Raw genomic sequence first — 72,089 nt, 5'->3', positions numbered from 1 at the left:
AATTTATTACACTACATTACCAGATACTAACATATGAGAAAAGTCACAGTCAGTGATTAGGAGACCTTCGGCAGCCCTGCATCAGATGGCTAATTACAGTGTGTTTGTTGTTGAGTCTTTCAATGAGTCAGAAATCGAACTGAGTCAAAAATTGAATTTTCCAGAAAAGTATATGACCGTTCAAGATCCAGCTAGCTGAGCTCAATGTGATATTCAATACTCGGCATATCTACTACACGTATTATTCACTCCTGAAACCCTAACAGTTGTCACAAACTTAAAAATTATCCGTTTCTCGAGTGTGACGTAGCGATTATTATCCATTATCAGCAATAATTATTTGCATTCAAACACACTGATAGTACTCTTCAGATGGTTGACTGCAAATAATTATTACTGGAGCCAGATAAACACATGGAATTACGAGTATGACAATGTGGGGCAGTTATTTTTAACTTGTCAAATACGATTGTGTTAGCCAAAATGGCGATCTACGCGGTGGTACCCGAAATTTTTCGAAATTTGAATTTTGCGTGCAATATCTTACGACTACACTGATATACGACTGTTTGTTTCCCCAAACATTCATCTTGAACCGGTGTGGGAGGTGGCTTCCAACAGAGTGGTTTTGCTTAGTTGACCGTCGTGTTTCCGTGAGTTGGCGATTTTGCTGTGGTTTACGTCAAAAAGCAGTGCGTTTCTATAAAGTTTTATTTGGAACTTGGAAAACCCGCTGCAGAAAGGCACCAAATTTCGAAGCAAGCATGTCAAGACAACGTCCTAGGTCACTTCTAAATACGGGCCAACAGCGACTGATAACGACCGTTCTGGTAAACCGCCAACTGATATCACACTAGAAAAGAGATAGAAAGTGAGGGATCCGACTCTGCAAGATCGTAGAAGACTGTCCAAGACTTCTGCAACAAGGCTGTGATCCTGAGGCAACAATCGTCGTAATGCAAGAGTCTTTCTTCACCTCGGCCAAAGACAGCTCGACAAATCGAGAGTAACTTTAAGTCCATGTTATTTTTTTTCATCTTCAACGTATATACTGATGGGGCTGCTTGCAAAGATTTCGTTCCCTCTCATCAGACAGTCAATAAAGAGTTACAGCGCGACATTCTAAGACATTTGAAGGAGCAGATGAGGATAAAAAGTCCGAGAAGTGGGATGGGGGCAACTGAGTTCTCAGTGATGACAATGCATGATTGCATATAGCCTACATTATACATGAATTTATGATTAAAAACAAGGTAACAATTTTCCCTCCTCGCTTTACTCATTAGAATTCTGCTCCTTTGATCTCTTGCGCTTACCAGTGATGAAAATCAAGTTGAAGTGGGAAGGTCCAGGCGGAATCGCTGAATTCACTACATACCGTAAGAAAGAAAATCTTCCATGATGGCAGAAACGTTGGATAGGTGTATATGTTTCCAAGGGGGACTGCTTTGAACTTGATGGTGAAGAATAAGAGATGAAATAATTTTAATTAACATATATCTGGAACTTCTGGATACTACCTCGTGGTAAGAGACAGTCTTCACTATTTCCGATCTGATTATGTAAGTGTAGAAAAGTTGTGGAATGTTTTTAAAGAGATAGTATCGACAGCAATTGAGAGATATACCACATAAATTAATAAGTGATGGTACTGATCCCCCACGGTACACAAAACGGGTCAGATCGTTGTTGTAGAAGCAACGAAAAAAGCATGCCAAGTTTAACAGAACGCAAAACCCCCAAGATTGGCAAAGTTTTACAGAAGTTAGAAATATGGCGCGTACTTCAATGCGAGATGCTTTTAATAATTTCCACAACGAAATTCTGTCTCGAAATCTGGTAGAAAACCCAAAGAGATTCTGGGCATACATAAAGCACACCAGTGGCAAGACACAATCAATACCTTGACTGCGCGATAACAACGGTGAAGTCACTGATGACAGTCACACTAAAGCAGAGCTATTAAACACGGTTTTCCGAAACTCCTTTACCAAAGAAGACGAAGTAAATATTCCTGAATTCCAATCAAGAACAACTGCCAAGATGAGAAACATAGAAGTAGATATTCTCAGTGTAACAAAGTAGTTTAAATCACTTAATAAAGGCAAGGTCTCGGGTCCAGATTCTATACCAGTCATGTTCCTCTCAGAGTATGCTGATAAAATAGCTCCATATTTACCAATTATATACAACCACTCGCTCACAGAAAGATACGTACCTAAAGACTGGAAAATTGCTCAAGTCACACCAATACCCAAAAAGGGAAGTAGGAGTAATCCGCTGAATTACGGGCCTATATCACTAACGTCGATTTGCAGTAGGGTTTTAGAACATATACTGTATTCGAACATTATGAAGTACCTCGAAGAAAACGATTTATTGACATATAGTCAGCAAGGATTCCGAAAATATCGTTCTTGTGAAACACAACTAGCTCTTTATACTCATGAAGTAATAAATGCTATCGACAGGGGATGTCAAATTGATTCCATATTTTTAGATTTCCAGAAGACTTTCGACACCGTTCCTCATAAGCGTCTTCTAATCAAACTGCGTGCCTACGAAGTATGGCCTCAGTTGTGCCACTGGATTCGTGATTCCCTGTCAGAAAGGTCACAGTTCGTAGTAATAGACTGAAAGTCGTCGAGTAAAACAGAAGTAATATCCGGCGTTCCCCAAGGAAGTGTTATAGGCCCTCTACTGTTCCTGATTTATATTAACGACATAGGAGACAATCTGAGTATCCGTCTTAGATTGTCCGCTGATGATGCTACCATTTACCGTCTTGTAAAGACATCAGATGATCAAAACGACTTGCCAATTGATTTAGATAAGATATATGTATGGTGCGAAAAGTGGCAATTGACCCTGAATAAAGAAAAATGCGAAGTTATTCATATGAGTACTAAAAGAAATCAGCTAAATTTCGATTACGCGATAAGTCACACAAATCTGAGGGCTGTAAATTCAACTAAATACTTAGGGATTACAATTACAAATAACCTAAATTGGAACGATCACATAGATAATATTGTGGGTAGAGCAAACCAAAGACTGCGATTCATTGGCAGAACACTTAGAAGGTGCAACAGGTCTACTAAAGAGACTGCTTACAGCGCGCTTGTCCGCCCTATTCTAGAGTATTGCTGTGCGGTGTGGGATACTCATCAGGTGGGACTGACGGATGACATCGAAAAAGTACAAAGAAGGCCGGCCGGTGCGGCCGTGCGGTTAAAGGCGCTTCGGTCTGGAACCGCATGATCGCTACGGTCGCAGGTTCGAATCCTGCCTCGGGCATGGATGTGTGTGATGTCCTTAGGTTAGTTAGGTTTAATTAGTTCTAAGTTCTAGGGGACTGATGACCACAGATGTTAAGTCCCATGGTGCTCAGAGCCATTTGAAGTACAAAGAAGGGCAGCTCGTTTTGTATTATCGCGAAATAGGAGAGATAGTGTCACAGACACGATACGTAAATTGGAGCAGCAATCATTAAAACAAAGGCGTTTTTCGTTGTGACGGGATCTTCTCATGAAATTTCAATCACCAGTTTTCTCCCCCGATTGCGAAAACGTTCTGTTGGCACCCACCTACATAGTGAAAAATGATCATCACAATAAAATAAGAGAAATCAGGGCTCGCACGGATAAATTTAAGTGCTCGTTTTTCCCGCTTGCCGTTCGAGAGTGGAACGGTAGAGAGACAGCATGAAGGTAGTTAATTGAACCCTCTGCCAGGCACTTTATTGTGAATAGCAGAGTAATCACGTAGATTTAGATGTAGATGGTACTCCAACGGGCACCAATTGTAACTAGAAAGAAACAATAATGGAATTTTATAAAACAGCTGTTGCTGCTATCTACCTATACCGAAATTAACACTATGTAATAAACGAAGAATCCATACTGTAGAAGTAAGATTTTTCGTTTAGTTTTGTGTACACAAGAAGAGGAAGAGTGAAAAAAACGTGAGACGGACGGAGTTGAACATCCTGAGCTCAGGAGAAAATATTGTAAATTATTAAACAACTCCTGGAACGGCGCACGGCGGACGGAAGATTATGCACATGGCCACCAAAGTGAAAAAAGCGTTGACAGAGCAAATGGCACACAAATCCAACTGCTGTAAAACTGTGCTTGCAACGGAACTTTTGTCTCTATTGCAACGGACCTTTCGTGTCTGTACTTGATGGAAGAACAAAAATAGGAAGAAGACGCTGTAGTGGCGTCATTCTGTTGTAGATTTTCTTTGGTTTCTTTTAATCACTCAACCTAATGTAAAAACGGTTATCAGGAGGCACTACCGTGTAAAACTCTATATGTTATTTCGAAATGTTACAGACAGCTCCACCGTGAAAGGACTGCACTCACTGCAGGATACACTACAACTGTTGGGGAGTACATAAACTAGTGTTCTAGTTGAAAGCATGTCCGTTGATCAGACGAGGTAAATTAATCTGAAGAATGGTGATTTCTAACGATAATTTTTAACATTTTTATGCAGCGACAGCAACTGATATTGTTTATATAAGAATATACATAAGAATGAACCTAACTAGGTAGACTATGGGGATGAGTTTACTGCGCTATAGTGAAAAGTGCAGCATGTGTTTGTACTAACCTCATAACCTGGCCGGATTAGTTTGCCAGCCTAAAATCAGGTCAGACATACAGTTACGGCTGGGTCATCCCCATGCACTGAGCTATGGGCCGCGTACATTGCAGTACGCACTGAATGAATGGGAAGGTCATTTCCGTAGCTGTGCTCTGTTCAGTAAATAACTGAACCCTGCCTCCTGAGAATACGTGGTGGCTGACTCACAGATAACAAAATTTTAACTGTGCTTTCGAAATTCTGTTCGGGATCTTTGCCTGCTGATGATACATTTCTGATCTCGACAGCGAAATGCCATTGTCGGCCAAAGAGATGGACAGTAAAACCGACTTCTAAAAGTAGATCTACGGCTACGTCCATGCTCTGCAAACCACGTTTTCTTACCGTTCCACTCTTGTATTGAGAGAAGGTAGAATAGCTGCTTAAACGAATTATGCGTGCTTTAATTAGTCTTACTTTGTCTTCGCGGTCCCTACGAGAGTGGTACGAATGAAATTGTAATGTATTCTTAGTGTCCTCACGTAAAATGAATTGGACTGTCATGTATTCCTAGTGTCCTCACGCACTGCGGGCTGCTAAAACGCAGAGCGTAGGCTGGTACTGGGTAAATACACTCCTGGAAATGGAAAAAAGAACACATTGACACCGGTGTGTCAGACCCACCATACTTGCTCTGGACACTGCGAGAGGGCTGTACAAGCAATGATCACACGCACGGCACAGCGGACACACCAGGAACCGCGGTGTTGGCCGTCGAATGGCGCTAGCTGCGCAGCATTTGTGCACCGCCGCCGTCAGTGTCAGCCAGTTTGCCGTGGCATACGGAGCTCCATCGCAGTCTTTAACACTGGTAGCATGCCGCGACTTTGAGCGAGGGCGTATAGTGGGCATGCGGGAGGCCGGGTGGACGTACCGCCGAATTGCTCAACACGTGGGGCGTGAGGTCTCCACAGTACATCGATGTTGTCGCCAGTGGTCGGCGGAAGGTGCACGTGCCCGTCGACCTGGGACCGGACCGCAGCGACGCACGGATGCACGCCAAGACCGTATGATCCTACGCAGTGCCGTAGGGGACCGCACCGCCACTTCCCAGTAAATTAGGGACACTGTTGCTCCTGGGGTATCGGCGAGGACCATTCGCAACCGTCTCCATGAAGCTGGGCTACGGTCCCGCACACCGTTAGGCCGTCTTCCGCTCACGCCCCAACATCGTGCAGCCCGCCTCCAGTGGTGTCGCGACAGGCGTGAATGGAGGGACGAATGGAGACGTGTCGTCTTCAGCGATGAGAGTCGCTTCTGCCTTGGTGCCAATGATGGTCGTATGCGTGTTTGGCGCCGTGCAGGTCAGCGCCACAATCAGGACTGCATACGACCGAGGCACACAGGGCCAACACCCGGCATCATGGTGTGGGGAGCGATCTCCTACACTGGCCGTACACCACTGGTGATCGTCGAGGGGACACTGAATAGTGCACGGTACATCCAAACCGTCATCGAACCCATCGTTCTACCATTCCTAGACCGGCAAGGGAACTTGCTGTTCCAACAGGACAATGCACGTCCGCATGTATCCCGTGCCACCCAACGTGCTCTAGAAGGTGTAAGTCAACTACCCTGGCCAGCAAGATCTCCGGATCTGTCCCCCATTGAGCATGTTTGGGACTGGATGAAGCGTCGTCTCACGCGGTCTGCACGTCCAGCTCGAACGCTGGTCCAACTGAGGCGCCAGGTGGAAATGACATGGCAAGCCGTTCCACAGGACTACATCCAGCATCTCTACGATCGTCTCCATGGGAGAATAGCAGCCTGCATTGCTGCGAAAGGTGGATATACACTGTACTAGTGCCGACATTGTGCATGCTCTGTTGCCTGTGTCTATGTGCCTGTGGTTCTGTCAGTGTGATCATGTGATGTATCTGACCCCAGGAATGTGTCAATAAAGTTTCCCCTTCCTGGGACAATGAATTCACGGTGTTCTTATTTCAATTTCCAGGAGTGTACTATATGGAACATTGTCCTAGGGTAAACAGCGATCTAAAGGTATGTCAATAAAATTTTCTAAAAACAGCCTTGATCGTATAAATGTTTTATGTAAACTGATATTGGTTTCGATGTATTATACTTAGCTCGTCTTCAGACCTTGTACTCCATGTTGGTGTCAGGAGCTAGGCTGGCTGGGCAGGCTGCTCTAGAAAGCAGTCGATTACATGACGAAATAAATCTCGGGTGAACAGCCTAGTATTAGTGTGCATACAGACTTCCAAATACTGGGACTGTGTCATCAAAGAAGCCATAGAGGTCAGAGTAAGAGAACCACAACTAAATCGTGACAGCGGTTACATCCTTAGCAAGGCGTGGGAAGCCGCGGTCACCCGGATGAAGAAGAAAAAGGATATTTCCCAGAGTGTACGGACGTCGGGGGAGGAGGGAAGAATTACGAGAGCGGTGCCGGCAGACCCTCCTGAACGAGAAGACCTAGGAAGCAGCGCCCAGACGGCGGGAGAACGGACGCTGTACCTGGACCGCACCGACTCTTAGGAAGCGCCTGAGGGAGGAGCGGGAGGGGGACTGTCCTATATATACCTGGAGCCGGCCCACCGCCGGTCAGTACATCAGCGCACCTGATGATGGCAACGTGGTCGATTGCCGAAATATTGTGTCCTATGCACACTCATACCAGGCTGTTCACCCGAGATTTATTTCGTCGTAAAATACGCCTGGAGAAATTGAAGAATCACAGTCGATTACATCTCTCTAGAGCAACCTGCTCAGTCAGCCCATCTCCTGTCACCACCATGGAGTACAAGGTCTGAAGACGATCAAAGTATAACAGATCGAAACCTGTCACCAGTTTAAATATAATATTTATGCGATCAAGAGTGTTTTTAGCAAAATTTTATTGTTATTGGGTAGTTGGACTCAATATTCAAGCGTCTGCCAATTCATCTTCTTCACCAATTCTGTGACGCTCTACCACTGATTAAAGAAACGTGTGAATATTAATGTTGCTAAAGGTCTTTCCGCATGGTAACTTCGGTTCTTGTCTGATCAACGAAGTTAAGCCCTGAGCGGCTCGGCTATAACTTGGATGGATGGTCGTCCGAATCTGCCGTGCTCTGTTGCCAACCGAGGTGCACTCAGCTCTTGTGAGGCCAACTGAGGAGCCAGTTGACTGAGAAGTAGCGGCTCAGTTCAAGAGAACTGACAACAGCCGGATGCGCGGTGTGCCGGCCGCTGTAGCCGAGCGGTTCTAGGCGCTTCAGTCCGGAACCGCGCTGCTGCTACGGTCGCAGGTGCGAATCCCGCCTCAGGCATGGATGTGTGATATCCTTAGGTTAGTTAGGTTTCAGTAGTTCTAAGTCTAGGGGACTGATGACCTCAGATGTTAAGTCTCATAGTACTCAGAGCCATTTGAACCATTTGATTTGAAGCGCGGTGTATGACCACATGCCCATCTGTTTCCACATCCAATGATGCCGATCGGTTTCGGATGACAATGTGGTCGGTCGGTACCGTTGGGAATTCCGAGGCCTGTTCGGACGGAAAGAGAGAGTTATTACTAACGCTGACCATCGTTGTATACGATCCTGCTAGTCCTATGCCTTATGGGTCCCATACGGTTGTGCAAAATTCTAGGGTTGGCCGTAGGAGTGTTTTGTAAGCAACCTCATTTACAGGCTGAATGCAGTTTCCCAACATCCTAGCAATGGACCGAAGTCTGCCATGTGTTCCCTATATGATCATTCCATACAATACGCTCATAATTTGTTACATTCGATTATTTGCATGGTTTGACTAATTCCAGTTATGACTCACTGTTTTTTTAGTTATAGGATAAATACTACATTTCTGTATCTTACATGCACGAACATTAAATCAATTCTCGATTTTTAGCAACACTTTGCACTATCATCAAAGTCTGCCATGACATTTGTGGAGCCTTTTTTCAGATAGTGCTTCAGTATAGATAACTCTATCATTTTCAGAAAGCCAGAGGTTGACGTTACTATAGTCTGCCAGCTCATTAATATACAGCATGAGCATCAAGGGGTCCGAAACACGTCCCTGTGGCACGCCTGAAGTTACTTCAACATCGTCAAAGACTTTCCACCCAAGATAAAATGCCACGCCCTCCCTATCTAGAAGTCGTCAATCCAGCAACAAATTCCGCTTGATAGCCTATACGACCATAATAAGCGTAGGAATGGTACTGAGTCAAATGTTTTTCGAAATAAATAGTGCCACCTTCTGATTGCCTTGATCCATGGCTCTTATGATGACATGGGAGAAATGAACAATGAAAAACGGTTCCGGAATCCACGCTGGTTGCCATGAAGGAGAAGGACGTAATTCTGTCCGAGGTACCTCTCCACATTTCAACTCAGAATATACTCAAAGACTGTAGGGTAGTTTTGCGAGTCAATACTGTTACGTAACTTGAAGACATTTACGAACCGTATGTTCTTTATTTACCGCCAAAATAATTATCCCGTAAAGAATGTCACACATTGTTCGACCATCTTGATAACAAGAGAATTTATCACTTCTTTCAGCTTTCCCATATTTCAGACTGTTCACGTTGTACCCGAACCCAGAAACAGGTTACAACTAACATTCTAGAAAAACATCAAAAGCGTGTCCTTATGTCGTCCTGAGTTGTAGACAGCCACTTGTAGTCGGTCTTCTGTCACTTTGGTAGTCAATCAGTCTGTCGAAAGTTGTGTGTGAGGTGAAATTAGCATGGGAGTTGTTCCGTCTTTTGCGACACTATGCAGTTTTATTTTGAGCAGACGCGTGTTGCATTACCTAAAGCATATTTAGTGGCCGCTGTAAAATTGTGGTTTTGTTTTCAAATCGGTTTAACGAGATCATAAACAGATCTCACGTTTAAAATTACTTTTATTATTCACATTTTACGGCCCCTGCAATATGTTTAAGCGTTCTTCTATACACAAGCGTTAGATCTTTAGCACAATGCACTCAACTGACGCAAAATGTTTTCTCGCTAGCATGTTTTTATATACCCATATTAACATCGTGTGGATCGCGCGGAATGTCTGCTGTGTATTTCTATGTTTTCAACTCGTGTTTGCGTGCGTGTGTGTGTGTGTGTGTGTGTGTGTGTGTGTGTGTGTGTGTGTGTGACCGATCTGTAAGCAGTACCTCAGTTGCCACAGTATCCACTGAAGATGCTTCAATTAGAGCAACACGCGTCTGCTTCGAATAAGACTATATACAGTCGCAAAAGATGGAATAACTCCCATATTACTAGTAAAACTGCGCCTGGAGAAAAAAGGTCACAAAAACAGAACGACAACATGGATGTGTCTGGGGGAACCTACAGCTAATTCTGCACTCCCCTTCACAAACTGTGATTTGAGTAACTTTGTGATTTATATTTCATTGAGTCGAGTGGTGGGGGCCAGCCACCAGCCAATCACAGTCTTTCCTGTATTAAACGACGTCAGGTTTGCGACCCATCGACAGCGATATCGTTAGAACCAAAGTGCTCTATCAGATTATGGAAACGGCAAGAAGGGATCAAAATACGTCGTTTTCAAAGCAACCAGCGCCTTCAGGGAAGTACCGGGAAACCCAAATACGAACCATTGTCCTGGCGAATAAGAGCCCACAGTGGTACCTGGCTCGGCTCCTGTCAAGAGGACCATCTTTAGTTACTGGTCGGTAGTATCCACTGGGAACGACACGGAGTTAGCTCTGTCAGAATATCCGTTATCATAGAGTTTGGGCCGCTATCTGATAGACTCAGTCGTGCAGTGACTCGTTGATCAGGTGAGAGTAGGTACCCGCTGCGGAAGTCGTCCAAAACGTGAGGCAATCTAGTAGTCACTAGTACCACGGTCCCTTTGGGAATACAATGGAACGCCTTGGAAGATACATGGTAGTTATTGCTAGAACTGTGTGAAACTACCATGCCTCAAGTTCCTAGGATGATGAGCATTCTTAGGCAGTGTAACATGTGTGGTACGGGTAGAGTCCAAGCGCCCTCGTCGGTTATTCGTCCATGACGGTGAGAGAAACCATACCAACGTGAGAAATAACATATTCATGGGTTTGACGGCTAATTTCTCGAGGAAACTTGGATAAACTGGACTAAATCCTGGCGAGCCAGAGAGAACAAGGCTTCGACAGTTGGCAGGTCTGGTCAACTACATTCTGTAGCCATTTAAAGGACAAAAATGGTTCAAATGGCTCTGATCACTATGGGACTTAACATCTGAGTTCATCAGTCCCCCAGAACTTAGAACTACTTAAACCTAACTAACCTATGGACATCATACACAGCTATGCCCGAGGCAGGATTCGAACTTGCGACCGTAGCAGTCGCGCGGTTCCGGACTGAAGTGCCGAGTGCCGCTCGGCCACCGCGGCCGGCATTTAAAGTGCACAGTGCGACAGCTATGGAAGCTGAGTTACATAAACGCAAAGGGGCAGTTTGACTTGGCGGAAGTGGGGACCTCTCCACGCTGGGTCCACACAGGCACCGGCTACGGTGTATCCAGGCGGCTGTGGCTAAGTGGGCTCCTCCAACTGGAGTGCCAATCTCATTTTTAGGGATAGTTTCAAATGGCTCTGAGCACTATGGGACTCAACTGCTGAGGTCATTAGTCCCCTAGAACTTAGAACTGGTTAAACCTAACTAACCTAAGGACATCACAAAAATCCACGCCCGAGTCCACGCCCGAGGCAGGATTCGAACCTGCGACCATAGCGGTCTTGCGGTTCCAGACTGCAGCGCCTTTAACCGCACGGCCACTTCGGCCGGCAGGATAGTTTCCATATTGGTAGCTGATGAAGCTGCCAGTAGATGAAAGCATAGACCTAACACCAGGCCAGAGAACTAAAGACAAGTAATGTGTTGTGCACGCCATGCAATAGCATGTAGTAACTGAAACAGACCTTAAGCCCATTAACCTATTTATACGTTCGAACATCCACACCACTAGGGTGGGCTCAAGTCCCAGACTGACCAGCCATATTCACTGTCGGGTGTGGGCTAAACCAGGTTATTAGGCAGTTATTATGACGCCCATGTAATATTACGATTATTTATATATTGGCGAGATTATTCCCACCACTTCTGAGGAGTTGCCGGCGAGGATGCTTGTCCACATGTTGCAAAGTCAGACTTGTGCAGTTGAGAACTGGTTTAGCATGCCATCAGTCCTCAACACTCTCGAGTATTTGTCATTACACAGAGCCTGTCGTAATAGATAAGGGCGTCAGAAATGTCAAACACAAGTGTGCTTAAGAAAGAGCGTTTATTGTTCAAAGTTCACACGTAGACGGGAAGCTGCTACGAGCCGCCACGCTGAACGAGCGCGAGCACGTCGTTGAGGACGGAGAGGACGCTGTCGAAGGTCTCCTCGCTGGTGGGGACGATCTGGTCTGCGGGCAGCAGGTGGCCGAACTCGCCCGTGTCCCGCAGTTCCCATGCGAAGGGGAAGCGTTTGCCCTGCACGCCCATCAGCCAGTCGATGCTGCTGCCGGCCGCCGGGTCTGAGGCAGAAGCGCGTCCCTCAAACACTTTATAAGTTTCTCTACGGTATCAAGTTCAAGTAAGCAGTCAGGAAGAATCCATTAGTAAAGAAGTTTACACACGAAAAGCACAAACATGTCATCATTAGACTAATGCCGACTATATTCATAAAAGATCAAACAGCACTGGTGACCAACTTTGAAAGGATATTATACGTGGAGACTGAGGTGCAAGAACAGAGAAAATGACATCTTTGATAGTGCAATTGTAACATAATTGAAAGCATAGAAGCCAAACGGTAAACAAGTGTGAAAGAGCTATACCATAAAAGAATAAGATTAAACTTAGACAAAACAGTGATGTGTGTGGGGGGGGGGGGGGGGGGGAGAGGGGGAGAGAGAGAGAGAGAGAGAGAGAGAGAGAGAGAGAGAGAGAGAGAGAGAGAGACATGTGGTGAGGCGAAATAAGAGGACGACAATATGAGGAAATAATATACTCAACAAAGAGCAGAGATACATGTGGACAAAATAACAGAACAGCCCATACAGAAATTCAAATTAAATTGTTAATATCATTAAAATAAATACAAGAATATTGGAGAAAAGCCTGGAAAGGAATAACACATGGAAGGTGATGCAAAAACAGAGTAAAAGATAACACTAATAACTATAACGCGATAGTATTGTATGTACAATGTTTAGGCGACCGAATCAGTCGTCTTCTTCAGGTACTGCGAGATTTGCTGTCACATTACATTAGATTAGTACTTGTTCCATAGATCATGAATACGACACTTCGTAATGATGTGGAACGTGTCAGGTTAATAAAACGTGTATATACAAGATATTACGTTACACAAAATATTACATGACACTTAATATTTTTTATTTTTTTTGCCGGGGGGGGGGGGGGTTGGGAAAGTTACCCACTTACTATATCCAAAAATTCATCTAATGAGTAGGAGTTGCCATTAAGAAATTCTTTTAATTTCCTTTTAAATGCTATATGGCTATCTGTCAGACTTTTGATGCTATTAGGTAAGTGACCAAAGACTCTCGTGGCAGCATAATTTACCCCCTTCTGAGCCAAAGTTACATTTAACCTTGAATAGTGTAGTTCATCCTTTCTCCTATTGTTGTAGCCATGTACACTGCTATTACTTTTGAATTCGTTCGGATTGTTAATAACAAATTTCATAAGTGAATATATATATTGAGAGGCTACAGTGAAGATCTCTAGCTCTTTAAATAAGTGTCTGCAGGATGATCTTGGATGAGCTCCAGCAATTATTCAGATTAAACACTTTTGTGCAATGACCACTGTTTTACTCAATGATGAGTTACCCCAGAATATGATGCCATACGAAAGCAGAGAATGAAAATAGGCATGGTAAGCTAATTTACTGAGATGTATATCGCCAAAATTTGCAATGACCCTAATAGCATAAGTAGCTGAACTCAAACGTTTCAGCAGATCCTCAGTGTGTTTTTTCCAGTTCAACCCTTGATCAATGCATACACCTAGAAATTTTGAATATTCTACCTTAGCTATCGATTTCTGATCTAAGTCTATATTTATTAATGGTGTCATTCCATTTACTGTGTGGAACTGTATATGCTGTGTTTTGTCAAAGTTTAATGAGAGCCCATTTGCAGAGAACCACTTAATGATTTTCTGAAAAACATCGTTTACAATTTCACCAGTTAATTCTTGTCTGTCAGGTGTGATAGCTATACTTGTATCATCGGCAAAAAGTACCAGCTTTGCATCTTCGTGAATATAGTATGGCAAGTCATTAATATATACATTAAGAACAGCAGAGGACCCAAGACCGAACCTTGCGGCACCCCATTCTTGATTGTTCCCCAGTTTGAGAAATCACCAGTTTTTTGCATATTATGTGAACTGCTTTATACTCGATGTCTGGACTCCAACTGATGTAGCACTTGAAGAAGGCGATTGGGTCGGTCGTCGAAGTATTGTGCATAAGTTTTAAAAAACAACTTGGCAGAACACCCAGAAGAACATTTATCAGTCAAGCTGAGAAAACTTGACGTGAATGGACACAACAAGTCTTTAGAAGTCCCCTGCAGAAATACTGAACCATGCTGCCCCTATAGCCTCCCATAAGTGCGAAAGTGTCGCCAGTACAGGATTTTCTACATGAACTGACCTCTCGATTATGTAGCATAAATGTTCTATGGGATTCACGACTGGCGATTTGAGTGGCCAAATCATTCGCTCGAACTGTCCAGAATGACCTTCAAACCAATCGCCAACAATTGTGGCCCGCTGACAATTCCATCGTTGTTTGGGAGCATGAAGTACATGAATATCTGAAAATGGTCTCCAAGTAGTCGAACATAACCATTTTCAGTCAATGATCGTTTCAGTCCGTCAGGGGACCCATTTAATTCCATATAAACACAGCCCACACCATTATGGTGCCACCATCACGCTGCAAAGTGCTTTGTTAAAAATTTGGGTCCATGGCTTCGTGGCGTCTTCGGCACTCTCTATCTCTCCCATTAGCTCTTACCAACTCAAATCGGACCACGGTTTTCCAGTCGTCTAGGGTCCAACCGATGTGGTCACAAGCACAGGAGAGGCGCTGCAGACAATGTCGTGATGTTAACAAAAACACTCGCGTCTATAGTCTGCTGCCATAGCCCATCAACGCCAGATTTCGCCGCACTGTCCTAACGGATACGTTCGAAGTACCTGCCACATTGATTTCTGCGGTTATGTCAAGCAGTATTGCTTGTCTGTTAGCACTGACAATTCTACGAAAACGTAGTTCCTCTCGGTCGTTAAGTGAAAGTCGTCGGCTACTGCGTTGCCCGTGGTGAGATGTAATGTCTGACGTTTGGTTTTCTCGGCACACTCTTGACACTATGGATCTCTGAATACTGAATTCCGTAACGACTTCCCAAATGGAATGTTCCATACGTCTAGCTCCGGCTACCATTCTGCGTCCAAAGTCTGTTTATTCTCCGTCGCTATCCTATGCGTTTTATCACCGCAGTGTATAACGATTTGGAAGACATTGACAGTCGCAATAAAATAAATAAATACACGGAGAAATGGAAGCATAGAATGTAACGTATAGTGTGTGAAGAATTGAAGATATTTTGAGCTTAAGTGATGTTAAGATAGGGGAAGTATTAAACTATGTTCTGTCATGTAACATTAAATGAGGATTGTGTGTGTCAGATGTCTCCAGGGCTTCGGATGGATTCGGTTTTCACCCTTTGCTTGCCAGAAAAAGGACCTCGGACTGTGGCTGGAACACGCTCAGCCAATGTGTAGTCAGAATTCTACGACTTCGAATTGCGTCAATGGTCAGTCATTATTTTTGCTATGTCTCAACCTGACTGCCGCATGTAAAACGTATTAGTCAAGATGAACCAGTTTACATCCACCACTGTCGTCTATTCAAAAATGGTTCAAATGGCTCTGAGCACTATGGGACTTAACTTCTGAGGTCATCAGTCCTCTAGAACGTAGAACTACTTAAACCTAGCTAACCTAAGGACATCAGACACATCCATGCTCGAGGCAGGATTCGAACCTGCGACCGTAGCGGTCGCGCGGTTCCATACTGTAGCGCCTAGAACCGCTCGGCCACCTCGGCCGGCTCTGTCGTGTATTAACTGGGTCTTGTATGTTGAAAATATACTGGATTGTTGCTTTTCTCAAATAGTAAAAATCTTCACACATGCAGAATTTCAGTGTTTTAGCTACAATCTACGGCACTTGTCCTAAGTGCGAGATAGTACACCACCATTTGCAAACACTGGAAAAAACAGCTGAGGAAACATAACGGAAGACTGTGGCTTGGTTTTTCGCTTCTTGTGTTACGTGTGACCAATCATGACTGGGTTATAGCCTATGGTTGACGCAATAAATTTCATAGTGTCTAACTCTCCTCGGAAATCTTCTTTGGACACTGGATCAGGTATGAGATGGTGCACCAATGAATCGAATGCTGCTTGTTTGTGAATGACTGGGTGCTGTGGACAAGAAATTATTAGACAACACTGTCTGCAGTTATACTCTTCCTATATATTTTGCCTTTGAGGCCTCTGTTCCATTTACTGACAACTTTGCGAAATCTAAATTAAAGAGTCAATATCCGCAATGGGCGGTTCAGATGTTTCGCTAAAGTGTTTCACTTTTCTAAGACTGTTATTATAATTATAATTATTACCATTATTATTATTCTTATTTTTATTTTCAAATCTTTTTTTTCTTTCGTTGGATGTGAGATGCAATCCCAGATCCTTTCAGTTCAAACACCGAAAGCGTGGAACAATCAAAAGCCGTTGTAATGAATATTGATTTCGAGGCAATTAATTTCCGTCAAGCGACCATCTTCAAGACACGGTTTAACCCTACACAAGCTCAAGGCAGATTCCTTTGCGTAAAATATGTATTTATTTGGTTGCAGCATCTGACGCATAAACTAGCTACCAGTCTCCGTAGATGTAGTTTCAGTGACGCAGATAAATACGTAATACTTTTTTCTCAGGATACGTGCAATTCCAAAGAATAATATGTCTGCATTACCACTGCCGAATAATAATTCCTATTAATCTAATTTTTGATCTTATGGTGAAACACGTATGTATTCGGTAACAGCGATGGCGAGGCATGACAGAATCTCTGACCAGAGAGTTATTTATCGTTGCCAGTCTGCGCTTCACCGCGAGAGAGTTCTGTTCTGTTGCGAGGCAGTTGCTGTACGTAGCGAGTCGCGAGAGCATGTAGTTCAGTCAGCGTTAGAAGCGCGCGAGATAGTCGGAGTTGTGTGTGAGGAGTCGGCGGGCGTCGACATGGGTCTCTGGTCAAGGTTCAGGACGAGGTATACTTTAAATAAGGTAATGAAGCAGCATTGCGCACATCTGATAATGTAATGTATATTAACTGTAATTAATTTGTTCAAGAATTGCCCCAATAATAATTTTGTTCTGCAAGCAATCGTTTTAAGAAAATAATCATTACAATTGAAACAATATTTCCTTTGCTTTTCCTACCAGAATCAATTTATCAGGTTGATTATTGCACAGGGCCTAAGGTCAGCGCAGATGACCTTATATAAATTTATCAGGTTGATCTTAACGTTAATTTTGTGGGGACTTAGCATTTTTGCACATTTTTATTATCATTGAGTTTTATTACTGTGGGAAGCTAACACTTGGCTCTATTTGCAATTCTATTCAATTCTTTTCATTTTGCTTATTTTTTACCGGGAGGTTACGTTTAGCACGATTTTCATTATCATTTAAACATTGTCATTAAAATTTTTGTGGGGAGGTTACAATGGTATTGGGAATTTCAGTATTGAGGAGAGATGGAAAGAAGAAACATGCTGTCCAGTCATGGGCTATGTTGCCGCATTTCTTGCAGGCACGGAATGATTCTGGAGTAAGCAGTATCGCATATACATCTGTTTAGCCGATTATGTACAATAGGTTGTGTTTCAGGAACAGTGAATAGCACTTAAATGTTACAGGAAGGTTAAATGTCTTTCAAAGATGCTGTAAGGAGACGGGCGACTATATGTCCCATCTTCCTCAAACCAAACCTGTACGTATGTGAATGACTATACATATGAATTACATAATTTTTGTTGTTCTTCAGTTGTAATACTACAACATATCCGATATCCCCGTAAAAGTGATCTACGGACGAATAAAACTACTACTGCTACAATTATTATATATTTTTGAACTGATATCTTTTTAGTTGCAATGGCTTTTGTTATTGGTACACAGTATATTGTTGCATCAGAATCGTGTTGGTACTCACAGATAGTGTCCACAATGCTGCCGTATGTGAACTGGGTGCCGTATCTGGAAGCCAGAACTTCTGCAGCCCTACCCGCTATTTCAAGCTGGAAAAAAGCGGAAACATTCGTTTGAGTCATTTTTACGTTAGAAGACAGACTGAAGCATTTGTAGATTTAGAGAAGGCTTTTTATAGTATAGACTGGAATACACTCTTTGCAACTTTGAGGACAGCAGGGCTAAAACAAATAGAGCGAAAGGTTATCTACAACTTATCCAGAAACCAGACTGGTGTTTTAAGAATCGAAGGGTACGAAATAAAAGCATTAGTTGGGAGTGAGACGATGTTAACTAATCTGTACAGCGAGCAGACAATAAAAGAAACCACGCAGGAATTTGGAAAAAGAATTGAAGTTCAGGAGAAAAAATAAAAACTTTGTAGTTTGCCAATAACACTGTAACTATGCCAGAGACGGCAAAGGACTGACAACAGCATTTTAACTGGAAGCATAGTCCGCTGAAAATAAGGCGTAAAGTGAATATCAATGAAAGAAAAACGAGAGTTGTGTAGTCGAAATGTAAGGGCGATCAAAAAGCTCCCGTTCGAGGGCGTTGCTGCACCGTACATGCAACATAGCGCTACTCCGATGCGCGTGTATAAGAAGCAACACGTAGGCAAGATATTAGTGTAGCATTCGTGCCTTTCCGACGTGTGTGCAGTGAATGGAATCGTGAGCTATGCCGACGTTATTACCAGATGCGTCCAAAGAGAACCAACGACGTGTTATTTTTTTATGGACTGCCGAAGGACCAACACCAGCAAACATCCATCGGAGAATGAAGAATGTGTACGGGGCAGCAAGTCCGTAGAAAACCGCCGTTGTGGAAATGTGGTGCAAGTACAGTGCTGGATGTTGCTGTTGCATGACGTCGCACGTTCCCGCATCGCAAATGTCGTAACGCAAAGTTACGCCAACTCGTGGGAAACACTGGAACACCTACCCCAAAAGCCCTGGTCTCCCCCAGGCAATTACCACGCCTTCGATCCCTTAAAAAAGGCCTTGAAGGGTCTGCTACTCCTTTCGAAAGAGAATGTACAGCAAGCAGGTCGCTTGCAAGGCCTCAGTAACCAGTGTGTCCGTCTTTCACACGGATAACAGTGGGGAACCGTAGTGGCGTGAAAACAATGAGGTCTTGGTAGGTCTCTGGAGGGAGCTGACACCACATCTGCACACACACACACGCACACACACACACACACACACATACACACATACACACACACACACACACACACACACACACACGTCACCTAATTCCTGTAAACTCCGTGGAGGGGGGCGATGAGGTCTGACGTCCCCCAGATGCGTTCGCCCCAGCTCGAATCTGGCGAGTTGGGGGGCCAGAACGCCAATGGGAACTCGGCACTGTATTCGTTGAACTACCCCCATCACACTCCCGGCCTTGTTACATGGCGCATTACCGTCTTGAAAAATACCACTGGCTCTAAGCACAATGGGACTTAACATCTGAGGTCACCATTCCCCTGGACTTAGAACTACTTAAACCTAACTAGCCTAAGGACATCACACACATCCATGCCCGAGGCCGGATTCGAACCTGGGACCGTAGCAACAGCGCGGTTCCGGACTGAAGCGCCTAGAACCGCTCGGCCACAACGGCCGACTGCTGTCGGGAAATACGATCGTCACGAAGGGATGTATGTTGTCTGCAACCGATGTACGATACTCCTCGGCCGTCATGGTGCCTAGCACGAGCTCCGCCGTAATCAAATTGCGTGCATATGGAGTATCGTCTCAGTTGTGTGACTGTATTCGTGATTTCCTCTAAGAGAGGTCACAGTTCGCAGTGATAGACGGTAAATCATCGAACAGAACAGAAGTGATACCTGGCGTTCCGCAAGGTAATGTCAGAGGCCCTATGCTGTTCCTGATTTACGTAAATGATCTAGGTAATAATCTGAGCAGCCCCCTTAGATTGTCTGCAGATGACGCTGTAATTTACCGTCGGTAAAAACATCAGACGATCAATTCCAATTACAAAATGATCTAGAGAGAATTTCTATATGGTGCGAAAAGTGGCAATTGGCACTAACCAAAGAAAAGTGCGAGGTCATCCACATGGTTACTAAAAGAAAACCGATAAATTTTGGTCCGCAGCTCGTGGTCGTGCGGTAGCGTTCTCGCTTCCCAAGCCCGGGTTCCCGGGTTCGATTCCCGGCGGGGTCAGGGATTTTCTCTGTCTCGTGATGACTGGGTGTTGTGTGATGTCCTTAGGTTAGTTAGGTTTAAGTAGTTCTAAGTTCTAGGGGACTGATGACCATAGATGTTAAGTGCCATAGTGCTCAGAGCCATTTGAACCATTCGATAACTTTTGGGTATACGATAAATCGCACAAATCTAAGGGCTGTCAATTCGACTAAATACCTAGGAAATACAATTACGAGCAACTTAAATTGGAAAGACCACATAGAGAACATCGTGGGGAAGGCGAAAGAAAGACTGAGCTTTGTTGGCAGAACACTTAGAAGATGCGACAAACCCACTAAAGGGACAGCCTATATTACATTTTTCCGTCCTCTGCTGGAATATTGCTGCGCGGTGTGGGATCCTTACCAGGTAGGTTTGACGGAGGACATTGAAAAAGTGCAAAGAAGGGCAGCTCGTTTCGTGTTATCACGCAATAGGGGTGAGAGTGTAACTGATACGATACGCGAGTCTGGGGTGGCAGTCACTGAAACAAAGGCGGTTTTCTTTGAGCCGAGATCTGTTTACAAAATTTCAGTCACCAACTTTCTCTTCCGAATGCAAAAATATTTTGTAGACACCCACCTACGTAGGGAGAAATGGTCATCATAATAAAATAAGAGAAATCAGAGCTCGAAAGAAAAGATTTAGGCGTTCCCATTTCCCACGCGCCATTCGAGAGTGGAATGGTAGAGAAGTAGTATGAAAATGGTTCGATGAACCCTCTGCCAGTGTGAGTTGCAAAGTAACCATGTAGATGTAGATGTAGATGTAGACATGAATGTTTCCGAAAGTGTAATGGAGCCGGCGCCAGCTTGTGTCTGCCGAGCAATACAGGTGACAAGGAGCCGTATCCCTGGAAGACGACGGTTTCGCGTCCTCCCATCGGCTGATGAAAAAGATATCGGGACTCACCAGACCATGCAACGCTCTGCCACTGCGCCCAAAGTCCTGTGCCGATGGTCACCTGCACGTTTCAGTCGTAGTTGCCGATGTCGTGGTCTTAACATTGGCACCTGCATGGGTCATCGGCTGCGGAGGCGCGTCCTTAGGAGTCTTCAGTACATTCCGTGTTCAGACACACTTGTACTCTGCCCAGTATTAACGTCTGCTGATAGTTCCGCTACAGTTCGCCGCCTGTCCTGTTTTACCACTCTGCCCTGCCTACGACGTCCGACATTTGTAGTGAGGCGTTGCCGCCCAACCCCACGACGTCTATACATCGTTTCACCTTGGTTTCGCCCCGTGTTGGAGCACTCCTCCAACACCCGACATGTTGTGCAGTTTTGGAAATGCTCGTCCCGAGCCTCGGGGCCATCACAATCTGCCCTCGGTCAAACTCAGATCGCATGCCTTCCCTATTCTACACACGGACAGCGCGCTCATATTACATGCACCGTGCGTGTCTCGGACTAGCAGTCATTCCTCGCCAGGTGACGCTGCTATCACCCGGACGGGTTTATATCGATTGTAAGTCGATGGTGATAATGTTCTGGCTGATCAGTGTAGGTATAGCTGCCTTCTCAGTGTTAAAGAGAACTTAAATGATTTTAACCTTATAATGACTATGCACTAGACAATCAGTTCATATACCCGGAAGTTGGGTAGCTAATGTTAACAACAGCCACAAATATCCAGGCAGCAGGTTTTTCAACATACTTCCAAAGCTGCCCATTCAGTTCCCTACAGTATATCAGAAAGTTGTTTTACCAGAATGGTTTAAGAAAAAAGCGTGCTACTTCAAAAAGAGTATGAGGGATTAGACTGAAGTGACATGAAGTTCTCACTAATTACTGTCATACTAACTTGTAAGTTGTTACAAGTCGTCGGTTAGTATATTCCTGTATATATGATTTTCACGTTATGTGTAACGATGTGCCACTGATATATCGTGAAATATTATGTGCCTCTTGTATCTTAGCTTTATATATAAATATTTACACCAACAAAATGTAAAATGTTCGAAGATATACAAACTCTGTACTACTCTATTCTTCTTCACCCAGCAGGAGACGCTGTTTTAGCAAAAAGATATTTTCCACCTGGTACATCGGTGGGATGGTTGCCTCAGTGCCCATAGCGGTTTTTCCTGATTGGCGTACCAAGTCTGGATTGTATGGCGTTCGAACAGAAAATTTTTGATTGTCCCTTATAAATTTGGTGATACAGATAGAATAAGATTATTAAATGAGATCCTTCATCCATTCACTGAATTTTGCTGTTCTGGCAGTAAAATAATTGTCAATGGCCGAACTGAAGAGGATCTAAAACACAACCTAGCAATTGTAATAAAAGGGTTTTTCAATAAGATAAATTTCCTAACGTCGAATAAAAATTTAAGTGGCAAAAAGTCGATTCTGGAGGAATTTACCTGGACTGGAGCCTTGTATGGAAGTCGAAAAAAATGGCTCAAACGGCTCTGAGCACTATGGGACTTAACATCTATGGTCATCAGTCCCCTAGAACTTAGAACTACTTAAACCTAACTAACCTAAGGACATCACACAACACCCAGTCATCACGAGGCAGAGAAAATGGAAGTCGAACATGGACGATAAAGAATTCTGGCAAGAAGAGAATAGAAGATTTTGAAATGTAGTGTTATAGAAGAATTTTGAAAATTAGGTGGGTGAATCGAATAACGAATGAATTATGCTGAATAGACTTAAGGAAAAAAGAAATTTGTGGTCCATTTGGACTAAGAGAAGGGATCGATTGGTAGCTCACATCCTGAGACATCAAAGAATCGTAGTTCCTTAATGGAAGGAAGTATGTGTGTTAGGGGGGGGGGGGGGAAGGGGGCGAATCGTAGAGGGAGGCCAAGACTTCAATACAATAAGTAGATTTAGGTTGCAATTGTTATTCAGAGATGAAGAGCTTCGCACAGGACTGAATAACGTGAAGAGCTGCATCGAACCAGACTTCTGATTGAAGACCCCTATGACAAAGATTCATTTTGCAAGGCTGTTTCTTAAGAAACACGGACAGCAAACAGTGTGAGAAGTTTGTTATTTATCCCTGCTTAGATTGGAGAAGATGGTGGTATTATCAAACAGAGTGAAGTATGAGTGAACTGCAACAGACTGGAATGGTGCTTCAGTTGCCTCACCAGCTCGTCGTAGTTGGGTGCGACCAGACTTGAGAGTCCGTAGGGGAACATGAGCATCTGGCCGTAGCTGTGGAAGTCCAGGTAGAGCTGGAAGTCGTCGCCGAGGCTGGCCAGGAACTGCGAGTAGGTCCTCGTCTCCACCTCCGAGAACGGCGCCGGCCCGGCAAAGTAGTTCGTGCAGCCAGTCGTGTTGGCGCCTTCCTCTGTCAGCGCCAAGGCACATTCCATTGTTACTGAGTAACTAAAAAAACTACAACTGCAATAATACAATGTAAAATGGACATGTTTCAAAATCTGCCCTCCTCATCGATCTCCTTCAGTATCATCACTGCTCAATGATTGAATTTACTCAAGAAGGGTTGCCCTAAAGCACATTTCAGAAGTGAGAACAGACGGCGAGGTGGAGAAAAAACGTGCCCAACAATATGCAAATGACTTTGCAGTGGGGTTATCCGGCGCTGTCAAATCTTGTTCTAAACATGAAAAACTTTAGAGTACGTCACCAATCAGTTCAGTAAGTCCGTCTGCTATGGATCCGACACTAATATCGTCCGTTTTGGATTTTTTTTATGCCTTCTGTAAGCGTAGAATTGTGTCGTTGACCATCGATAGTCGCCTCTCTGCCGAGCGCAGAGCAACAGTTGCGAGTCGTGGCGAAGCTTTCGTGGAGCGCGGGCGGAGTATTGTGTTGATGCCGTGGCTGCAGCACGTATCTTACAAGCTTTGGTGAAGCAATTGAAAATGTTTGCCACAAAAGTTTTACGTTTAATTTCAATGTTCACGACGCAGTGCCAATGTTTATCCGAAAGGTGATGTTTCTCGGTTTCGTGTGTCGTGTCGGGAGAACAACAATCAACCGCGTCGCGACGGTTACGGACAAATAATGTGAACTGGTACGATCATGATTGCAAGTTATAAGTGAAAGAAACACATATCGTTTTGACTGGCTGAATATCACGAGCGCAGGTACTTTCGCGTTCGTGTCGTAACCGAAATTTTATGGAGCATTCGCGTAGCGATTCTGTCACGCGCATGCTCATGTTATAAGCTAATAAACTGCTCAGTACTGTTGGAAGAACTGTGCCAATCGTCTACTGATAAAACATGCGTAGAACAGTGATTATCTTGTGTTCTATGCATCGTGTTTTTGCATTGGATGTCATCATTTAGACAGCAACCTTATACGGCGCAACGGACACGTACTTGGAGTACAAATACTGCTCACGTCCATTGTGGAATAATGTTAGTTGTGAACAATGCAGCCCCACCCGGTGCGAGTGTTTAACGGAATACAGTGAATTCTACCAGATCAACTTGGTGTTGTTGCTGTGAGTGGCTCCTCTCCCTGCTAGATAATACTTATTAAAGGACGCATCATAGCAGGCAGTGTAGAGAGCAGCGGATCAACCGCTGCGGGAACGACCAGGTATGTGTGTTTAGGCACACGGTCGTTAAATATCCAGCCACGTTCCTGTGTCTAAGGAGTGCTGTACAGTATCGAGTGCTGAAGGCTAGCTTTTATTAGTACTGCATATGCACCCCCTTTCCTCCCGGGCGCTTTACACTACCCCTACACACACTAACCACATCCCTTCATCTACATCTACACTCTACATACCACTGTGAAGTGCAAGGTGTACAGTATTTCCCACTGTATCATTTCTCGTTGTTTCTTCCTGTTTGATTCGCGTATGGAGTGTGGGAAGATTGCGTGCTTAAATCCCTCAGCTAATCTTGTCTTCGCTGTCTGTACGAGAGCAGTATGAAGGATTGGTTCAAATGGTTCTAAGCACTATGGGACTTAACATCTGAGGTTATCAGTCCTCTAGACTTAGAATTACTTAAACCTAACTAACCTAAGGACATCACACACATCCATGCCTGAGGGAGGATTCGAACCTGCGACCGTAGCAGCAGAGCGGTTCCGGACTGAAGCGCCTAGAACCGCTCGGTCACATCGACCGGCAGTATGTAGGGGTTCGTAGAAAACGTCCAGAAACACTTGCATTGCAGAGAGTATTTGGGCTGAAACTTCCTGGCAGATTAAAACTGTGTGCCCGACCGAGACTCGAACTCGGGACCTTTGCCTTCAGCGGGCAAGTGCTCTACCATCTGAGCTACCGAAGCACGACTCACGCCCGGTACTCACAGCTTTACTTCTGCCAGTACATCGTTCCTACCTTCCAAACTTCGAGTTTGGAAGGTTCGAGTCTCGGTCGGGCACACAGTTTTAATCTGCCAGGAAGTTTCATATCAGTGCACACTCCGCTGCAGAGTGAAAATCTCATTCTGGAGTATTTGGGCTGTTTCCCGTGACGTTACGGTTACACTTCTTGTTTGGAGTGTTTCAATTTTATGTGACTTTATGACGTTCATATCAATGAACTCGTGGAAGTCGCTGCAGTCAGAGAAAATAAATGCACAGCGAATCAAAATGCTGCGCTTTGGAGGGAGTAGAGCGACATCATTATTACTCTTTGTTTTTTATAACACTTGAATGTTTTTTAAGACGGCCGTGAAAGCGGTGTGTTGACCACATACTTCATATCCGCATCCAGTGACGCCAATCGGCCAAGGATGATGCGGCGGTCGGTCGGTACGTTGGGCCTTCCGAGGCCTGTTCAGATGGAGATGATTGTTAAGAATTTGTTATTCTCAATTTGTTATCGCATAGCTGCATAAAGAGTTACTTCATAGCTTTATGTCGGTGCGTGTTATTTGCATAGTATTTAATAGCGAGCATGGCCGTCAACTGTTATTTGTTTATTATGTTTATTTATTTATCAAACACAAGAAAGCCATTTAACTGGGGCTTGAATGCTTGGGGTTTAGCACTCCGTTCTTTCCGTTCTGCTGAATGCCCACTAAAAATGAAACCTGCTAAAAAGTGCGCACCTATCTCTACAATGCTTAAGCACTTGTTATACAAGAGCACATCGTCTCGACTGAATGAACGTAGCAGTTCACTCTGAATGATTCAGTATTGTCAACAACAAATCCCATAAAGGAATAGATGCAGAAGGATAGCAGTGTTAAAGTCCGCTGCACGTGAACAACGGCCTACACGAAGTTCACGAACTGACACTGCAAGTCGCTCTGGCCGCACTATTATAAGCTAAGAATATCCCTGTCGTGCACACAGAACTGCCCCAAATATGATACCAACGGCGATACTAGAGTTCCAGTGTCAGAGGCGCTGGAGATCATTTTTACAGTGAAGATAGTAGCACTAAGTTTCTACACAAGTTTCTGAGCGTGGTTCTTCCGAGCAGACTTTCTGTCTGTCCTCAGTCCTATGAATTTAAAATGGTATTCATCGATTGTCTGACCACCTGGGCCGGCCGGGTGGCCGAGCGGCTCGAGGCGCTACAGTCTGGAACCGCGCGACCGCTACGTCGCGGGTTCGAATCCTGCCTCGGGCATGGATATGTGTGATGTACTTAGGTTAGTTATGTTTAAGTAGTTCTAAGTTCTAGGGGACTGATGACTTCAGAAGTTAAGTCCCATAGTGCTCAGAGCCATTTGAACCATTTGACCACCTGGTGACAGCAAACTTTTACTTTTACAGTAGTCCCTGTAATAAACAGTATGCGTCGCAGTTTGCGTCACAGTTAATCAATAATCTGTTCTCTGATAGTCACTTGCTGATGTACCTGACTAACTTATTAGCTACAAGATTTACATGATGTTCCACCTCTTTGACAATAACGTTTGTGTCGTCTGCAAAGAGTAGCTGTTCTGAGTCAGTTGTCATGGGAGAATATAGTAAATACGGCAAATGTCGTTTAAGACCAGTCCTTAACGACGTTGTCCAGTTTGAATGGGCAATAATGTAAATTTAAAGAAGTTAATAACAATACCCTAGCTACCTGAGATGTTTAAAACAACGTTCTCCAGGCAATTTCGCAATTTTCTCAGTCTCTTTGGTTAATCTGTAACGAATGCTCTATTTGGACGACAATTCGGGGAGCGGGTTCAAGAAACGAAAATGCTGGTATAATTATAAAACAAGGCGATGACAATGTTCGAAAAAGTCATGAGAATGTTTGCAGGAACGAGCAGCTAAAATGATGAGACTACCATCAATCATATTTCCACCAATTGATAAAAAAAACAACTGTACGTGTTCCCCTATCACATATAGACTGTGTTCGAGGGTCTTCCCGAAATCTACTTTCTATGGCCGCAGGAATTAAAAATGGGATGTATGAGCACCCTTCTACAATGGGTATAGCTCTACAACACTCTCGATAGATATTTCGGCAGTAGTAATTAAAATAAATATAGTAGCCTAAAGTTAGTTCGTGGCCGTGGGCTGATGGATAAGGGTAGTAGGGTCGGAAGGGCAGATGCTGCAACAATATCACAGGACTACTTTATAATATTGACATTAATTTAGGTTCCACTGTAGTCAAAATCATTGTAGGCTTTTAAGATGCAAAAATGTATTCTTTTTAACACAAATATGATGCTGTCACCCACTCGTCACACAAGCTAATGATTGTTAATTTCTGCAAGGTCAAAAATGAAATAGTAATCGTCACGCGCCACTTCGATGACATATTTGCAGGAGAGGTTCTGCTGAGAAATAACTGTTAAGAAAAAATTCGTAACGTTGCTCCGTTTCCGAGTTAAGCTGCATGTTCATTTTATCATACCTCTTTTATTTTACACGGCAGTGACTAAGTAATATACTGTACTTAAGTTTATATGACACTCTATACGACCATGCTGCTAGAAGTAAGAAAAAGTAAAAAACAAAAGTAAAAAAAAAAACATAAATTTTATGCCGACGAAGTCATTCAACTCTTCAGGACTTACCCAATTGGACCGGCCTCCCGCAGTTCAGCTAAATGGTGGTCGTCTGATCCAGCGCTGATGTGTCAAAGGCACACTTCCAAGCATGATCTGTGTTTCCTAATACCCTTTGGAAGGGAAACTTGTCACAAGACTGGCAGGAAGCAACAACTCAACTACTATGAGCATTAGCACGGAAGTACCAATTGAAGTGCCTAGATTCTTCTCTGGAGGCTGGTTAACCGAAAGGCCTGTATGTTAAAATAATATCGTGGTGCGGTTTAGGTTATCGGGAGTCAATCGGCAGTCCTCGCGACGGTAGAACGAGAGTCGTGAGTCATGTGGGGCGAATCTGACGTTTTAAAAGTGTTAGGTGCGTAAAGTCAATTCAGTTATCCTCAGCGAACAACGATGTTGTTTTCCGGTTTTTAGGAAAAGGGTATCGACTTAATGAGGGAGCATTTGCTAGATGGTCAGAGATCTCATATAATAATATTAAAGACATGGATTAGTGGTATGGAAAAAATGACCTTTTTGACCCTGTTTCACCGGTCAAAGCGTGGCTGCCCGCCCTTATTTTGCTTGACAGTATGTGTATGGAAGTGCACAGAAATAGTACGGCTCAGTCAATAAATGTTTCGGAGGACGTGTACAGAGCAATACATCACGTGATTTGTCTCGTGCACCGCATGGCACAGTTAGTGCGTGGATTCGCCGCAGTGGCGAGTAGGACTTCGCCAGATGCTACGTAAGCTCCGAGACGACAGATGAGAGGCAACGTCTATTACAACTTGGCCAATAGCAGGGAGTATCTTAGGTAACAGCCCACTAGAGCAGAGGTAGCATTTTCACAACGAGGGTTGTTGCAATCCGTCTGCTGCAACAAACGAAAAGAATCCCATGCACATGAGGACGACTTTACGAACAATGCGTTATTTGACGAAGTATAAATAGACAAGTCTCAAATTTAATAGTCATTGTGTCCTTTAAAAGTGCAAATTCCGGAATCATCACGACCTACTTGTGGTCAAACAATCTAATGGCGTTCACTGCCGTGAAAGGGACGATAACAGCTATGCGTCGACTGAAATTTGTACATAATCATCTCTTAAAGTATTATACCTATTTTCTGTGTTGAAAATTTAGTGTAACATCGGTCCTATAAATGACATAGTGATTTTATAGCTTAAATGCTGACTGTTCGTGTTTACAATAAATTCTAACAAATAAGAGTTACTTCTATTCAAAATAAACTCTTCTCGACACTGCATTATTTTCAAAGTAATACATGCCGAATGTTTCCTCGTTTTTCGCGGATATTACAACGTTTTTTTTTTCATGTGGTGGAATTAAAAAAGTGTTATTTGGTTCAGATGCATGTTGAATGAAATTGGTTGACGTGTTACTTATCAAAATGTTTTACAAGGAAAATTTCAGTGCTACCGACACATGTTCAAGTACGAAATGTTAGTATTACACCGTTACTGACTAAATATATGAATGCGTTTAGAACATAACAGTGACAGTCTTCTGGTGCTTCATCATTATCACTTAGAAAACATACTTAACACCCATAGACTTCCTCCAGACTCAACATGATAAACTAAGCATTCGACAAGGCAATCTGTAATACTTGCTTTTAAAATTACACCTCAACAGACTCTGAATTCTGTCATGAATTGCTATATCTTCAAGATGTATACTGCCCTTTCTAAATCAGAACATATAGTGGGCACCAATGAGTTACTCTTCTTGCTTATAATCGTCAGCTCTGCTATTTCTCCAAATAACGCGGAGGTTTCTCGAAGCTGACTCGTATGCGGGAGGACAACGGTTCAAATCCCAGCCCGGCCATCCAGATTTACGTTTTCCATGTCTTCCCTAAATCGCTCCAGGTAAATGGCGGATGGTTCCTCTGAAAAAGGCACGGGCGATTTTCTTCCCCATTCTTGCGTAATCCGAGCTTGTACTCCGTCTCTAATGACCGCTCTGTTACGCGGACGTTGAAATTGACTCTTCCTTCCTTCTCTCGAAGCTCTTCGTAATTACGCAAAATGTATTCGAAAAAGTCGCCAATGTTACCAAAAAGTGTGTTTCAGGAGACGCAGGGAACCGGCAGGTGCCTTACCTGCCCAATGGAAATCCCAGTTGCGGTTTGGATCAGCGCCGTAGCACGGCGAGTAGGGGGTGCGGGTCCTGCGCCAGTTACGATCCTGCGAACAGAAGTCCGTCGCATCAGAGGCGCAGTAACAGCTGTGATAATTTGACGAGGCATTAGGTATCCGAATGTCTGATCGTGTAATGTCTCCATAACCGCTCACTGTAACAAACAGTTAACAAAATTCAGGAATCCGAGTTGCACGTCAAAGTAACGAACATTTACTATGAAATACTTGACTCGCTGACACCGACGATGATGTCAAATGTCTACTTCATCACATTCAATGGTCTATAGTAAACCGTATCCTTACTCTCTTGTTTTATTGTTACAATGTGTACTGATTCACCCTCTAGTTTTGTGTAGTGAGTTCTAGAATGTCGATTTTGGATATATCAGATTACTGTGAATAGTCAATAGTCCAGACTTCACAACTAGCAAATCTGACACCCAAGGTTGTTGCTGCTTTGAGGAAGCATCAAAATTGCTTACAGTTTACAGTGCAGACACTGAAAAATCGAATCACGAATTGTCGTTAACTTCAATTTCGAGTCAGTTTACTATTTTCTACAAAAATTTATGAAAGTTTTTATTGCATGCCAACCATTATAATTTTCCAGACAATTATGAATATAAATCAAACAACAATTGGACATAGAATTTTCTAGTTAAGGGGTTATATATCGAAGGTCTCTGACGATACTTTCCCATAAAAATGTGTGAATTTTTAATAATCATTTACTTTTCCATCTCAGCTGCACATGTGCAACTGTAACGGAAAAATAAATAATGTATAACTTTTTTAATGTCGACACAGTTGCTGAATTTTCTCGTGACGAATATTTCGGTTATATTGACAACTGTATTTTTATTGGTTGTTTGAAATGTGCCTATTGTATAGGCAACACTGTGTATCTAATAAACCATCTTTCCACATGTCATATGCGTCAGCTAAAATACGACATTTAGATGTTGCAAAGGAGACAAAGTAAAGAAACAGAGCATTGTTGTTACAAAACATAATGCGAAGGACATCAAATTTTATGCAGTATTTCAAAAATACATTCCCTCGCTTAAGCTTTCGAAATTTTGTCTGTGAGTATTTAATAACTTCAATTAACATAACGCTATGACGGACACGTAAACCAGTTTATTCGCTAAGCCGCTGAGGCCTTTGAAAGCATGCTGTTTGCTTGTATCAGCTGTGGCAACGTGAAACACCCAGCTGTATGAGTCTCAGACAAATTGTAGCCAGATGACTAAAATAAAGAGAGTGAAGCCGAATAAAGACTACCCCAAACAAAACATTTCGAACCAAGATATTTTCTATTAGCCAACATGTGATTACAACAGTAACATTTTAAGAGAAACTACACTGGTGTCCAAAATTAAGGCAACAAACCGTTATTTCCCCTTCCTGTGTATAATTCAGGTTATAAACATGTTAGCCATCAACCAGATGTTCGTACGATCTTGTTCTGCACGGAAGTTGGCATTCCGGTCAATGGACAACCATGCGAACGATGTCGTCAGGACACCTATGAAACGGGGTTGTATTTGCTGGGTAGTCTCACATCCACAGTCGCTGCGTACACAGTCACAGACGGTGCAGTATGGCACAGAGAATATGCCTATTAGACTCTCTGCCATGGAGGGCCGTAGAAAGAACGGAAGCAGGTCAATCACCCGATGGCTTAGTGTGAATCGTTCCGCTGTTTATCAGATGTGGCGACAGTTTGTAGAGACCGAAACTGTCTCCCGAAGACCATGGCAGAGCCGACCACGTGTGTCTTCAGAAGAGAGGACCGTTATTGGCTGTAAGGGCACGACGGTACCGCCTTAGTATTGCTCGGCAACTGGCAGATGAGCTCGCAGCGTCCACTGGACGTGTTGTATCGAGGCAAACGGTGCACAGAAGGCTTCGGCAGAGTGGCCTTTGTTGGAGGAGACATGCTGTACGTATTACTCGTACCTCTGACGCGTCTTCACAGAAGGGAACGTCTAGAATGGAGTCATCAACACGCCACCTGGGCAGTCAAACAGTGAGCCAATGTTGTTTTTACAGATGAGTTCCGATTTAGTCTGGAGAATGATTATCGATGGATTCGCATCTGGTGGGAACGTGGAACACAATTTCGGGACCCAAACATTGTGGAAACAGACCGTTATGTTTGCCACTCGAACCCCTTTTCATGAAATTGTACGGGTGGCTCGGCGAGATTTAACTGCTGACAGGTATTGTGACGAGATCTTGGGATCTCGTGTACGGTTGCTGCGAGGTGCTGTGCGGCCAGACTTCGCATTGATGGACGATGATGCTCGACCTCATAGAGCACGAGTGGTTGATGTTTCCTTGGAAACGGAAAATCGTACTGCACCCATGGAGTGGACTGCTCGGTCTCCCGATTTGAATCCTATAGAGCATTTCTGGGACGCAGTAGGGAGATGGCTTGCACCGCGTCAGAATCCACCTACTACTCTCCAAGACTGCGAGAAGCTCTGCAGGAAGAATGGTCGCTATAGCCTCAACATGAGACTGATGACATCATTTACAGCGTGCCTGTCCTTCTCAGGCCTGTATTGCAGCTAGAGGGGGACACAACCCATACTGAGCACATTAACCAGTTATCGGAATGTGTGTACAAATCTGTTAAGTTGGAAAAACGAAGAACATTTTTGTCTACCGTTATGCAGGTTGCAGTTGTTGACGTTCTGAATTCTTTGCATCGTTTCTACATTACAATCACCTGTTTATACTGTTTTGTGGCAAAATAAAAGCACCTTGCGAAATTTCCTTTTGTTTCTTTAATTTTGGACACCAGTGTAGATGCTGAAGTAGACGTGTATTCACGAAACCCAAGTGAGTTGTTTTAAGTTATGGCGGTGTGCAGAATGATAACTTGTCGCAACTATTCAACATATCTTGAAAAAAATTCAAAGCCAAGATTCGGATAGCTTCTCACCGTAGTCCAGGTGTACTCGTAACCGTCGGGGTTGAGGTTGGGGAAGACGTAGAAGTTGAACTGCCTCACGACGTTGCTGATCTCCGTGTCGTTGGTGGTTAGCATCTGGTTGGCAAACCACGTGACGCTGGCGGGGCCGATCCACTCATTCGCATGGATACCTGTCGGGTCAGAATTCCGCAAATTATACTTTTGGTTAGAAGACGTTCACATGCCTGAGAATGAACACTGTCATGAAATGTTACCATACTTGTTCCCAGTATACAACCTAATATACTGATTTTTTTCGTATACTTTGAACTTATGGACGAAGAAATGATAGTGCCCACAGGCAACTGTTGAAAACATACTTAATTTGTTTCACACTGGAGATGTGTGAGTTAAGTCACAAACCAATATAACAACGTCATTTCGTAATATAGCTTTGAGACAATACACAACTTCAGTTGAATCTATCTATCCGCTAACTGTCATAATTGATTCTACATGATTTTGAACAGCAAAATGCAAGACCTACTAGCATGGATCAAGTGATTTAATTATACCGCTCTCTGAAGAAAACTTCCAAATTCCAGGTAACACTTGAAGCTCCCCTCTTTTCTTTTTTTGTTAGAATATAGGACTACAGCTTTTCTGGCATATTCTAATAACTTTTTGCACTGCAATTCACCACACATACTAGTTACAATTGGGGTTATAAGCCATTAATAGCGATGTTGCCCAACCCACACGTCACCGAACCAGTTGGTACATCTGTTAAGGCACTGGCCTCACATATCGAAGAAACGAAATTCAAATCGCGTTCCGACTATCTAGATTTCCCATTTCATAAATACTGTGAAAGGTTAAGGTCGGTTTTTAACCTCCCCACCCTGCTCCTCACAATCTCTTGACACATTTACTGTCCAACAAGCATTTTTTCCCGGAGAGCAGAAAATGCTCCTCCTTGACTTGCCCCTGTGATATCGTCATGTCTGCTTATACAGTAACAGTTCACTCGACAACTGGCCGTTTAATAATTCTCAGTAATAAGCGACAGTTGAAAATAAAAATTTAAAAAAATATTTAAGCAAGAAAACCGTTGGAAAAAGACCACACGGCTCTGTGTCATTATATGCAGAACACCGTATTAAGCATAGCGAATAAAAAATTAGTCGATTCCCAGTAGACATCACGCTAATACCGCGTAACATTGCATATGATGACCTCAGTTCGGTGCGGAAGAGAACGCAAAACTTTCTTCAGATACGCCGCATCAATCTGAAGACGTACACTGATTGGGTACGTTAGAGCTACCAAATTACGGAGATGTTGATCGTTATGTTTCGGTCAGTGTTCCACATAATTCTGGGGATAGTTATGGGTTAAGATCGGTTGATTTGACAGGCCAGTCGATACACGACAGGGTGCTTGAGGATTCGTCAAACCGGAAAAGTGTGCGTGAAACCTTTGAAGTCGGCTATTGTCGTCTTGGAATACGAGACTGTTTATTATGTACTAAACGTGAAGATGTAGAAGAAAGATCAACCTGAAGTAAACATCCGGGTTTTTGTTCAGGGTAACCTGAATGAGTGATCGCAAGTCGTGGTATGGAGAACACCCTCAGAACATCAGGGAAGTATCCTCTGCCATAATTACACCCTCCACACTGCGGGGTAAGCACGACGTGGGGCCGTCGGTGTACTCCGTGCCTTTCACCATCCGAAAAAGAGGTTCAAAAAATGGTTCAAATGGCTCTGAGCACTAAGGGACTTATCATCTGAGGTCATCAGTCCCCTAGAACTTAGAACTACTTAAACCTAACTAACCCAAGGACATCAGACACATCCATGCAGGAGGGAGGATTCGAACCTGCGACCGTAGCGGTCGCGCGGTTCCAGACTGTAGCGCCTAGAACCGCTTGACCACTCTGGCCGGCCCGAGAAAGAGGCAAAATCGCGACTCATCAGAGCGTAACAACACGTTGCGTCAGATTTGTGCTCAACTGGAGACTGTTTCAAAATCGTGCAATGATCTTATCTGGAAAGCTGCTGAACTCAACGAACCTTCTTCCTTTAACTACACCACAATGAATTTCTTGAAACAGAGTAATAATATACACGGTGATTTTTTCCAATGTGTACAAACCCTTGGGATTGATCGGTGTGAGGATACGAAACAAAAAATGTCTAACGAAATTATGATCGGAAATGCATGGTTTTCATACTACAGACCATTTTTTGAATCATATTTTGTTACAGACACTGCGCTGTACCTCGCAGCCACAGTTATAGAAAGCATGGTTCCCTCCTAGAGGATGGCACTGTTCCTCATACGTCATGCTCTAGCACCCTCTGCTGCCATAGTAATTGGTAATGTTGTGTCCGATTCATTTCTCTTGCTGACTCACCTTGTAGTGAATGTGATACAGTGATGTACACAATATTTCCGTATTCGAATCGAGAGCTTGCCGATAAGGTGTTTTCTTACGGAAAGGCAAGTAGCGACGGGCGGCGGGCAGCAAGGTTGTGTCAGGACACCTATCTCCTACGACAACAACCACAGCATTCAACGTCTACAACATTGTTTCGCCGTTTCTCTAGACAGGATCGTTTCAGAAAGCAGGAAATCATGAAGGGAATACCCGCAATGTTAGGCACCAGACTTGGGGGAAAACATGGTTAACACTGTGGCAGCTGACTGCCGTGTCAGCAACAAAAACCTGGCGTGCCAGAACAGGGTAAGCCAGACGACTGTGTGGAACATTCCCCATGACAGTTGTTACTACCCTAGTCGCTTATAGCGTGTGCAGGACTTACTAGCGACAGACTTTCCGCTTCGGGAGCAGTTTTGTCACTGTTTTCTTCACTAGGTAACCACGATTCCGGAACTTGCTTATCCACTCTATTCACAGATGAGGCCACATTTACGCGGAGTGGTATCTTACACTTTCATAACAGTCATCTGTGAGATAAAATGCAAGACCCCCATGATATCTTGGCAGCGAATCACCAACAAAGGTGCAGCCGGAATGTGTGGACCGGGACAGCTGGTGAGCGCATTTTGGGGCCAGTCTTCCACCAACGTCGCCTAACGGGCCGGAACTACCGGAGTTTCTTGCGCTTGACTTTGCCTCCCCTGGTGGAAGAAGTGCCAGTGATAATTCGAAGCGTTATGTGACTGCTGCATGACGGTACTCCAGCCCACTTCGCTGTTAACGCCCGGATGCATCTCAATAGTGTCTTCCCTGGTCGGTGGATCGGACGAGGGGGTCCATCTGCGTGGCCTACTCCGTCACCGGATCTCAACCTGTGCGATTTCTGGTTAAGGGGGCATCTCAAAAGTATCGTGTATGCAGGGCCCATTCCAGATGTGGAGATAGTGGAGCAGCGCATTCGTGCTGCCCTCTGTCACTGTTCGGATGCAGCCTGGCCGGTGTGAACGTGTGAGACAGAACATGCTCCGGCGCGTACACGCATGCGCTGGGGCACATGGAAATCATTTTCAACACATACTGTAACCGTGGCTGCATGGTACAGTGTGTATCAGACTGCAGTCTCTGTAACAGTGTATGACTGAATAAATGAACTCTAGTATGGAAACCATGCATTTCCGGACATAAGTTCATTACGCCTTTCTTGCTCCGCATACTCTCATCGATCAGTCCCTAGTGTTCGCACACGGTGGGAAAAATCACCCTGTATAGAACTATAAATTTCTGTCATTAATACATTAAAAAAGTACTGAAGCTTTTATTGTGATGTATTTTTCGTTCTACGAAAAATGGTTTAATTATTTAGTATTAACTTGTGTAGCGACAATAGTTCTTAATAAAATCAATTCAGTTGTTAAGTGAAGCCGGCCGGGGTGGCCGAGCGGTTCTAGGCGCTACAGTCTGGAACCGCGCGACCGCTACGGTCGCAGGTTCGAATCCTGCCTCGGGCAAGGGTGTGTGTGATGTCCTTAGGTTAGTTAGGTTTAAGTAATTCTAAGTTCTAGGGGACTGATGACCTCAGAAGCTAAGTCCCATAGCGCTCAGAGCCATTTGAACCATTTTTTTGTTAAGTGAACCTTGAAAATCAAAGGTCCTTTGGTAATACTTTATATCACATTATCCGTAAGGATCATGACCATACCCGGACACCATCTACCAGAAACGTATCATATGAACGGATTTTGTGTACTATGTAGTATACGAGATACAAGCATCGTATTGGAAAGTAATATGCAGTGTGTTTGTCATCCTTTGAAGGAAAGGAGAGTTCCAAGCAGTAATATTTTAACGCAGCGCTCTACGTAATACAGCATAATGAAGAAATCTGAGTAAAGCAGAATATACGGAACATGAATTTACCAGAAATATAACATCGCGTAGAAAGTAAGCATCAAAGGAAGTTTGTAGTACGTTTCAGAGAAGAAATACCATGTCGACAAGAAAAATGGATATCACAATGACATGCATAACATCTGAATGTTGAAAGGATACTACGGATAATTAATGCATGAGATCTAAGCGAAAGTTCCTTCCAAGAATTTTATCTGCAACGCAATAAGCATCTTGAGTGGAACCGACCATATACAGTCAAACAGGGCGAGTTTTCACCAGGCAGGGTATCTTTGTACCATTTGCTACTTTCGTTTCAAATGTCTGCTGCTCCACCTGCTTTCATTATTTTGCACTAAAAGCAAGGGTTTTATTGCCTCTGTGATTTCTAGTTAGTATTTCAGTTGTGTTCTCACCTTGATATAAGCTCTAAGGCTTTCGATTATCCTTTAACTGCATTGGCTGTGAAGAGAGATTCTGGCGATAGTGATTTAAGCTGAGCAGTGACAGCTCGATACAAATACACTCCTGGAAATGGAAAAAAGAACACATTGACACCGGTGTGTCAGACCCACCATACTTGCTCCGGACACTGCGAGAGGGCTGTACAAGCAATGATCACACGCACGGCACAGCGGACACACCAGGAACCGCGGTGTTGGCCGTCGAATGGCGCTAGCTGCGCAGCATTTGTGCACCGCCGCCGTCAGTGTCAGCCAGTTTGCCGTGGCATACGGAGCTCCATCGCAGTCTTTAACACTGGTAGCATGCCGCGACAGCGTGGACGTGAACCGTATGTGCAGTTGACGGACTTTGAGCGAGGGCGTATAGTGGGCATGCGGGAGGCCGGGTGGACGTACCGCCAAATTGCTCAACACGTGGGGCGTGAGGTCTCCACAGTACATCGATGTTGTCGCCAGTGCTCGGCGGAAGGTGCACGTACCCGTCGACCTGGGACCGGACCGCAGCGACGCACGGATGCACGCCAAGACCGTAGGATCCTACGCAGTGCCGTAGGGGACCGCACCGCCACTTCCCAGCAAATTAGGTACACTGTTGCTCCTGGGGTATCGGCGAGGACCATTCGCAACCGTCTCCAGGAAGCTGGGCTACGGTCCCGCACACCGTTAGGCCGTCTTCCGCTCACGCCCCAACATCGTGCAGCCCGCCTCCAGTGGTGTCGCGACAGGCGTGAATGGAGGGACGAATGGAGACGTGTCGTCTTCAGCGATGAGAGTCGCTTCTGCCTTGGTGCCAATGATGGTCGTATGCGTGTTTGGCGCCGTGCAGGTGAGCGCCACAATCAGGACTGCATACGACCGAGGCACACAGGGCCAACACCCGGCATCATGGTGTGGGGAGCGATCTCCTACACTGGCCGTACACCACTGGTGATCGTCGAGGGGACACTGAATAGTGCACGGTACATCCAAACCGTCATCGAACCCATCGTTCTACCATTCCTAGACCGGCAAGGGAACTTGCTGTTCCAACAGGACAATGCACGTCCGCATGTATCCCGTGCCACCCAACGTGCTCTAGAAGGTGTAAGTCAACTACCCTGGCCAGCAAGATCTCCGGATCTGTCCCCCATTGAGCATGTTTGGGACTGGATGAAGCGTCGTCTCACGCGGTCTGCACGTCCAGCACGAACGCTGGTCCAACTGAGGCGCCAGGTGGAAATGGCATGGCAAGCCGTTCCACAGGACTACATCCAGCATCTCTACGATCGTCTCCATGGGAGAATAGCAGCCTGCATTGCTGCGAAAGGTGGATATACACTGTACTAGTGCCGACATTGTGCATGCTCTGTTGCCTGTGTCTATGTGCCTGTGGTTCTGTCAGTGTGATCATGTGATGTATCTGACCCCAGGAATGTGTCAATAAAGTTTCCCCTTCCTGGGACAATGAATTGACGGTGTTCTTATTTCAATTTCCAGGAGTGTAGGTTGACATTTCAAAGTAAACCTACACTACCGAATTAACACAATTTTTTTACTTCTTATTAATACCTGATTTCTTTCTGGAGTGATCTAAAGTTACCCAGAGCATAAGACATAGGAAAAACACTATACTTTTTAGGACAGGTCTAAAGTTACCCTACATGACAGGGTAAGAGTATTAAATTTGAAATTTTATTCTACTAGGTCACAGTTAGTAAACATTTTAATTTTCTCAATCACTCAGTAACTTCAGATGTAAAATGTTACAAAGTCTGCTCTGATGGGGAATTTTTTTTTGTGTCCAGATTTTGAAAAAAATGGAAAAAGTGATACATAGTAACCTCGATTGACCGTAGTCAAGAGTGTATCTCCATGAGGGTTATTCTAAATAAAACATATGTAGCAAGATACAAGCACTGCTGTGTGGCAACGGTTAGCCAGAATCATTGAGTTCAGCTCTCTGGGAAAATCAGGCCGTCGGTGGTAATGCGTGTATTTGGTTAACGGCCGTTATCGCACTGAGTATTCTTCCATACATTTCTGTCCCATGTCGACAGGACGTTAAGAAATATAACTTTAGTTTTACCGTTTACTACTGATTATTACCTTAAAAATTATGCTACTGGCCCCTGAACACGTACGAATGACTGGAATAGTGTGATATAAGTCTTATCACTTCTCGTTAACTCGTTTACGGAAGCGCAATGGAGAAACAGTCCAGATGACGCAGGACTGTCGTCAGCCATCTTGAATAGTCAGTGTGGTCAGATAGATATGTCAAGATGAGAAGACGAGATGGCAAGAACTTTTCTATGTTAAAATTTTGACAAACCAGTGCCGGTTTAGTACGCAATAAGTGAACAGTGAAATTACTAAACGTATATGAGATATTTAGAACACTGGATTAAGCCATCAAATTATAATTAAGGTGTATGTCGGAAGATAAAACAGAAATTGTAACAGGGATTTAACAAATTAATTTACTGTTATTGTCTAACCGCTTCTCCTATACAAAAAATAGAAGTCGAAAGTAGGTTTTCCAAAGTGAATTAAAATGAAATTTTGTTGTGTTTATGTTGGTGTTTGTGTGTGTGTGTGTGTGTGTGTGTGTGTGTGTGTGTGTGTGTGTGTGTATGTGTGTGTGCGTGCGTGTGTGTGTATCTAGGGAAAGAAGGATGGATGCGTGTGGAGCTAACTATTTTAAATATCTTCTCCTCCTCCTCAAAGCATTCACTCTGGATTTATTAAATACAAATTAATTATAATTTTCAGATCCCTAAGAGTAGGCTAATTGTTTACGACAATAATTAAATTCATTTCGCGCTATTTCGACCAGCTTTTATCAGTGCCTCCTTGTTTTTCAGATGTTAGATATAGAATTATTGTTTAAATGTCTCCTGGTTAAACAAGAAAAAAGGAAACTGAACGTTTGGTGTGAGAATTTTATGCGTCAAATTGTGAATATAAAATCTGTGAATGAACGCAGGGCTACGGTGCTGAAGACTGCTATTAACTTTCATTGTTAGAAGGGCTCATAAATTCTTGAAAGATATGTTATCCACTGTGATAATGATTCTGCATCTGTTGTGATTTTTGACAATACTTTAAAGGGACTAACAACCGCATCGAGATTTTTAGGTTTGGCTACTTATAGAAAACTTGTTTTTTACTCACCTCCCTCAATGACTACGATGGGATTGCCCGGTGCGAAGGTGATGTTCACACCCAGGATCTCTCGACCTTCGTAACTGGATCCGCCCACAACCAGTGTCACAATGTCCGGGTATGTCTCCGACAGAGAGTTCAGCCAGGCATGAATCTGTAAATCAAGCTTTTGGTCAGAACTGGGATAGGCTCACCTACAGCTGTTGCAAAGGAATGACTCTGGCAGTAGTGTGAGGATTTGGATGAAACTCATAGAAAATATAGTACTTGGTACGTACTTTAACGCCTCTGCTCTTCAATACGTGTTGGTTGTCTTTGTGCGTGTTTTGGTTTGCATTTCTCAGATAAGCTCTTTGAACAGCTTCGTTTCCTTGATGAGCCAATAAGGTGACGATGATAAATGGAGAGCATTCAGTGGGGAATGCATGAAGTCACATCAATGCTTGGGAACATACGGGCGAATCTTTTGATGATAACTATAGCTATGGGTAGTTTGTCGCAGAAGTACTGACGTATTTCTTGAGAAACTTCCTGGTACACTCTCGATCATAAATTAAGGATAATTGCAGAATGTGGTGCCACACATACATGTGCCGAAGTACATGTGCTACAAAACATTACTGTTTCTTGCGCATGTAACACGACATCAATATGGGATATGGTCACCATGCACACGTACACAGCCCGCACAACTGGTTGGCATACCCTGGATCAGGTGGTCGAGCAGCTGCTGGGGTATAGCCTCCCATTCTTGCACCAGAGCCTGTCGGAGCTCCTGAAGTGTCCTAGGGGTTTGAATATGTGCAGCGATACGTCGACCGAGAGCATCCCAGACGTGCTCGATGGGGTTTAGGTCTGGAGAACAGGCAGGCTACTTCATTCGCTTGATATCCTCTGTTTCAAGGTACTCCTTCACGATGGCAGCTCGGTGGAGCCGTGCGTTATCATCCATCAGGAGGAAGGTGGGACCCACTTCACCCCTGAGGCGGACATATTGGTGCAAAATGACGTCCCGATACACCTGACCTGTTACAGTTCCTCTGTCAAAGACATGTAGGGGTGTACGTGCACCTATTATAATCCCACACCATCAAACCACGACCTCCATACGGGTCCCTTTCAAGGACATTGAGGGGTTGGTATCTGGTTCCTGGTTCACGCCAGATGAAAGCCCGGCAAGAATCACTGTTCGGACTACACCTGGATTCGTCTGTGAACATAACCTGGGACCACTGTTCCAATGACCATGTACTGAGTTCTTGACCTTGCAGGTCAGACTATACCTGGACTCGTCCGTGAACATAACCTGGGACCACTGTTCCAATGACCATGTACTGTGTTCTTGACCTTGCAGGTCTCCGGGTGAATAAATCATGTCTGTTGAATCGTCTGTAGACTGTGTGTCCGGAGACAACTGTTCTAGTGGCTGCGGTAAGGTCCCGAGCAAGGCTAGCTGCAGTACTCCGTGGCCGTCTGCGGGCACTGATGGTAAGATATCAGTCTTCTTGTGGTGTTGTACACGGTGGACGTCCTGTACTGTAGCGCCTGGACACGTTTCCTGTCTGCTGGAGTCGTTACCATTATCTTGAGATCACACTTTGTGGCACACGGAGGGCCCTTGCTACGACCTGCTGTATTTGACCAGCCTCCAGTCGCCCTAGTATTCTACCCCCCATAACGTCATCAATATGTGTTCTTTGAGCCATTTTCAACACACAGTCACCATTAGCACGTCTGAAAACGTGTGCACACTTACTCGCTGCACCGTACTCTGACATGCACCAACATACTTCTGCGTATGTGGACTGCTGCCAGCGCCACCGTGCGACGACCGCAGGTCAAATGCACCGCTTGGTCACACCCCGAGGTGATTTAAACTCGCAAACCGCCCATCAGAGCGTTGTTTCACCATGTATTAGCTTTATCCTTAATTTATGAGCATGAGTGTAGAGTGAAAGTGTGTACCGGACCGGGGCTCGAACATAGGGATATTTCCTGTGAGTTGCCAGTGATATTTTCGCATGAAACTGACAGCCATTCGACAGATAGATCCCACCCAGTTTTATAAACAGTTCGTTCATGTCGGTTCTCTTGCTGCATGTATATCACTGAAACTGAAAATTGCAAGATTCATGCACTTCAAAACATGGAAAGAAAAATTTAACAGTGTCATCTATTTCACTAAAGTAGGCATTAAAACGAGCACTTTAACCATAATCCAAAATTTATTTCCAACAAAGATCTTGATGCAACCTGTAGAAATGATCTGAAGTAGTGCTATAGAACGTAGACAATCACAGTGGGACTAACAGCTTTGAACTGCTTGTGTACACGAGTATATGTGAACTGTTCACGTGTGGAACAATGTCCAAGAGTATAAGTAATACTGTAGTATCCTCCCCCAGTGCCGTAAGCTGTTGCTAAAGTGGGCATTCGTTGCACAGCTTTCTGTCGTGACAGTGACCGCGACATCAGCTCCCTCTTGTAGTTACCTCGACCTCTAGCTTAATAATTGTTATTGTGTTCAAACTACCAATAGAAATTATGGACAGGTAGGAAGATTACAGAGCTACAGAAATAATATTCGCAGACAGGCTGAAAGGAACATTTCTCGAATATAACCTTCACATACAGGTAAAGGAAAACAATTTCATCAAATCAAATGAGAGCATTAAAATGAGTGGTAAAATATGCTTAAACTGTTCAACTTGTACGGCTTATTGAATTGGCAGCCACACGTCAGTAAAAAGGAGAAAATCACACACGATCAGTGCTAAAATACTGATGAGAAACATAGGTAAGCCAGAGAGATTCTGTCAAACGATATTGTGGCGGTGGAAGACTTTACCTGAATGGCAGCGTAGATGGGTCCGACACTCGGTTGCGCTCACATTTTGGAGCTATCATCGTAATGTTTATTAATCAAGTTGCTGCGCCGTACCAGCAACGAGCACGTTGAAAACTGGAAGCCATGACCAAACTTATGACGCTTCAGCACTCAGGAACCTACTACAACATGGCGCCTGCATGTGACCCACAGGCTGACTGTCCTTAGCGATGAAAAACAGCTTGACGTCATCGAGGAGGTTCAAAAAATGGTTCAAATGACTCTGAGCGCTATGCGACTTAACTTCTGAGGTCATCAGTCGCCTAGAACTTAGAAGTAATTAAACCTAACTAACCTAAGACCATCACACACATCCATGCACGAGGCAGGATTCGAACCTGCGACCGTAGCGGTCGCTCGGTTCCAGACTGTAGCGCCTAGAACCGCACGGCTACTCGGGCCGGCCATCGAGGAGGTCCAAAACGTGCTTAACTGAAGGTTACTGCCCGCTCTGAGTGCTTTTTAAAGCCTCAGCTCACAATGATGACAATCGACTCAGACAAGTAGCATTATTTTTTATGATCAACCTGTCTTTTGCAGAAGGACCACTGGAAGGACCACCAAGTGACCTTACTTTGCCAGGTACAAACGTCCCTTAGTTGCGGTTCTGCGCTAACCCGGACGAACATCTTCAGCAAGTATGTTGACGACTTGGGAAGAGCTCCCACTCTTCCAATCTGGAGAGGCGCAGTAGATTTACTCTTGGCGTCGTAGTGCTGGGAGCCATCGAGAATGACTTCAGGTAACGGTGGTAGTGATTTAGGGACACGTCACTGACACCCCGCGTCCTTACATGTCGCCGGCCTTGGTGTCCTAGTGGTTCTAGGCGCTTCAGTCTGGAACCGCGCGGTCGCAAGTTAGAATCCTGCCTCGGGCATGGATGTGTGTGATGTCCTTAGGTTAGTTAGGTTTAAGTAGTTCTAAGTTCTGGGGACTGATGACCTAACATGTTAAGTCCCATACTGCTCAGAGCCATTTGAACCTTACATGTCACCTCTCATGCAACAATACCAGTGTGCCATTTTTCAACAGGACAATGCTCATCCACACATCGCACATGTCTCTATGAACTGTCTGCTTGATGTTGCGGTCACAACCACCCCCAGATCTGTCCCTGATAGCACATGTGTTAAGACCAGTTTGGACATCAACTTTGTCTCAGTGTCAGTGTCCAGGAAATGAAAGACCAGTTGTAACAACTGAGGGTTAGTTTGTCTCACGAAAGGACACAACTGCTTTATGACATCCTTCCTTACCGAATAAGGACATGCATCCAGGCCAGAGAAGCTGCAATGTCACACTGACAAGTGGCTCATACTGCCAAGTTCTTTGTAAATTTTTCTCGATTTTGTAATCATGAAATAACATCAAATGATCTCTCAACCCGTAATATTTCATTTCATTTCCTCCTTCTATTCTGCATGCTTAACGTTTTCTGTCAGGCAGTAGATTTATCATCTGACCCATCCAGATAGCCGCGCACGTTAGCACGTTCATTGCAGGAAAAAATTTGGAAATTTGTGGTAAGGACTATGGGACCAAACTGCTGAGGTCATCGGCCCCTACGCTTACCCACTACTTAATCTAACTTTAACTTACGTTAAGGACAACAAACATACCCAAGCCCGAGGGAGGACTCGAACCTCCGACGGGGGGAGCCGCGCGAACCGTGACAACACGCCTCGGACTGCAGGCTACCCCGCGCGGCTTCTTTGCAGGACTCGGGTAAATTTGCCGTCCCCGCGTCGAATCCTCCAGGCAGATTAACAACGAGGGCTGGTGTCCCGGCCAACCTGCCTGTAGTTTTTAGGTGGTATCCCACTTCCGATTAGGTGAATATCGGGCTAGTACTCAAGTCCTGTCTCAGTTACACGAATCGTAAAAATTTCCAAAATTTTCTCACGCTTTCATGTGGAATAACAATAGACGCAGAATGATATCGTACGCAGCTTCCGTCCCAGGGAGAATAGGTGGCGACAGAAAGGGCTTCCATCCACCCTCAACCATTAACATCACCAACATCTGAGGTCATCAGTCCCCTAGACTTAGAACTATTTAAACCTAACTAACCTAAGGACACCACACACATCCATGCCCGCGGCAGGATTCGAACCTGCGACCGCAGCAGCAGCGCGGTTCCGGACTGAAGCGCCTAGAAACGCTCGGCCACAGCGGCCGGCCCGTGAAAACACGGCATATGGCCTAGAGAAGGAATTGCTTCTTTTTTTTTGAAATCAGGTTAGTTTTGTCCAGGATTCCAATACACAATATTATTGTGCACTCTTTTGGCTACAAAACCTTATTTTTCAAAATAACCTCCATCGAATGCGACGGCCTCGCGCCACCTCACTGGGTAAGCCCACATAATTCCACCCTACTGGTCGATATCGGAGCCAACGTCTTGCTGCATCAAAAACCTCCCCATCATTCACGTACCGCTTTCCGCGGAGTGTATCCTTCATTGGGCCAAACAAAGGGTAGTCGAAGGTGCGAGATCCGGGCTGCAGCGTGGATGAGCAAGAAGAGTCCAGTGAAGATTCGTGAGCTCCTCTCTGATGCGCAGACTTGTGTAGTGCCTTGCGTTGTCAAAGAGAAGCACACGTGCGTTTGCATTTTTGTGGTGACGAACAGTCTGAAATCGTTTCATCTGTTTCCTGAGGGTGTGGGATGTCGGCCGGCACGCGGCAGATCGGACGGATTTGTCCGGCCTTCTTACGATGATGACAGACGGAAATTGAAAATTTGTGGTAAGAACTACACTCCTGGAAATGGAAAAAAGAACACATTGACACCGGTGTGTCAGACCCACCATACTTGCTCCGGACACTGCGAGAGGGCTGTACAAGCAATGATCACACGCACGGCACAGCGGACACACCAGGAACCGCGGTGTTGGCCGTCGAATGGCGCTAGCTGCGCAGCATTTGTGCACCGCCGCCGTCAGTGTCAGCCAGTTTGCCGTGGCATACGGAGCTCCATCGCAGTCTTTAACACTGGTAGCATGCCGCGACAGCGTGGACGTGAACCGTATGTGCAGTTGACGGACATTGAGCGAGGGCGTATAGTGGGCATGCGGGAGGCCGGGTGGACGTACCGCCGAATTGCTCAACACGTGGGGCGTGAGGTCTCCACAGTACATCGATGTTGTCGCCAGTGGTCGGCGGAAGGTGCACGTGCCCGTCGACCTGGGACCGGACCGCAGCGACGCACAGATGCACGCCAAGACCGTAGGATCCTGCGCAGTGCCGTAGGGGACCGCACCGCCACTTCCCAGCAAATTAGGGACACTGTTGCTCCTGGGGTATCGGCGAGGACCATTCGCAACCGTCTCCATGAAGCTGGGCTACGGTCCCGCACACCGTTAGGCCGTCTTCCGCTCACGCCCCAACATCGTGCAGCCCGCCTCCAGTGGTGTCGCGACAGGCGTGAATGGAGGGACGAATGGAGACGTGTCGTCTTCAGCGATGAGAGTCGCTTCTGCCTTGGTGCCAATGATGGTCGTATGCGTGTTTGGCGCCGTGCAGGTGAGCGCCACAATCAGGACTGCATACGACCGAGGCACACAGGGCCAACACCCGGTATCATGGTGTGGGGAGCATTCTCCTACACTGGCCGTACACCACTGGTGATCGTCGAGGGGACACTGAATAGTGCACGGTACATCCAAACCGTCATCGAACCCATCGTTCTACCATTCCTAGACCGGCAAGGGAACTTGCTGTTCCAACAGGACAATGCACGTCCGCATGTATCCCGTGCCACCCAACGTGCTCTAGAAGGTGTAAGTCAACTACCCTGGCCAGCAAGATCTCCGGATCTGTCCCCCATTGAGCATGTTTGGGACTGGATGAAGCGTCGTCTCACGCGGTCTGCACGTCCAGCACGAACGCTGGTCCAACTGAGGCGCCAGGTGGAAATGGCATGGCAAGCCGTTCCACAGGACTACATCCAGCATCTCTACGAACGTCTCCGTGGGAGAATAGCAGCCTGCATTGCTGCGAAAGGTGGATATACACTGTACTAGTGCCGACATTGTGCATGCTCTGTTGCCTGTGTCTATGTGCCTGTGGTTCTGTCAGTGTGATCATGTGATGTATCTGACCCCAGGAATGTGTCAATAAAGTTTCCCCTTCCTGGGACAATGATTTCACGGTGTTCTTATTTCAATTTCCAGGAGTGTATGTGACCAAACAGCTGAGGTCATTGGTCCCTAGGCTCACACACTACTTAATCTAACCTAAACTAACTTACGTTAAGGACAACACACACACCCATGCCCGAGGGTGTTCTCGAACCTCCGACGGGAGCAGCCACGCTAACCGTGACAAGGCGCCCGAGACCGCACGGCTACCCCCCGGGCGATGATAGACGCCTCGCCCAACAATTCACAGTTCTTTTGTTCACCGTCAGGTCTCTGTGAACTTTCTGCAAGTGCCTATGAATACCTGCGATGCTCTGGTTTTGTACAAAAGGAACACAATGACACCTGTCTGCTTGGAACGCTCCTCCATTACAGACGCCATTTTGAATCCTACGTAGAGCGTCGCCACCTTTCGGATGTTATGAAATTACAGGGGCTGAAGCGAGAATATTTCACGAAGTCATACAACAAATTCAGTATTGGCCGAGTAAGAAATGTGTTGCGTTACTTATTGAACGCTCCTCGTATTATCAATCAGTTACCATCGCATCACACATAAAACTGAAATCCAAATCTTTCGACTCTTTAATTCGTGAAGTTTCTGAATTACAATTCCTGTCTTAAGCGCTCCATTTTCTTTAGTCTAGTTGGTTCTAAGGTTTTGTCGCCACAGTACCGTGGCTCACGTTCCCGAGATTTAAGTAAGTTTTTGTGCAAATAAATGGACAGGAGTAGTAGCGTTGCTGATACTGAGTCATAATTAAACGACAGCTGTGTGAAGTTTCTCATCGCGAGAAATGAGAAGGAACGATCTGTGTCTACTTCACAGAAATTCTTACAGTTAAGGTCTCGCTCAAAACTATTTTCTATTGAACGGTTTCGACAGGTGCAGCTCTCATCTTCAGATCTACAAAAACTTTTTTGGTTGTACGTCATGTTCCATTGTGCGTTCATTACTTATGCCATACTAAAATGTGTATCTTACATGCCGCACAGGTCTATCACAAATAAAATTTAAACAGGTTTGTCACAAGTAAATGCAACTTCTACAATTTGTCATGTCCAAATACAGAGCACTCGTTTGATGCTAGTCAGTTGTTAAACTCCGCAGTATATAGTGAAAGGGCACATTTATACCAATATTTATATTTACTTGACGAATGAAGCACATCTTAGAACCATCTCATTCGAAATACGTAGTGCATAGAGCAAGTTTTTGAAGATCTGAAGATCACAGTTTCTACCTTCGAAACCCGTCAACAAAAGATAGTTTTGAACGCGATCTTGGCTATGAACATTTCTTTAACACGAATCTCCATGATGCTGGAATTGCTGTGGGTCAGCAATTTCTGTTAGTCATTACAACAAAAAAGAAGCCAATACAGGTTGGTATGCGCTGTAACTGTACATTCTCACATTTTTTACATGATTTTTGCATTTTCGAAAATGGCTCCCGGTCCGAAACTAGTCATCGAGTGAATAAAAAAAAGTGAAATCTGCAACTTGGGCTGGTTTTCGTTGCACTGTTTTCTTTAACAGTTAGTTGTATGTATCAATTTCTTGCCCTGAGGATTGGCATCGATTATTATCACTTTGGAGCCAACGGCTTTGTCGTGTTGATAACTCCGGTTCCCGGCTTATCACTGAAGTTAAGCAACGTTGGGCTCGGCTAATACTAGGATGGGTGACCCTATCAAAAAATACCGTGTTACGAAAAGTATAAGTAGAGTGTTCGTAGCAAGAAAGCGACTCCTCGCTACAACAGTTACCATTGTCAGAGAGTGTTAACGGTGTTGAAAACATTTAATACAGAAATCCGTTATGAGGGGGGGATGACATGTTCAGTACGCTCTGTGTGTGTTTGCTGAATAAAGCCACTCTGCCGTTCTAAAGAGCAAGTGGTATCTACCATCGTAACGTCAGAGTCACTAGTGCCTCACGTCTGCTGTATCCTTCTTGACAACAATACATAGTATATACGCGATGTAAAGAACGTACCTCCGTGAGGTTGTAGTAGTCGTCCCATCCAAAGGATTCTCCTTGTCTCCTGAATCCTCTCTCGTTGTCTATAAGTCTGGAAGAAGAGATACGTGATTAGATGTGCCCAGCAGATATATTCAAGATATAACACAAAGTTAGACAAGATGTAGAAAGTAGGGCTAGTCTTGTGTTTCAGTGTTTGCTTCGGAGGTCAAATCAAAACAGTATGAATAGATGAATTACCTTCTTAGTTATATAGCAACAACGTGCTTATTGAATCTATTATTCGAAAGCTAACATGGGGTGTGTCAAACCTTCACCTACAGCTCTGCTGGGGAATCTTTCATAGAGGTTTCTGAATGTATCTGCAGGATCGGCAGACCAATCTTCCTCAAGAGCCTAATCCAGACAAGAGGAGGAGATTAGTGTTTAACGTCCCGTCGACAACGAGGCCATTAGAGACAAACCACAAGCTCGGATTTGGGAAGGATGGGGAAGGAAATCGGCCGTGCGATTTCAAAGGAACCATCCCGTCATTTGCCTGAAGTGGTCTAGGGAAATCACGGAAAACCTAAATCAGGATGGCCGGACGCCGAATTGAACGGTCGTCCTCCCAAATGCGAGTCCAGTGCGCTAACCACTGCCCCCCTTCTCGGTTCCAGAGAAGATATTGAGTTTGGACGCAGGAGTTTCAAGTGGAGTCGACATTCTGACTCATTCTAAAGGAGTTCTGGGTTCAGGTCAGCACTCTGGGCAAGGCAGTTCATTTCATGAATGTTTCTGTCCACAAACCACTGCTTTATAGCAGATTGCATTGTCATGCCTATACAAACAATCATCGTCTACGAACAGTTGCTCCACTGTACACTGTACACAATGCTGCAAAATGTGTTCATATCCTTCCAGATTTAGCTTTTTTGTAAGTGCAGTAAGGACCACACCTTAACCAAGAGAAACACTCCCACACCGTAAACACCACCTCCTTCGCACTTCACTGTTGGCACTATGCATGATTTCAGATAACATTCTCCAGGCATTTGCCAAATGCAAATTCTTCTCGTTTCCACTTCACAATCACACCACCAACAGTCGAACAACTTTGGAAGGGTTGAAATGTCCCTGTTGGATATGTTACTCACGTGACATCCAACGGGTAGGCCACGTACAAAGTCACTGAACTCTCCTGATTGACCACGCATTCTACTGTTAATACTTCTCTTACTGACAGTACAGTATTCCCCGCTTCATTTTATACTGGCAGGTCTGCCTCACGTGGCATCTAGTGGTCAATTCCGCTTTGCATAGCAGTGTCAAAATACTTTTTATCAGATAGTGTATTTGCAAAATCCTAGATGGAACACTGGGAGAGGCCTTGGGAGCCTTCTGTATACCAGCTGCTACAAGCCCTTGGAGCAGAACTGTGTATATCTAAATAATCAGTCAGTTCGTTAGTTACACTTCTCAAGGGTTAACTTTGGTCCATATATAGTAGTGTCGTGGAACGACTTGGTTTAAGTAATATCACCTAAATTTTTGTTTAAACATGGCTACATGCCGACTATTTTTCAAAGGAGTCCACGTAACGGAGAACAATATTTAGTTTAATAACGTGTTTATGTATGTACATATTTCAATTACATACGCCAAAATATTCGAAATATGTAGTCCTGTTAACAGTGTTCTATATTTCACTACGCGGTATCGTAGAAAATAAATATGGTATCAATCAGTAGTATCCACATACTTTTGCACGTTGTCCACGTAGACAGCCGCCTCCATGCCATAAATTTGGATCATCTCCAGGAAAGCACCCTCTATCCGCGGTGATACCATGACATCCACCGGTTTGTTCACGGCTTTGGCTTCCTTCCAGAACTGTATCTGCAATATAGTGTTAGATTTACAAATAATGCTGAATTAATCTACAAATGTCACTAAAATAATTTTTAAGTCATTGATTACTGGGCGCATCTCTGCTACTTCTTGAGCCCAGACTTCTATTACTCAGGAAAGAAAATCAAATATATATGAAGTGCAAAATCAAAATTATTTTTTGTGACTTTTTAAAAGTCCAACTTCAGTATGCAAATTACGAAGTGTGTTCGTTTGTACAAGTCTATTATTAGTTGGCTCTGAGCACTATGGGACTTAACATCTATGGTCATCAGTCCTCTATTATTAGTTGTAACACCTCCACTGACGAGTCAAAGCATTATGTTCACCTACTTAATAGCTTGTCTGTACGTCGTTGGAACGAAATACATCGCTGATTCTGCTTATCAGGGATTGCACAGATTGTTCGTATGTTTGTGGAGGAATGTGGCATTAGACGTCTACGCATAGGACATGTAATTCCCGTAAATAACGCGCGCTGATCTGCGTATGTAGTGCTGGCCCTCGATAGCGACGCAGATGGGTCCCATAGGATACACATCAAGCGAATTTGGCTGCCGAGACATCAATGTGAGTTCACTATAATGCTCCTCAAACCGCTGAAGCATGGTTCTGCCTCCAAGACACGGGCAGTCATGCGAGGGTTATTCGGAAAGTAAGGAACGATCGGTCGCGAAATGGAAACCATAGTGAAAATCCGATGAAGTTTTGCACACGTATGTTGGGCAGTGTCTCTAGTATGCCCATCGTTGTGTTTAGTTCTGGCCGAACAGGGAGCACATAAAGATATATAGAAAAATAGTGTCTCCCGTCAAGTAGGAGGGCCTGGTGAGAAATTTTGCCTGAAGCTATGCAGCCAACATTACATGACTGTCATGCGTTTTCTTCTTCAAGACTATTCTCAGCCGCATTCTGCAGGGGCAGTCGGAAATGTTTGATCACCCACAATTCAGCCCGTACTTGTCTTCGTCTTAGTTTCATCTCGGCTCACATGATCCGCTGGCTATGAAGACATTTTGGCACAGACAATGAGCTGTAGGCCAGCGTAGAGAATTGGCGAAAAGCACTGGCGGCTGCCTTCTATAACGAGGGTATTGGAAAGTTCGTACAAAGCTACGACAAAAGTCTAAATCGGATTGGCGACTATGGAGATAAGTAGCTGGGAGTTGTAGCTAACTGTTGCAAATAAAACAGTTTTGATTTTCACTGTGGTTTCCATTTCGCTACCTATCGTTCCTCACTTTCCCAATGGCCCTCGTACTTCTGAAGGATGACATCGCCGTCGGTGAATACATCATACGTGAGGGATGTAGGTGGTTGGCAGCTGTCAGCGTGTCTTCGATTACTACCAAAAGTCGCATGCAAGCATGGGAGAATGTCTTCCATGGCTTAATACTACCAAGCTGTATCCGTGACATGCTGCACCTTTCGAGCCACCGTTCACCTCGATTACGGCGTTTGTGGAGACGACCAGCGATTTAGCGTAACAAAATGTGATTCACCCGAAGACCACCATATATGTTACGTTTCCATTGATCGACGGTCGAATCCAGATGGTCCCGTGCCCACTGCAATCGTAACTGACGATGTCGTTGGGTCAACATGTGCACTCGTAGGGGTGGTCTGCTGCGGAGCTCCATGTTCAGCAATACACGATGAAACGTGTGCTCCGAAGCACTCGTGTGTGGACCAGAATTGTGCTCTCTCGCCAAAGATGCCACGGTCACCATCTGTCTTACATTACTGAGCAGACAAGCCTGCAAACCCCGCGTTCTGTGAGGAGTCGTGGACGTCCAACCATTTAGCGCCTAGTGGTAGTTCCACAGTCGTTCTACGTCTTTCCATAGATGCTCACGACAGTAGCACGTGAACATTCGATCAGCTTTGCCGTTTTCGAGATACTCGTTCACAGGCTCTGCGTAATAATAATCTGCCCTTTGTCAAAGCCGCTTATCCTCAATGAATTTCTCCATTTGCAGCCCGTATCTTCGTTTGGATGATACACCGTCCGTGTCTGCTACGGTTACATACGGTATTTTTCGTACCGCATCATGTGCCCGCAACGGCAGCAGGCGCCATCCAACGTCGCGGAGACCAGTGGTCATGATGTTTTGTCTCCTCAGTGTATATGGCTGTTAGCTGTATGTTTAGAACTCTGACGTTAACATTGTAAGTATCACTACAGCAAGTTGTTGTTTTGAACCAAAGAGTAGCTACCAAGATACGTTGCAAGTCTTCCGAAGCAAGAGTGATTTCAGGTGTGCTGCAGGGGAGTGTCGTAGGACCGTTGCTATTCACAGTATATATAAATGACCTTGTGGATAACATCGGAAGTTCACTGAGGCTTTTTGCGGATGATGCTGTAGCATATCGAGAGGTTGTAACAATGGAAAATTGTACTGAAATGCAGGAGGATCTGCAACGAATTGACGCATGATGCAGGGAATGGCAATTGAATCTTAATGTAGACAAGTGTAATCTGCTGCGAATGCCAGACTGAGATTCATTGGAAGAATCGTCTGCCCCCGGTAGCTGAGTGGTGAGTCTGCCTTCGGCGGTGCTACGGCACGGACGTCTGTTTACGTCCCTGCCGCAGAAGCTCGCGCTCGCGCAGTTGTTTACCTCTCCGGCGTACTCGTGCGTTTAGACGACTCGATGTAGAATGGCACATGCATACCGAAAGTCGACTCTCAAGATTAGTTTTTCGAATGAATTTGCGAGACTGAAAGCCTACGAAATAGAAAGGTTCCTACGAGACGAAGTTAAACTTGACTACAACGAACTTATCGGAATCCACCTCTCCATAGTGAGCAGTGTCTACGTCAAGCTGATTAACGATGCAGTATGTGACAGAATCATCCGAGATACTAAACATGGACTCAAATTTCGTCACTCTGATGGACATGTTGGAGAAGTAACTATTGATCATGCAGGACTGGGCTTACGAAACATACGTATTTTCGAACTTCCCTTCGAGGTTCCGTCTGACTTGGTCGTTGACGCCTTACGCCCATATGGAAGAGTGCTTAGCCACGTTGAGGAAAAATGGTCCAACTTCACGACTTACCCCGTTCTCAGTGGGGTGCGTCAAATCAGAATAGAACTTACACAACATGTACCCTCGTACTTGTACATCGGCGGATGCAGAGCTATAGTCATCTACGATGGACAACCCAAAACATGCTGAGGCTGCGGGAAAGAGGGCCACGTCCGTTCCGAATGTATGCAGCGGAGGATAGTGCAAGTTCCAAACGTCGAACCCGTACCCCCGTCCACGTTGACGCCGCTGCCACTAACGTATGCGGACGCATTTCGAACAGATCCCATCCCGAAGAATGACCAGCTACAGAATCCTGGCAGTTTACGGCAACCGACTGCAGCAGAGACCGCCTCCAGTGACGAAACGACGCACTCCTCTGCCGATCCGGCGCCGACGACGCCCTTAACCGAGCGGAAAGGATCGGTAGGAGGTATGGAAATTGATCCTGCTGTTGTGCCGACAGCTGCTTTCGTCCCCGAGCACCCGGAGTCACTTCCGCACTCGGATACGAGGCGCACACGAGTAAACAACGATCGCCGAAGCGCCACAAGAAACGACGGCTAGCGCCGTCGGATACCTGCTTACTGCAGTCCACGTCAGATGGACTTGGGTGTAACGTCGATACAGTGCATCCGGATGCGCAACGGGAGGTTCTACCTCCCACACAGCTGTACGACGCGAATCATGCTACACAGGGGTTGGATACAGACACACCGGACGGAAAGCCGACGGAAGGAGTCCCTCCACCTACCGCAGCAACGCCACCGCCTTCGGTCAGCCATGCCGGAGAGACACGACGGGAGCTGGACCTCCAGCACAGGAACTGGGCCGACGAATCCGATACTGACCCACACTCCGACGACGTACCCGCAATGGCGAGTGCTGCGTCTACCGGATGTTAACCGCGCAGAAGATGCAGACTGATGCACAGACAGCATGTCACCGAGCAGCAGCACGCAAATTAACATAAGCCTTCATGTGCGCTTTACGCACTGAGGAACAGCGGCAGGCATATCGAACAGCCCCTATTAATATTAATACGATCAGAAGGCCTGTCAAATTGCAATTATTACGAGACATGTTGCATGCGTCAGACGTCGTTCTGCTGCAGGAAGTATGTGTTGAGAGCTTCCCCGACCTCTATGAGAACGATACGTACATTACACCTACTACCGACGGCGGCAGCGGAACAGCGATACTTCTACGTAGCGGCATAGTAGCCGAGGACGTGGTGTACCTGCCGTCAGCGCGAGGACTGGCGCTCACAGTGCTGGGAGTACGGGTCGTTAATATTTACGCACCGTCGGGGTCCGACAGACGGCAGACGGCGCGACCGATCCTTGATTTTACGCAGAGGAGATTGCAACACTATTCTTAGGTCGGTATGAACATGTCTTATTTGGAGGCGACTTCAACTGCGTGCTCGCACCAAAAGATCAACACCCACGTTATACTTCATGCCCGGAGCTGCGGCTACTCATACAGGATATGAATCTCATTGATACATGGGAGAAGATACATGGCGACAGACGTGGATACACCTACGTCACGAGTCACTCTGCAAGTCGTCTCGATCGCATTTACGTAACACGTCGTCTCGAACCTGCGATCCTCGATGCGGAATTGTGGCCTGTCGCCTTTTCAGATCACATAGCATATATATGCAGGGTCTCCCTGAGTCGTCAACAAGTGTGGAGGAGTCGCAGTGTTTGGAAACTGAATACAGCACACCTCAGGGAACCTGAGTGCAGACGCTTAGTCGAAGACACTTGGCACGTGTGTGAACGACGCCTCCCGACATATCCGACGACGTTGCAGTGGTGGCTGGAATGCGTTAAGCCTGCATTGCGCCGAGCGTTAATTGCATACGGAAGAGAGCAGATGATGTGGAGGCGACACACGACGGAATTTTATTTCACGATGCTCCGCGAACTTTCTGTACAAGCACCTTCACAGGAGCGTCGTGCCGGTATAAAACGAGCGCAGGCCCAAATAATTTCCATAACGCGCCGCCGTCTGGAGGGTGTCGCAATCCGTGCAAGAGCCTTTGAACGAGTCCGTGGAGAATCACCGTCGATGTATCACGTTATCAGAGAAAAACAACGTAGCCGCAGAACCTTAACACAGACGGTCGTACTGCCAGATGGTCGTCGTATGACATCGCAAAAAGACATTGCCAACGCTTTTGTGGAACACTGCGGTCATCTCTATGAAGAAGCTGAACACGATCAGGCAGCCTTTCATGAGGTCCGACGAACGCTCTCCGCGTGTCTCGACGAGTCGGCCAACCTGGAGTTAACAGGTGAAACCACAGTTGACGACGTAATGGAAGCGATTGATAAGGGAGCGTCGCACAAATCGCCGGGGCCCGACGGGTTCCCGTTAGAGTTCTATCGTACATTTAAAGATCTCATGATTCCTCTATGGACTGCCATGTACTGCGAATTGATGTCTCCCAACGTGCCTCTTCCACTCTTCTTCGTGGAAGGAATGATCATCCCCATCCACAAACCATCTGGCGGCACAGGGATACAGGCCTACCGGCCACTGACCCTTCTTAATTGCGACTACAAGATCTACGCCAGGATACTTGCAGCACGCTTTAAACGCGTGATACGCCAAGTGATTTCACTCGACCAAACCCAGCTAGGAGGAGCTAGCAATATACAAACGGCACTCAGCGACTACCGCGATGTTATCGCACTGGCTTCAACATGTCGTCTCCGGGGTGTATTGGTATCGATAGACTTCGATCGCGCATTTGACAGGCTGAGTCATGCTTATCTCACGGACGTGATGACGAAAATGAAGTTTCCGGAACGTTTTGTCACCGTCGTCATGAGACTACACCACTGAGCCGCATCCAAAGTTCTCATCAATGGATGCTTGGTGGGGCCCATCACCATCTCACGATCGGTCAGACAAGGGTGCCCGCTGTCAACGATATTGTATGCCATCGCTGTCGAGCCGCTGCTCTGCGGGCTCCGGAATCGACTCCAAGGAATGACGATAAGGCACAACACGTTTATATGCCGAACATACGCAGATGACCTAGTGTTTTTAGCACGGTCAGGCAACGAGGCAAGAGCGGCCTTGCATTGGATTAATTTGTATTGTGTGGCTACGGGAAGTCGCCTGAACATGGCAAAGTCGGGAGCGATGAACATCGGGAGAGGACTCCCGACAGGAAGTGTAGCACCATTACAGCCGATCAACAAGATGAAATGCCTAGGAATTATCTTCACTACAGACGTTCGACGCACGGCGGCACTGAGTTACAGGCATCTTCTGCAAACAATTCGTGCGAGTGTCCGAAGTCACAGGTTAAGGGTACTGGATATGATACAACGGGTCACCTTTGCCAACACTTATCTAGCCTCTTGCATCCCCCACTTGGCACAAGTTCTTCCTATGCCGGTGGTGTTGGCCCGCAGAATCCTGGCGGCACTAGGATATTTTGTGAGCACAGGTCTGCTTTTTAAGGTAGGATACGAAACCCTCACCCTTCCTCGTAGTCGTGGAGGTCTTGGACTAGTCCACGTACGCGACCGAGCAGTGGCTATTTATGTAACCACAATGATAAAGATGTGGACACGACACCAGACATGTCTGACGGGCACCTTGATAGACGAACTCGCTCCACCTTCTCGTTCGGCTCCGGTAGCGGTGGCTCACATCTCACCATCGCTTGCCCATATGCGAACCTTTTTTGTGGAACACAGTTATGTACAAATGGAACTACCGACTACCAAGACGGCAACGGCACGTGATATATATCACATCTTGACTCGACGACGGCCGAATAATGCCGTAGAGCGCCGCCAACCAACAGTTACGTGGTCAGTGGTATGGCGTACAGTGCACCACCCACACCTTGATACGGGAACGCGCGCACTGTGGTATCAGGTGGTAAATGGGAAATACGTGACTCGTTCCAGGTTGCATACAATTCCGCTATCGGGTGGAGAAATGTAGGGTCCCCCTGAATAGGTCAGGCGTGCACTACACGCCGGAAGCGGCTACAAGGGTAGCGGAGTACGTGTGGAGTGCACATGGGGTTTTTTTAGGTTAGAGAATTCCCTCCCTAGGCCCGACAAGACGCCTCCTGAGACGCAGCAAGGTAGGAGTAGGCAAAATGCAACAGGGAATAACAATATTAATGTGCTAATAGTAAACTGCAGGAGCGTCTGTAGAAAAGTCCCAGAACTGCTCTCATTAATAAACGGTCACAACGCCCATATAGTACTAGGGACAGAAAGTTGGCTAAAACCAGACGTAAATAGTAATGAAATCCTAAACTCAGATTGGAATGTATACCGCAGAGACAGACTGGACAGTGAAGGGGGAGGCGTGTTTATAGCGATAAGAAGTGCAATAGTATCGAAGGAAATTGACGGAGATCCGAAATGTGAAATTATTTGGGTGAAGGTCACGGTTAAAGCAGGCTCAGACATGGAAATTGGATGTCACTATAGGCTCCCTGGCTCAGCAGCTGTTGTGGCCGAGCACCTGAAGGATAATTTGGAAAATATTTCGAGTAGATTTCCCCACCATGTTATAGTTCTGGGTGGAGATTTTAATTTGCCGGATGTAGACTGGGAGACTCAAACGTTCATAACGTGTGGCAGGGACAAAGAATCCTGTGAAATTTTTTTGAGTGCTTTATCTGAAAACTACCTTGAGCAGTTAAACAGAGAACCGACTCGTGGCGATAACATATTAGACCTTCTGGTGACAAACAGACCCGAACAATTTGAAACAGTTAACGCAGAACAGGGAATCAGCAATCATAAAGAACCAAAGACATGGAGATGGTAAACGAGCCCCTGACGGACTGCCAGGAGCACCAGACCGAAGATGGAACACCCAGAAGTGGGACTGGTGGGCGCGGACCGCAGAGGGAACATCCAGAGCCGCAGCAGACGAAAAACGGAGCGGCAACGCTCCAACAGGTCTTGGTGAGCGGGCGCGGACCGCAGAGGGAACGCCTGGTACCCCAGACCGTAGATGAAACCCCCAGGAGCGGGTTTGGTGGGCGCGGACCGTAGAGGGAACACCTAGAACCGCAGCGGACGAAAACGGAGCAGCAACGCTCCAGCAGGTCACAAGGAATGGGCGCGGACCACAGAGGAAGCGCCTGCAGCCGTTGGTGGAGGGGGAAGGCCATAGGCATAAATACTGGACCAGGTCCACTCGAGGAGCAGTCTCAGGTCGCACCTGATGAAGGTCTCGAGCTACGTGACCGAAATATCGTGCAAGTACGACGCTGTTATCCGGCAGAACACCCGACAACCCAAGATGTAATCATAAAGCAGTTACGGCATCGATGATTTCAGTCGTAAATAGAAATATTAAAAAGGGTAGGAAGATTTTTCTGTTTACCAAAAGTGACAAAAAGCAGATTTCAGAGTACCTGATGGCTCAACACAAAAGTTTTGTCTCAAGTACAGATAGTGTTGAGGATCAGTGGACAAAGTTCAAAACCATCGTACAATATGCGTTAGATGAGTATGTGCCAAGTAAGATCGTAAGAGATGGAAAAGAGCGACCGTGGTACAACAAACGAGTTAGAAAACTGCTGCGGAAGCAAAGGGAACTTCACAGCAAACATAAACATAGCCAAAGCCTTGCAGACAAACAAAAATTACGCGAAGCGAAATGTAGTGTGAGGACGGCTATGCGAGAGGCGTTCAATGAATTCGAAAGTAAAGTTCTATGTACTGACTTGGCAGAAAATCCTAAGAAATTTTAGTCTTATTTCAAAGCGGTAGGTGTATCAAAACGAAATGTCCAGACACTCTGTGACCAAAGTGGTACTGAAACAGAGGATGACAGACTAAAGGCCGAAATACTAAATGGTCTTTTTCCAAAGCTGTTTCACAGAGGAAGACTGCACTGTAGTTCCTTCTCTAGATTGTCGCACAGTTGACAAAATGGTAGATATCGAAATAGATGACAGAGGGATAGAAAAACAATTAAAATCGCTCGATAGAGGAAAGGCCACTGGACCTGATGGGATACCAGTTCGATTTTTCACAGAGTACGTGAAGGAACTTGCCCCCTTCTTGCAGCGGTGTACCGTAGGTCTCTAGAAGAACGTAGCGTTCCAAAGGATTGGAAAAGGGCACAGGGCATCCCCGTTTACAAGAAGGGACGTCGAACAGATGTGCAGAACTATAGACCTATATCTGTAATATCGATCAGTTGTAGAATTTTGGAACACGTATTATGTTCGAGTACAAAGACTTTTCTGGAGACTAGAAATCTACTCTGTAGGAATCAGCGTGGGTTTCGAAAAAGACGATCGTGTGAAACCCAGCTCGCGCTATTCGTTCACGAGACTCAAATAGCCATAGACTCGGGTTTCCAGGTAGATGCCGTGTTTCTTGAATTCCGCAAGGCGTTCGATACAGTTCCCCACAGTCGTTTAATGAACAAAGTAAGAGCATATGGACTATCAGACCAATTGTGTGATTGGATTGAAGAGTTCCTAGATAACAGAACGCAGCACGTCATTCTCAATGGAGAGAAGTCTTCCGAGGTAAGAGTGATTTCAGGTGTGCCGCAGGTGAGTGTCGTAGGACCGTTGCTATTCACAATATACATAAATGACCTTGTGGATGACATCGGAAGTTCAGTGACGCTTTTTGCGGATGATGCTGTGGTGTATCGAGAGGTTGTAACAATGGAAAATTGGACTGAAATGCAGGAGGATCTACAGCGAATTGACGCATGGTGCAGGGAATGGCAATTGAATCTCAATGTAGACAAGTGTAATGTGCTGCGAATACATAGAAAGAAAGATCCCCTATCATTTAGCTACAATATAGCAGGTCAGCAACTGGTAGCAGTTAATTCCATAAATTATCTGGGAGTATGCATTAGGAGTGCTTTAAAATGGAATGATCATATAAAGTTGATCGTCGGTAAAGCAGATGCCAGACTGTGATTCATTGGAAGAATCCTAAGGAAATGTAGACCTCGCCTGAAAATCTCAACATCCCTGATATATATACGCTGGATACTACAAATATAATTAAAATGCTTGCTGTGATTCAGTAGTTTATTCTATCGACCTTATAACAGGCAAGTAAAATAACTGATCGTATATTTATGGTTGCAAACTCAAGACTCATCTCTGCACTAGATGCGGGTACTGTGGACTACTAGCTCAACTTGCTTGAACCACCATATACGAGGGTGAGTCAAATGAAAATTTTAAATCTGTAATAACAAATCGAAATTTCGCGCCCCTTATCCTGTAAGTTGGTAAGTGTGCTACAAACACCGTGCAGAATGGCCTGTAACTGGCAGCATAGTGCAGATGCACACATACCGTCGCAGCATCAGTATAAAGATGGCCGCCCCACTTACGACTTGCACCAGGGAAGAACAGCGTTCTTTTATTCGGATTTTGCGTAGTGAAGCTCTGAAACCTATTGAAATTCATCGACGAATGAAGGTTCAGTATGGTGATTCATGTTTTTCACAGCAGTAAGACTACAAATGGAGTAGGAAGTTCGCAAATGGTGTGACTTCAGTGGAAGATGCTCCTCGTCCAGGTCAGGCACAACGAGTTGTGACTCCACAGAACATTGCAGCAGTTGAAGCCATAGTGAAGGAAAACCGCCGAGTGACACTGAATGACATTGCAGCATGTTTACAGATTAGTCATGGGTCAGCACACCACACTGTGCTTGATGTGCTCCAGTTTCACAAAGTGTCTGCAAGATGGGTGCCACGCCAGTTGACTCCTGAAAAGAGAGAACGACATGTTGATGCTTGTGAACAACTTCTTCGGCGCTTTGAACGAGAAGGTGATGGCTTCCTTGCAAGAATCGTTACTGGGGACGAAACCTGGGTTCACTTCCACCAACTGGAAACGAAGAGAGCGAGCAAGGAATGACACCATTCCTCATCACCAAAACCAAAGAAGTTTCGAACAGAACCATCAGCAGGGATGGTTATGCTGACTCTCTTTTGGGACGAAAAAGACGTCCTTTTGGAGCATTATGTCCCTAGAGGGGCCTCTGTCACCAGTGCATCGTACACAAATCTCCTAAAAAATCATCTGCGGCCTGCAATCAAATCAAAGCGACGTGGATTGCTGTCAGCAGGTGTCCTTTTGCAACATGATAATGCAAGGCCCCACACTGCCCGTGCAACAGTTGCAACACCCACAGACCTGCATTTTGAGTGTCTTCCTCATCCACCATACTCACCAGACGTTGCCCCAAGTGATTTCCGTATATTTGGACAACTCAAAGACGCAATGGAGGAAAGAAGTTCCGTTCTGATGAAGAGGTTGCGCGGACTACCAAAAGAATTTTTTTCTCAAGGAATTTATGCAGTTTGCAAGCGCTGGCGGACTTGCATAGAGCCGCGCGGGATTAGCCGAGCGGTCTAGGGTGCTGCAGTCATGGACTGTGCGGCTGGTCCCGGCGGAGGTTCGAGTCCTCCCTCGGGCATGGGTGTGTGTGTTTGTCCTTAGGGTAATTTAGGTTAAGTAGTGTGTAAGCTTAGGGACTGATGATCTTAGCAGTTAAGTCGCATAAGATTTCACACACATTTGAACATTTTGAACTTGCATTGAGGGTGGTGGAGATATGTTGAAAAGTGATACAGCTTTGTACCACTTCTGGACAATAAATAATATTTAAAAAATATTTAAGGTTTTCATTTGACTCGCCCTCGTACGCTCCCGGCGTGCACTACTAGAGCACGTCCACCTCCTAGTTCGGTCCGTCGAAAAGTGGCTGAACTTATCACTGCATTCACGCTCTTCTTAATGTGGTAGAAAGTTTTCTGGTCAGTGCTGAGCGTAGCGTTCTGGCGATCGTTTCAACTTCGAGAATGGAGCATTTTCACTCACACGGCAGTTGGCACGCACATAATGTTGGAGCGCCCAGCAGGGTTGAGTCTCGCTATGTTCCGGGAGGAGTCCAGCTTGTATGATTACATAGATTAATCTGTTTACATTATTTCACTCGCTCAGTGTAGGTGGATACAAAGGAAACAGTGAGAAATGGAATATACCACATGTGCGACTGGATCATTATGCCTGTAAAATAGATATCATTTTTCACGAAAATGGGAAGTAGTGAGCGGAAAGAATACTCACGTCTTCGTGGAGCTGGTCAAGCCCGGCCAACAAGCGCAGCTGCTCCTCGTCCGCGGGCAAGAGCCGGTAGACGCTATAACCGTCGAAGCGGATCACGTGACCGCACACCGCCGCCACGGCAGTCGCCAGCAGAAACGCAGCCCTCCACAGCATGCTAAAACTTCAAATTCAGACCACTTGTAACTTTTGGTATCAGCTGCATCGAGCTGCCGTGACAAATTGAACTAACCTAAATGTAATAAAGGTAGCATTAGTCATTGTTCTGTGAGATACGAATTTACTGGCGGAAACATTTTAACGTAAACACGAAGTATTTAATTTCTGTGGCCTTGCTGCACATTCTAGAATTTATTTCCTTAACTCAGCAAGTACGGCAAATCACATGAAGAACAGCTTGAGATTAAATTTTGTCGTGTAATGATTACGTATCTCCACTTTCACATGCACAGTAGCATTTAAACAGAACAGAGAGTTTACAACAGTTCAATGCAGGCTTACGCTATTTGCGTCCTTGATGATTTTTGTTTTATGGTCACCTGAAAGTGTTCCGTGGCATATTTCACCATCCAATGTCCCGTCTGATGACGTGGCTATGCGGAAACCACGCAGCTCTATTGTAGCGAATCTTTATACGGCAAAATTTGAAGAAACTGCCCTTCAGATGGTGAACAATAAACCTTAGCTTCGGTACGTTGATATTTGCGCTATATGGGCTCATGGATAAAAAGAACCCTCTGAATTTTCAAATTTTCTGAATTATATTAGTTCTTATATAAAGTTTACCATGGAAAAAGAGATAGAAGGTTAAATTTATTTTCTGGTTGTACATATAATTAGAATACCGTGATCAACTTTAGGGTATAAAGTTTACATATAGCCTACTCACGTGGATAGATGCTTACACAAAAATTCCATTCACTTTCCCAAGCAGAAATGCGGGGTGGAGCGAGCTACAAGATCTGTGAACCACAGCTCGATCATTTAAGAACTGCTTTCAGGCGAAACGACTGCTCTGACAAAGAGATAAATAGGACACTATTGCCTAAAAGATCTGGAGCTTCTAGTAATAAACAACCCACTGAGGGATAGTTTTCCTCTCATTCACAAAAACAGTAAAAGAAATGCGGCAGCAGAGTAAGAAGTAGAGATGGTAGCGATACTGTGTTCAGAATAAGTACAGATATTAGTGATACTGTGTTTAAATCATCAAGGTGAAGTGTAGGCAGTCTCTTTAGTACACCTACTCATCTAATTGTTACTCCCGTAGTAAATAGCAGTCTTTGATTTGCTTTCCCCACAAGATTATATCTTTGTGATCGTTCGAATTAAAGTCATTCGTAATTGTAACCCCCCCAAGCATTTAGTTGAATTGACAGTTTAGTTATGTGTGATTCATCGTGTAACTGAAACTTAGCGGGTTCCTTTTAGTAGTCACGTGGATGACTTCACACTTTTCATTATTTTGAGTCAATTGCCACTTCTCGCATCATACAGATATCTTGTGTAAGTCTCTTTGCAACTGGTTTTGATCACCTGATAAATCTGCAAGATGATAAATGACAGCATCCTGTGCAAACAATCTAAGAGGTCTGCTCAGATTGTCACGAAAATCGTGACAATTGAGACGATACTCCGCAGCAAGCTGTTCCATTAGGAGTTGCTTGTGAGGAACTATGTCAAAACCGTTCTAGAAATCAACATGGAATCAACTTGACACCCACTGTCGATATCACCCCTCTCACCGTGTTGATACCGGTCTTGCTGCAAGCAAGCCCCCTTTCTGAAGCGAGATCCGTGACGTGGCTGTGCGATGCTGTATAGCAGAGCGTACAGTATGTCTGTCTTCCCGGGCACTAGGCACACGCGGACCCTGAGATCCTGCATGGATTTGAATATGGCCTTCCTGAAACCACGAAGCCCGTAATAGTTCGACGGTCGTAGAAACCCGACCACTTGAGAATTTGTGTCTGACGAGAAGCGTGCTAGGGTAGTCCTTGCGATTTTGGTGCTCACTGTTTCTGGATGGCGTAGCGGTCAGCGCATCTGACTATTGGGTTCGAGCCCCGTCCAACACAAATTCTCAACATTCCCCGTTGATTAAAATCGATGCCCGCTGGCAGCTAATGTCTTTAATTCCTTTGTGTCTTGCCACTAGCAATGTCGCAGGATGATAAACCGTAGTCTGTAAGGATGACGAGGCTGCCGCTGTCGAATTGCGACACCTGCTGGTAACCGTCTCTCTTTCTTATAATAAATATAACAGAATCATTTCACAAACAGCACTGAAATACTATTTCTGCTTAAGAATCCCGCTACAAATACTTCTTTTACACACAGAGTGTAGATGCCGTTATACCTGTCTCCTCTGTGTGGTAGATGTGAAACACTGATAGTACGCATTTAATGCACTTCATGTCAATTTGACGTTTGTTGCTTTTCCCCTTTATGGTGCTCTCACTTTAATGACCAGTGGCTCACCGGTGTCCTTGTAAGGGTTATGCTGATTTCTTAATGCTGTACGCTTACCGTTCTTTACGTCACTGAATGTGAGCAAGATGCAATAAATCATCCACGCGTTTCTGAAACGGAACTTACATGTTCTGAAGCTCCAATATCATCACACACAGCATTAACTACGCTTCGTTCCAGTTGTATGGATACGAACACACTATTTAATTCGTTATCTCGCAGTTATCAAACTATTCTGGACTAGTATACCGCGGACAGATTGAAGAAATTTCTCATGTAAGAAGGAGAAACGTCCGTCGGCATGCTGTATTCACCGTTAACTTAGAGGTAGCAGGAAGCGAACCTCCAGCTACAGACTTCAGTGGCTATAGGACAGTGCTATAGTTGCGCGCTAACTGCTGTCATGTCATAGAGTAGCTGAAATAAGAATAAATAATGTATTAAAATAACTAGCTGTACCTTGCCACGCTCTGCTGTGGCTCAGACTGCTTAAATGGAAAAGAAAGAAAATATGTATGGGATTTGGATATACGTCCTAATATGGATGGGAATTGGATATACGCCCTAATCTGCTTCTTTCCACTGTCTCTGTCCATCTCTCCCTTCGCTTTTCTTTGTCCCTCTCCTCCTGTTTCCTCCTCTCTCTGCCCATCACGTCCTCCCCATTCTCTCTCTCTCCCCCTCTCTCAGTCCACCACCTCCTGGCCCCATTCTCTGTCCACTTTCTCACCTCCCCCCCTCCCCGCTACCGATCACTCACCATCCCCTCATGCACTCTCTCTTTTTGTTCACCTCCTCCTTCTCGTTTTGTATGTCCATTTTCTCTCACACCCTCTGCCCATTTTCTCTTCCCCCTCTCTCTGACCTTATATATATTTCGTATGGCTTGAAAATACAGTGTGTTGTTACAAAATGCAATGTACAATTATTTAGATATTTACAAACATATACAGGTTTAGACCTCGATCTGTGAGTAACATCAGTATTATTACAGATGGATGTTCAGTGACCTTAACCACTCCAAGGCTTCCTCACTAGCCTGATGGATCTCCTCCATGAAATCATTCAACCTTCGAAGTGGGCAATCCATAACGATGTGGTTTATGGTCTGAGGCACGTCTGCACAGTTGCAGAAAGGGAAATCAGCAATCTTCCACTTGTGCTTACAAAACTGACATCTGCCGTGTTGGGTTCTTATCTGGTTAAGTGATGTCCACATTTTCCTGTGTTGGTTCAAATTAGGGGGTTTCTTGGTTGGTTACGAGATCAGTCCAGATTTGTCTGGGTTCGAGGATAGCCAGTCGCTGCGCCAAGCTTCACTTACTGTAAACTGATCCTGGGCCAGCTTCTTTCCTAGAAACAAAGAGGAGTCCAGAGATTTCAGCCTGAGATCTTCATGTAGAAAGTCTTCATATATTGGTAAGAGAAGGTTGTCACAGCACTTATGCCATTCCTTCTTCAGTGCTAATGCTCTTTGGAGATGAGCAGGTGGAATGTTACGAAGTACCAGTAGCCACTTCTGAAGAGTAGACTGGATGGTGCCCGATATAATCCTCATTATGTCGTTCAGCTGGACATCTACTTTCATTGTATGGGTACTGTTAAGCCATACTTGACTGCAGTATTCAGCTACTGGGTATACTAGGGCAAGTGCTGTAGTTCTGAGAGTGGCTGCAGAGGGACCCCAGCCTGTTCCTGTGAGTTTGTGTAGGATGTTGTTATGGCTTTTGATTTTAACAGATATTTTACTTAGATGTGCCCTGAAGGTTAAGGATCGATCTAAGATGACTCCTAGGTATTTAGAGTGAGGATTGAACTCCAACAGGTGGCCACGATATTGAACTTGAGGAATATAGTTGGCTTGTCTGTTGCTCAGATGAAAGCTGCTGACCTCTGTTTTCGTTTGGTTTCAGTCTCCAGGTTTTGAAGAACCAGTCGAGTCTCTGAAGATCTTCTGTGAGTGCGGTTTCTGCTGCTGCGAAGTCATTGGACTGGGCTGTCAGTGGAAAGTCGTCAGCGTACAACTTTCTAGCAGTAGTAGCTGGTAAATCCGCAGTGTCAATGTTGAACAGCAATGGGGCAAGGACCGATCCTTGTGGTAATCCATCATTCATTGTAAGGTCTGCTTACGTTGCCATTTATATGCACTTCGATCGCTCTGCTGGCCAACATGTTGTTCAGAAGGGTGGCAAGATTTTTGCTGTGGATTATATTAAGGCATTTGAGGATCATCGCTTTTCACCAAACTGTGTCGTATGATAATGTCAGATCCACAAACACAGCTACAGGCTTCTTGCGGTCCTGAAACCCTGTTTCTGTGTGACTTGTTAGAGCCAGCACCTGGTCAGTACAACTGCGCTTTGGTCTAAAGCGAGCTTGCTCTATTGGTATGTTGTTATCTAGGGTTGTAGACGAGATTCTATTATATATTATTCTTTCCAGCAGCTTGTAGCAGACACTCAGGAGGGCAATAGACCTATAATCTTCTGTATTATCTCCACTTTTCCCAGGTTTCAGTGTTGTGACAATTTTAGCTCTTTTGAGTATTGGTGGTAGCTGTCCATTGCGTAAGATGTTGTAAAATTTAGCAAGCAATTCAGTTGTTCGAGGACCACAGTGTAATAGAAATTCTGGATGACTCAAGCTTAAAATGGCCCTTCTCTCTGACCTTGAGACTTGTCTATTGTTATTGAAAATTCAGATTTTGTAGTAGTATTCTAAACGTAAACCAATAAGCCATAAATATAGCTTTCCTGTTGGATAACAACGTTTAATTATTGTATGTTTTATGACGTTTTCCTGTTATTAAATTTAAATAAATTTGTGTAGTAGCCACCAGCCGGAGTGGCCGTGCGGTTCTAGGCGCTACAGTCTGGAACCGAGTGACCGCTACGGTTGCAGGTTCGAATCCTGCCTCGGGCATGGATGTGTGTGATGTCCTTAGGCTAGTTAGGTTTAATTAGTTCTAAGTTCTAGGCGACTGATGACCTCAGAAGTTAAGTCGCATAGTGCTCAGAGCCATTTGAACCATTTTTTTGTGTAGTAGATATGTTTAAAAAATAGGTAAATGAAAACACAGACGTATGCCAATGGAACATCATGCCAAAATTCCGAAGCAATCGGTCAAGAACTTCCGGAGATACACGATTTTGAACAAATGGACATTTACATTTTTGTTTAAATAGATGTACTCGTGCACGAAAACATGCTGACGTTTTGCTGTGTTAAGAAGACGTGGGGCTAAGGTAAAGTTCTGAAGTTAATCCAACCTAACGCAGTAGAAGGTTATGAACTTACTGTAGTTCAGTTTGGACTGCAGTTAAAGACTACAGCCTCTCACTAAGTAAACACTTTGATTATCACTTCGACTAAACTTCGACACTCGGCGGTAACTGTCCGACGATTGTATCTGGTCGGCAACCGAGGGCTGCAGATGAGGAATGTTTGATTGCTGTACGGACTGTAACTGTAGACAACTATATCTAACAGAATGTCAGCGTGCAGACGCTTAAACCTTATATTCTGCGTATCAGTTTGCAACTTCGGTCTATTTGGTGGATGCATCAGATCGTTCCGGGTTTCAGCACTGTATATGGTGGTAGACGCAGCTATCGACGGATGAATGGGCTATATGAATGTCTCTTAGCGGAATTATAAAGTAGTTCCTGGTATATGAGCGTGGTTTGGTAAGTCTGGTAAACTTCTGTAAAAGAATGGAACATTTTTGCTGCACCTTCATGGTCGGCTAGTCTGATTATTCCAAGGACCGTATAAAGAATTTCAACAATGTACAACGTACAGCTCATTATTGACAGCTGTCCGAATTGGTCAGCGAGTCGACAGCGATTGAAAAAAGGAGAAAACCGAGTTTCATGCTGTTATTAAACATTTTTATTTGAAACGTTGGACTGCCGCACTAATCAAAACAGAATTGGGTGGAGTTCACGCAAACTCTGCATCATGAATGAAGGCCATTCACTTTTGGATTAATGAATTTAAACGTGGTCGGACAGGCACCTAAGACGAAGTGCGTCCCCGCCGTCAAATTGAGGTCACCACAAAGGAAACGACTGATAAAATCTATGATTTGGTAATGCAAGACCGTCGAATAAAAAATCGTGAGATTGCTGACACTGTAGGCAACTCAACTGAGCGAATGCATAATATCCTGCGCTATGAATAAGCTGTATACGGGGTGGGTGCCGTAATTACTTAGTCGACCAAAAGGCCATCCGGCACAACATTTCAACACAATGTCTGGCAATGTTTAATCACAATCCACAAGACTTTTTGCGCCGATTTGTGACTGTTGATGAAACCTCAAACCATCATTACGCACCAGAGTCAAAACGGGTCAAAACAATGGACAAAGGCTGATGAAAGTGCGCTGAAGAAGACAAAGACCATTTTGTCAGCTGGTAAGCTGATGACCACTGCTTTTTGGGACTCCCAGGAAAAATCCTCATAGAATCCTAACTGGACACTATTACGCTGTATTGCTCGTTTGAAACTTGCGTTGGCCGAAAAAAGACCAAGGTAGGCAAGCAAAAAAGGGCTCTTTCATCAAGATAATGCATCATCCCAAACATCAGCGACAACAACGACGAAAGTGCATGAATTTGGCTTGAAATGGTTCCTCATTCATCCTATTCACCAGACTTAACCTCATGTGACTTCTTCCTGTTCCCTAACTTGCAACTTTGGGTTGCCGGGAAGAGATTTTCATCAATTGAGGAAGTGATAGTTGCAGTCAATGAGTATTTTGCAGAGTTTGCCGGAACCAACTTTTCCGACGGGATGAAAAAGCTGGAGGCTCGCTGTGCCAAGTATATATCCCTCAAAGGAGACTACGTCGAGAAGTAAAGTGAGTTTTTTACGAATCAAAAAAATTTTCTTGCTTTTTTAATAAGACTTATGTAACCACCCTCGTATATGCCATCTAGCAGACCCGCCCATGTTATGTGTGACACCATGCTGCGACTGCACGAAGTGTGGCGCCCTCAGAAGTCTAGCACTGTTTATCGCATCTGTCGGAGACAAAGACGACATGTGCCGGAATTAGACAGCGACAGCATTATCGCCTATCCATACTGTTTTTTACAGTTCCGAAATGGTCTGGATCCCACGACTGTCGTGTGAATGTAGAATCAATGAATTCAACAGGGCCATAGCGCCATGTAGCATGTCGGCTGCCCCACGCGTCTAGTGTTCGAGAGGACAGATACGTTGTTCACTCAGCCTTGCAGCCCCGACACGTACCTCGATTCAGGAAATGGACCAGTTTGAAACTAGACAAGTACCCACAAGAGATGGCGGCGACGGTTGGAGCATGACGGACTCTCCGCACGGCGACCATTGCTGCGGCTTTCCTTGATGCAGCAGAAGAATAAGCGCACGTAGTGGGGTACCTGACAAGAGCATAGGACACAGGAGTGGTAAAACGTCGTCTTTT

The 72,089-nt window shown here is 45.0% G+C and overlaps 1 protein-coding gene across 1 annotated transcript; it reads right to left on the bottom strand.

Annotated features, from left to right (window-relative positions):
- Positions 1-11,929: 11,929 nt before the first annotated feature.
- On the bottom strand, positions 11,930-64,321 carry LOC126474257 (zinc carboxypeptidase-like). Its single transcript, XM_050101722.1, has 9 exons — positions 64,169-64,321; positions 51,859-51,995; positions 50,133-50,208; positions 41,116-41,260; positions 33,196-33,356; positions 30,203-30,287; positions 23,278-23,480; positions 17,924-18,008; positions 11,930-12,132 (listed from the first exon to the last, which is right to left on the bottom strand). The coding sequence occupies exons 1-9, from the start codon at positions 64,319-64,321 to the stop codon at positions 11,930-11,932; spliced, it is 1,248 nt and encodes a 415-aa protein (XP_049957679.1).
- Positions 64,322-72,089: the final 7,768 nt, after the last annotated feature.

Source organism: Schistocerca serialis, chromosome 4 (genome assembly GCF_023864345.2).
Source record: "Schistocerca serialis cubense isolate TAMUIC-IGC-003099 chromosome 4, iqSchSeri2.2, whole genome shotgun sequence".
In the NCBI taxonomy this organism is placed as follows: Eukaryota; Metazoa; Arthropoda; class Insecta; order Orthoptera; family Acrididae; genus Schistocerca; species Schistocerca serialis.
The sequence above is the reverse complement of the archived record's forward strand: the minus strand, read 5'-3'. Positions and strand labels throughout refer to the sequence as shown.

Coding starts and splice junctions, on each gene's coding strand:
- LOC126474257 (XM_050101722.1), bottom strand. CDS start 64,321: ATGCTGTGGAGGGCTGCGTTTCTGCTGGCGACTGCCGTGGCGGCGGTG. Junction 33,357..41,115: donor CATCGTAGTCATTGAGGGAG/GTGAGTAAAAAA, acceptor CTGACCCGACAG/GTATCCATGCGAATGAGTGG. Junction 23,481..30,202: donor CTGGGATTTCCATTGGGCAG/GTAAGGCACCTG, acceptor TGGCGCTGACAG/AGGAAGGCGCCAACACGACT.